At 36.5% G+C, this 72089-nt stretch overlaps 1 protein-coding gene across 1 annotated transcript; it reads right to left on the reverse strand.

The window, feature by feature from the left end:
- Nucleotides 1-245: 245 nt before the first annotated feature.
- Nucleotides 246-34070, reverse strand: CHORDC1 (cysteine and histidine rich domain containing 1). The gene is made up of 11 exons (XM_043994607.1): nucleotides 33866-34070; nucleotides 22454-22503; nucleotides 12356-12412; nucleotides 11445-11605; nucleotides 11046-11149; nucleotides 10308-10366; nucleotides 8860-8930; nucleotides 7967-8072; nucleotides 5476-5595; nucleotides 4834-4896; nucleotides 246-4486 (listed from the first exon to the last, which is right to left on the reverse strand). Exons 1-11 carry the CDS (start codon nucleotides 33927-33929, stop codon nucleotides 4340-4342), a joined length of 1002 nt encoding a protein of 333 aa, XP_043850542.1. The 5' UTR covers nucleotides 33930-34070; the 3' UTR covers nucleotides 246-4339.
- Between the last annotated feature and the right edge of the window lie 38019 nt (nucleotides 34071-72089).

The following is a 72089-nucleotide window of genomic DNA, read 5'->3' on the forward strand; positions in this document are numbered from 1 at the left end:
ATAAAAGCCAAGCCTGATTTCTCTCTACCCAATACAGGTCTTCACCTTCCACTTTTAGAGCTGCCAAGGGTACTGAGACATTGTGTCTTGCCCAAGATCATATAGTCAGCACATTTCAGAAATGTGACTAATTAAACCCAGGTCTTCCTTGACTCTGAGGCTGGGTCTCTGCCATGTTACGCTGCCTCTTTGAGGGTCAGTCTACTAAAATAGTTCTACTGTAATGACTAGAGAAATACCACAAATCAGGAACATAAGCTTTTTATTATATTGCTTCAACACAGACAATAAAGGTGGTGATTGTTCAAAGTGAGAACCTAAAAGTTAACAAGCAAATAACTTATTCTTTAGAAAACATTCTTAAAGAAAAATACTTCATGAACACTCCCATTCCCCCAATGCAGAGAATTAGACAACCATGCATAATAATAATAAAAAAAATGAAAAGACCAGTAATTGAAAAGGCATTTGTTATAGATGGCATATTGGTCTCACAAAATAGTGTTCCAGACACTCACAAATATTAACTTTAAAAAGCAGAAGCTATTTCACTCAAAATGATCTTTGGGTGGGAAGCAGTGGGAAGAAATCACATTTAACCATTACAGCATTTATTAATCCAGGCCAAGGATAAAAGAATTGCAAGGTTGTGCCAATTGAGTTAACTTTCATAATAAAAACCAAGAAATTGCTGAAATGGTGACTTGGTAAAGCAAATGCCCTAAATCCAAAGGTAAAAGTTAAAAGATTTTAAAATAGTGAACTACAGAATATTAGAATGACTGACTCTTACTTCAATAAAAGAAAGTTACTTGTCTTCAAACTGATACCAGACCACAGAAAACATTTACTTCAGGGAAAAAAAACACTGGGCATGAATATTTTAATTTCCCCTAAAGAATTCTTTGAAACCAAATAGATTTACAGCCAAAAAAGGGAATTAAAATCTCATACACAATATATAAATACTGAAGCAGTATTACAGTTCTATGCCACTATAAAAATATAACAAATATGACCAGGATAGGGAAACAGGTAATGAGTATTACTCAACAGTAATGAGATAGGATTGACAAAATTACATTACATGACTTCATTAATGGCCGTTTATAATAGGTTGATTTTGGTTTACATCTTTTTTTTACAAATATTTACAAATTTATTACAGAAAAAGGAACCATCCTCATAAAACTGCCTTTAACTAAACTCTTACAGGACAACTCTCCATTTGAAAATGTTATCAAAGATGTGGTGACAAAAGGAAATCAAAATATCAGGAAGTGAAGAGTGGAAAATTAAAAAAATTTAGTTTTTAGTAACACAATAAAATAGTGATTCTAGATAAAACCACAAACAGGCAGAAGTTTATTGTATTCTTTGTTCTGTTTGAGACTTACTGTGATCAACATATTATAAAAAAGGTTAAAGATGAAGTAAAATATAAACTTAGGAAGTTAGTAAAGTTTCCTTACTACTTCCTTTTAGGTGGGGTGGGTGGCAGGACCAGAGCAGGGATAGAGGACAAAAAAAAAAAAATTAGAATAATGGTTGGGGTCACTGAAGGAAAGATTATTTGCTTTCAATTTACCTAGTGTAAGTTTCTATACTCTATATTTTATTAATCAAAGAATAGCAAGCAATATTTTGTGTCCAGAATCAATAAGAAATGATTTGTCAAATACAAACGTATAGCTATAATTCAGTTAGAATGATTGCTTTAAAGCACCCTTATAACTGCCTTAGGAATTTCAACTTTTGTCCATACCAAGGCCCTTTGTGCAAATTTGTGAATATCCATCAAAATGCAATTTCTAGGGAAAACTGCATCAGTAAAGCCAGATTTTTATAAAAGATTAGCTTGAGAAATTCATTTGTAGTATAATTATATCGTACAGATTTCTTGATTAGTTATGAATCTATACACAGTGGAAGAAGATTTCATAATTATGAATTAGGACAGAATCCAAACCATAAAGAAACTAAGGTATAAGTAATTGGAAAAAAAAATTAAAATTGTAAAACAATCCAATGAGCCATATGTTTGCTGCTACTACTATCATCTGTGATGATAAAAGTCTAGTAAAATGTTAGTTGCTTGGCAGATTTCTTAAATTTATATTTTATCAACTAAAATATACCATCTTGTGAACACGTATACGTGAACAATGTATATCATCATTGATGCTACCAAACTCTATGCATATAATTTTAGATTTATTACTTACTGAAACATTAGCATTGTTCATGGTAAAGAAAAGTACAACATAGGTACGTCACACCTAATATTGACTAGCGCTTTGAAAACATGATGCAATCAAATGAAATGATTTTATATTTGTTCCACAGGAACAAATGTTAATGCCCACAGTGAGTGGTGTGGCAATTAGGGTTCAAGCACTACCTCAAATTATCAACCTTCCAATTTGCTTTTCAGAGAAGTTACTTACACTGTCTTCACAAAAATGTCAGTCAAGGCCCTTTTATTGTGGTATGTTTATAAAGACCACTCGTAGATTATGTTAAATCCTCATATTTGTTAAACATTCTCCCCTCCCCAGTTTTGTGATAAACGTTATTAGCAACAAAGAATCTAAAGATTTATGGTAATTACCTAATTTTAACATTTGTAACTGAAGTATTCAACCCCCATTTCTGAAGTCTGCCAGAATGAGCCTTTGTATGTAATAGGATTGTTGAAATTTTCCACAAATGTTTGCATAACGCCATGATAGAAAATGTTATTTAATGGATACCTTAATTAGCATTTAAACTTCTATTAGACAATAAACATGCAAAATTGCACTGTCTTCATGAAGTAGAAGCAAAAAAAGATCCCAAAACATGTAATTTTTATTATAATAGTATAAAAGTAAAAGTAATTCTATAGGAAATATAAATTTCTTATTTGATTAGTTATCATCTGTCTAGAGTGTTATTTTTTTTTGTCAGATTAAAACAGTCTGCCTGAAAGTTTAGGTAGTTATTATTATGGTCAAATCTATTTTCACTTTGTACTGAACTAATGCCAATATTTTCAGTGTTTTAATTAATGGATTCATACTTTTAACACAGAATTTCAGAGAAGAAAGGAACCGTATAGAGGTCATAGTCTAATCCAAACAATTATTTCATATGCAGAAATAAATTCCCTCTAGAACATCTTTGACATTCATCTACAGTAAACACTTGTAATTATCAGAAAAAAATCATTACATCTCATGAGGCAGTCCATTTCATTTTTTAATAAACTCCATCAGTATTTTTAAAAATTATTCTAGAAGAATCTACTTTGTAACATGCATTTATGGTTACAAGTTCTGTCCTCTGGAGTCACAGAGAAAAAACCAAAACAAAAAACTCCTGCCTTCTATGTGATAGAAGTTATTATTTCCCTCAAATTAGTTTCAAGTACAATTTGCCAATTTGGTGGTGAACTCATATGGTGTAAATGAGTCAATAGCTGTAGGTATAACACACACACACACAAATTAACAAGGGCTTTGAGATCTTTAAATAATCACACAAGAAAGTCATTTAACATAATTTTTATATAAAATAAGTAAATCAGGGCCAAATTGATACTTTCAAATTCTGTATGTTAATCCTTCCCCCTCCACTCCCATATAGCTTAGCAGTATCAGACTGCTTGATAAGAAATGGAATTAATACAGGGAAGCTATCTGCAATTATTTTTTTGACAAATTAAACAACATACACACTCCCTTTTCATTACTATCCTCATCACCTCTAAGGATATCCTCCTAGGAAAAAAATGTCCATCCTATTTTAATGGCCTAATTTACTTGCACCACGGATATGTGACTCAGCTTGAAATGGAAAAAAATTTTTTCCTGCTGCTTACAGCCCCTCCCCCCACCTAAAACTATGGAATTCAAACACCTAAAGGAATAAAACCCTTATATCCCACAGTACTGTAGCAATATGAAATAAAAGAAAGTGACATGAGGAAACACAGGAAATGCCCCCTTCCTGTTTCTCGCATTAACATGACTGATACTGAGAAGTATTGAATGGTGTTAAGGGAAGAAAGCTTTCTTTTTCTGACTCAGGAATTTAATTCTATTAAGTTCAACATTTAGATAGCAAGAACACTCCCATTTAGCCCAAAGAAATTTGGGAAAGAAGAAAAGATTTTAGTTTCTAGGAATCTATTTTTGACTAGGTCTGGAATGCCATATTAGTAACATGTATGTGCATACAAATATATGTCTATGTGTGTATATGATTACAATAGCAAGTCACCACTTCATCACACAGTATTAGAAACCTCAAAACAGGTAATAGCTAATGTCCCGTCCCTCCCCACACTCCTTTGCTTTCAATCTGCTATATCTTCTTTTTTTTCATCTTGTATTTTGGGTGAAGGTAGTTCAAGCCTTGCCCACTGCATAGGTTCAGCTTTTCTCATTGTGATCTCAATCTTCGTGGCTGTCATATTTACAAAACTCCTCTTTACATCAATTACCTGAAACAGAAAAGTAAGACAGAATAGTTTTTGAGATTCTAAAATATATATACATTTACATAGACATATACATACATACATACATACATACATACATACATACAGGGAGAGAGTCAGGATAAAAAGCTTATTTCCAATTTATGGTGACAATTCAAACTTCCTAAGCTATGTCATATTCCACCCGGAACTGTACATTACACCATATACATATAACAATGATACAGAAGATAAAGCTTTTATTCCTCAAATAATATGAAGACTATCTCTTGGAGAGCTCCTACTCAAGCAAGTCTTCAGGATTATAAATTCTGAGTTGGAAAAAAAAAATCTGAAAACTGAATACTTACTCCCCATAATTTGACATTTTGATGAAATTCCTTTTCTCCTTCAAATACAATGTGAATATTTAACTGAAACAAAGTAGGAAAATATCAAACTGAATAGTTTCTACTGTCAAAGAAAATTTAAAAATTTAAACTTAAGAAATTATCTGTGATTTCCCACAACAAACAGAACTGAAGTTACTTACAAGGACACTATTAAGCAAATCCATTTTATGAAAACACTACTAATTTCCGGTTTAAAAAATCATTAAGAGAAAACATAACGAGCATTTTAAATGAATTGCAGATATTAAATAAGCATCATTGTACTTGATAAAGATTCCATACAAATGAATAATGTAATTAGAAAAATTGTGATTATTTCATAAAGAAAATTTCTTAGCAAATTCCAATGTAAAATTGAATCTGCAAAATTTTAGAAATTTTTCAAATATATCACAACAAATACTAAGAAATATAAATCACAGTTTACTCTTAATTTTTTGTATATTGTTGGGAGAAGACAAAAGTTCAAGCAAATTTTGTTCCTCTTATCTTTTTAGATTCAAAATTCACTCTAAAGCAAAAATAAATTGTTTTATTACAAATTAGAAAGACAATTAGAACAAAATATGATAATTTACCAAAACATATTACCATACTAACCAGTGTACTATTTGCCTTTACGTGACTAAGGTCTGGAAGTGAATTTTTAGCATATACTGAGATGGTAACTTGACCTCCTGTCTGATGCCAGTCATGCCGACATGGAACAACTTTTTTCCCCTGTAGTAAGAGACATTAAAAAAAATGTTTAGAAAATCTTAGATTTTCAAACTCCTAGAAGGCAAGACTCTAAATTGTTTATGTGGCTCTTTTTTTATGCCACAGGTAACTGCAAATTTAATGCTTTATTTATGATGACATTGGTAGGTGCATATAATAATCTACAAATAATTTTTTCAAAGTATAAAAAAAACCCACATAAATATACAGTATGAAGGGGAAAGAAAATAAAGACCTTTTTAAGATAGTGAAAATAAGAAAAATATGATAGGAATTAAGTGTTTGTAATCTTGGTATAAATCATAGAGTAATGAATGCTGTCCTAGTCAAACCTACCATTAACCAAAAATTAAAAATTAAAAAATAATTTTGAGAATCTAATTCATGTCTTTTAGCCAAAATTTACATAAACTACAACTCATCAACCAAGGGGATAGAAATTGAGGGTGAGAGAGAGGGTAGAAATTTAAAAGAAAAAAAAGTCAAGTTATTGTGGATAAACTTAATTTTTAGTGCATATGTGTTTACATGAATTACTACTAAAATTGCTTAGAAATCTTTATCATACATTTTATAAAGAATGAAAGAGGATGTTGGAGGAGAAATTCAAAGAGTGATTTTTTAAGGGTGATTTTAAAAATTATTATTATATTTTTAATAACTCTCATCCATTACTTCAAGGATTGAAAATTTCCATCAATATAAATAAGAAACAAACAACAAAAATCCCAACTTACTAGATGTTCTTTAAGAGCTGCTATGGCCCCCAAATTTCAGCACCATGGTCAACCTGGTGATGGTCCATGCTAACTAAGCTAATCCTTCCATTACCATGCTTAGTTTTTATTTTACCCTTTGGAAAAACTACTCAGTTTTGCTACAGAGCATTTATTCTTAAAAACCACATCATATAAAGTATGTCATATTTTCACACAGGAAAAAAGACACTGTCATAAGACCTGGGTTCAGATCTACCTACTAGCTGTGTGATCATAAACAGGTTACAGTGAGCCTAAATTTCCTAATCTGTAAAACAAAGATAATTATATTGCTTATATTTCAGAGGATGATTATAAATAAAGTACGAGTTATTCATTTGAGATGTGGGTCAAAGATATCAAGCAAAAATATACCTACTACAAATTTCAATAATTCATGTGCTATAACTGTAAGGTCAACTACTAATATACTGTAGTACAGCTAACACATAAAAAAGACTATTTTGCAATTAATATGACTTAAAATAAATATTCCAAATTAAAAAAAAAAATAGTAACAAGCTAGTAACTTTTGAATGCTTTCTGAGAATTTAGAAAGATCTGGAGAAGGTGGAATGGAAAAAGCATTTGAATTGCCCGATTTTTATTTTTCTCTTGAGAAATTTTTTTATAGCAAAACAAATTATTCAAAATTATCCCATGACATCGGGGCTACAATTTTCAAGATTAGATTTATGGTTTTACTCTTTTGCCACTACAGGGTTATTTTTAAGTTGGGGAAAAAATGCATACCAAAAATAAAAATGACTAAACTGTTCATGTCATTGATCTTATTCTTATCTGAATATATCACTTTGACCAAGGAGGTCAAAGTCAGAAACAAAACTCCAATATATACAAAGATATTTATGGACTTTTGTGGTAGCAATTTGAATTTAATGTTTTATTATTTTGAAATAGGAAATGACATGAAAAGTGAACAATCAGTGGTAATGGATGAAGACTTCAGTTGAGTGGTACCTCTTACCCATCACATCCATTATGTTTGAGTCACTTAACTTCTTTAAGCCTCAGAAGACTGCCTAGGTTTAAAAGTTTCATACCAATTATAGATATGTAGTACTAGCAGGCCATTCCCTTCACCAATTTTCACTGGTCCATCCTATTCCACAAATAATATCTACAGAATTGTAAATGAAAAGATCACTTTAAAAAGACTTCCCTCCTTGGGAGAGAGACAAAGTGTTGTAAATATTGTCGGATATGGTCACTGTCTTGTTTACTCCTGCATAACTACTTCTTTGTTGCAAGGAAGACACAATCTCAGGTTGGCAAGATGCGGGGTGGGCAGGGTATTATATTAAAAAAGAACAAAAGAAAAAGCAACAGATTTAAAATGTCCAATGTTTTTCAAAGATTAACACAAAAACACAAAACACATCCTGCACATCTGTACATACAAATATATACACACACATGAGATATATATATACACACATGAGACACATAACATACACACACATTTTACTTTAATCAGGAAAACTGTTCACCTAAAACTACATAGAATAAGCTCAAACTGGTCACAGATGACTGATAGCAACTTCACTTAAACTATTCTGATCTTGAAAGACAAGAAAGTAATGTCTACTTACGGCATCTTTTTTTGTCCACAAATGCTTTCCTGTTGTACATCCTTCTTGGGCCAAAAATGTATTAAAATCAGAAGTTTTTCTTCTGCAACAGCTCCAATATTTCATCCTTTGAATGACCAAAGTTCCAAAGACAAATGTTAGACATAAAATATTACAACCAAATATCTCGACTTATGTAATCTATTTCCTCAAAGAAAGGTAGTAAGAAATAATAAGGTAGCAGCAATCAATTAATAATTGATAAACCCTGAACATATTGATGTATCATATTTCAAAAGATATTTATCTTAAAAATAAATGTATCCATCTTGAGCCACCATTTAAAAATAACATATATGTTGGGGACGTGTATATATACAAGTCTCTATCAAAGTGGTTCTATAAAAAATGTCCACTTCCTGTACAAAACAAGAGGACATTTCAATGTTAAAAAGCATTTTCTACAAAATGAACTACAACTTTTTGATAATGGCTGGAGGTCCCATTAGAATGTTGACTTCAGGATACAGAACAGAAGATTTTGTTGTAAGCAATGAGAAAATTCCAGGCTGGCTTCTGCAGGGTTTTTTGTTTGTTTGTTTTAAGAGCACAGTACTAATTTCTTTTTTAAACTACTAAGCAGTAGCATTACAATAGTCCTTCTTGTTTGTTTTTTTCATGTCACATAATCTAAAACTCATAATACTGACTTAAATAATCAGGACCATTTAAATACCTACTAACACTATGACAGGTGATCTTCAAAAATAGCTAAATCTTACATTATTAACTTAAGCAAAGTACGAGAAGCAAGCAGGAAATGAAGTACAAGTAGAATAAAAATAACAGTACATTTTTAGATGTTTTTGAAAAACAATAAAATGACAACAGAAGATAATTTTTGTCATGCTTACCCTTCATGGAAAATAGGGACTCCAGAATGAAAAATACAAACTTCTTCTATACTCTGTGGACCTTGGTATGTCTTTGGAGATGGGGAGGAAAAAAAGGATTCAAAGTGACAAATGATAGGCAAGTATACCATTTTAAAGCATAGAACATATACAAACCTAAATTAGGAATATAGAGCACTCGTAAAATTGAACACCACAAATACTTAAAATAATTATTAAACATTTATCCTTTAATTCTAAGAAATCAGAATTACAACTTAGTAATAATAAAAATTAGAAAATGTTATGGATGCATTCATAAAATTAGGAAGTATGACTAATATTATCCCCAAATAACCCAAAATTCCTAAAATGATCACCCATTTTCAACAATGAAAACCTTAAAAGTGTTATAGAAATGTAATGTAATATTGGTTGGTTTCATTAAAATATAATAAACTTTTGTCTAAGGATCCTTTATGTCTGAAGGAAGTAGCATTGGGTTCAGTTTGCATTTTGGGGCTGTAGATAGAGCCAAGTGAAGTATAAGGGAACTTGAACAATGTTATGCCAGGGTTTGAGAAGGGAGAGGGCATAAAGTCTTCCAGAACCCCTGGGGATGTCTTAGGAAGCTGAGTAAGGTGTATTATTAAGGTGCACAAAATGCAAAAGGTACTCTGAGTATATGTCCAGTATACCCATAAAGGTGAGGAAAAAGTTATGTCTTTTCTTACTTATAACATGCCTAAAACCTCTATCTTCAATTTAAATATAATTTTTCTGTAATCCTATATGCAAGAAAAATTTATGGATGCTTTTGTTTATGTATAATACATACACTGATATCAAGAGGTTGATAAAATATTTTTTGAAGTTGAATGAAGGTGTTGAAGTTTGAATGCCTCAGAAGGCAGGATGTGGATTTACGAAAGGCCAAAACAGGTGAACAATACCTAAATCTATATGTACAGTGGGGCAAATGACTTCCTCGAAGACTGTGTCACATCTGTATCTTATTTACCAACCTGACATAAGTCTATTTTTAAGTTTCAAGGCTGGTCCTGCAAAACTATGGCTCATTAAATCTGGATGTAGCCACTAATCTATCTTCCCTAGCTTTCAGAATCCAGAATGAGTCCCTTTCAAAAGTTCCTGAACAAGTGAGAAAAAAGAATGAGGAAGGCAATACTGCAATGTATTCCGCCCTGCCCCCAAAACCAACCCCAGCTACTATTAGATAAATATTTTGTTCACCTCTACAAATGTGTAATTTTTTTTTTGGCGGGGCAATGGGGGTTAAGTGACTTGCCCAGGGTCACACAGCTAGTGTCAAGTGTCTGAGGCCGGATTTGAACTCAGGTCCTCCTGAATTCAGGGCTGGTGCTTGATCCGCTGTGCCACCTAGCCACCCCTACAAATGTGTAATTTTACAGCTTGATGTGACAGGTTTTTATAAAAAAGCAGTTTACCTTAGCACAGCCGCCATTTTTACATGAAGTCCCAATCTTAATTTCATCACTGTCCTCATCTGAAATATGAAACGGTCTTTATAAGTATTCTGAAGGAAAAGCATTTTAATTCACTAACACTTTTACCCCCATTTTAGAAAATATCTATCTTCATCAAGATATACAGTCATGTTAGATTTTTTTCTAAAATTTATGTTAAAGATTAAAATGTATGTACCTTAGTATTAAATTTCTAGTTATTAGGTGGCCAAGACTTAACTCAGGATTGGACCATTTTAAATAAAAGCTTTACCAACAAATCTTAAAATGCATATTTGGTACTATGGAAATACACAATGTTATACTCAGTTCTAGCCTAAAAGGGAAATTAATGAGAGAAAATACATTTTGTAGATCACAAAGAAGCACAAATAATAATACATAACAAAAGAATCAATTTTAAAAGGGATTTAAAAACTGTATTAGCTGTTAATGACTCCTAAGAAAAATACAACTAACACATTTTTTAATAATGGTTTTAGGGTTTCCATCACACCCTTTACAAAATTCTTCATAAGGTATAACTGTTATTAATAGAGTGTACTTTTTGATTAAATTTCCAACTGTTTGAATGAATTGCCTCAGCCATATGTCCTACTTCTCCAGAATCTTTCATAGTTTACATGCAGTAAACTTTGACTAGATCCTTTCTCTTCTAGAACCCCATTATCTTACAGAGCAAGATGATAAAATTCTTACCCTTTTTATCTACTTCATTCTCAGATGACAGTTTAAGCTTATCCAGTGCTTGTTTTAGTGAAGCAGCTATTTTCAACTCCAAGTTTGTCATTGGTTCATCTGGGCTAGAGAATTTGTGAACACTATTGTTATCAAATTTTAAAAATATATTTATTTGTAGCCCAAATGAATATACTTAAATCCAAGAGATATGTGCATGATTCAACAAAGGCATGTACCCATTCAAAAAACTGTTACAACCTATTAAAAATTTGGAGAAAACTTCCTATGTACATAAACATCTCTTTTCAATACCATTACACAATAGTCTAAGAAAATGAAATGAAATACTGAGAATAAGTGCTATTGTTAAAGCATGTTTAAGCTTGTCAGATATAAACAACTTCTTATAAAGTATACCTTGGCCTTTTTATTGCTTCTACTGGTTTAGGGGCTTGGATGATGTGTTCTTGAAATTTAGGTTTCAATTCAGACAATTCCTTTTTCTCAGAGGTAGTCTTGACTTCAGGTTTGACAGGCTCAGGTGGTTTCTCATCATTGTGCTTACCCTTTGTACAGCCCTATTAATAAAAAGTCTTACCTTAGTATCATAGTGCCATATTCAATCAAAATCTATTATATCTACCCCTCAAGTTCCAATTTTATGAGTTCTTAAATAATTTCAGTCATATCCTTTACTCTGGAAGAAAGACTTACTTTGAATTCTAATATATAGAATATATATTAGAATAAGAATTCTAATACACAGGATATATATTAGAATTCAAAATAAGTTTTTCTTCCAGAGTAAACACACACACTCATAGTAAAGGCTATACTCCTGATTTGGGGCAAGACAAGGGGCAACAAAGAATTTATAGTGATAAGAGCAAATAGGGATTTAAAAAACTATATGTTTATGTTTTTCTCTAAAGCTTTACCCTTTTCAAAGTGTTTTTTTCCAATTATAATAGTTAATTTTTTAATTAACTAATTAACTAATTAATTAATTTAATTAATAGTTAATGTTTTTTTTAATAACTTGTAGCTTCCAACTGGCACTACAAAGGAAGACAAGGCCAAAGTCCCTTTTCACAACCTCAGATTGGTTGTTAAATTAGCCACTGGAATTAATAGGGTGGAATCAAAAAGAAAGCTGAAGATGGGACTGTCATTGTGAATAATAAATTTTCAAACCTAAATCCTCTAATATATAGGTTTTCCTATACCATGAGAAGTTTTGATAAATTATGTTACAGCAACATTGAATAAAATTAGGGCCTATATCAATTTATATGGCATAAACATTACAATAAACATGAATTACTTACCACAATGCTTAAGAAATCAGAAAAATCTGTTGTTCTTCTCTTACAGCAAGACCAACCCTATAAAATTTAAGAGGAAAAAAAAAAAAGAATGGCAATTTTTGAGAACCAGAGCCTAAATGCTACCCAATAAAAAAGGTAATTTTTATTGAAATATTTATTTCCATCTTTGAAGTTATGTGTACTTATGTGATGATTAGATAAATGCACCAGAAATGTAAATCATATACCAAATACCTTGCATATTCAATTAATCCTGTTTGTATTTCTTAAGAAAGTCTTTAAAATACTACTATTAAGTAAAAAGATTTTAGACCATATTTTAAATATATTAAACACTGTACTTTGTGTGACATTTCAATAAACATGACCTAGAAATAGCAGAAAATGTAAATTCAGTGAAATTTCAAGAGTATTTGGTAGGAAAAAAAATAGGTTTAAGGTGATTTATTATTCCATTTCTACGAGGCTTAGTATATCACAAATAATCAATAACAAGTTTACAATTTTAATTAACAATTTCCTTCTTTAAATTACTCTTAATATCTAAAACTAAAAATTTAAGGGAATGGCAAATCAAACTCAAATATTGGCTCAAAATAAAAGAATCCTACTCTACCTCCTGAAAAAATTAAAATTACTAAATTTTATTAACTAAAAGTTATCTTGAATATCTGTTTAAAATGATTACTTCTGAATTCTACATGCTTCCACTCAAAAATGCTTTGTAAATTTTAAAAGAGAACTGATGTAGAGTGAAGAACCAAGAAAACAAACTATAGAAAGATTACAACATTTCAAACAAAAACAATTGTGAAAGAACTATAATCAATGTGATTGATGAATAGTTACAACTTCTAGAACACTAATGATGGTAAAGAACAGATGAACTAGAGGTACAGACTAAAACTTATTTCAGAAATGGTCAAATGTATGTATTTGTTTTACTTGACTATACTTGTTACAAAGGAGAGCTTTGGGGTGGGGGTGTTAAGGGAACAAGAAGTGAGAGGGATATCTCTCCCAAAAGAGTATAAAATAAATTATTTTTAAAATGCCAGAATAGAACTGAAGCTCAGAAGAGTACAAAGGCAAGCAAGGTATTGTTGAAATTAACATGTTAAAATTTGAAATATACTTAAAAAAAAAAAAGACTTGTACATAAGCGAGCAGTCATGGTTTCTTTTGTATGGAGTTCTCTTTTTCTTTGCTATCGATATAGAAATATTCATGTCTGTGAGGTCCATAATAAAACAAATTTAAATAAAACTTAAGAGGTTATTTAAAATGAATATTTTTATGAGTATATATATACATATATACAAACACATAAATTATTATACAACAGGAACTCAGATAGTGATACATTAAATTACCATGAATTCAGGATTTCACACACCAATTCTGAGATAGCACTGTATTGTTCTGATATATATCAAATAAATTTATTCAACATTTAAACAGATGAGAAATTTAGAGTTAGAAGAGAATGCTCAGTATGACTCTGCATGTAAAAGTCAAAAAAGGTAATGCAGGCTACATTTGAAGAGGCACAGCATCTGGTAATAAGGAAGTGATAGTCTCCTTTTTCTCTGCCCTGGCAGGACACTGTTAAATTGAGGAACAACCAGGAAGACAAACAGAATGGTGAAGACTGTCTAGTTCATGCCACATGAGAATCAGATGAGGGAACCAGGAATAGAAGAGAAGATTTAAGAGGCACACTATACTCTAAGTCTCCTCAAGTATTTGAATAGTGATCAAGTGGAAGAGAAATCAGACCTGATCTGCTTATCCCCAGAAGATAAAACTAAGAGCAATGGGGTGGCTGTTGCAAAAAGGCATATTAAATTTGATATAAGGACTATTAGAGCTTTCCAAGGACTATATAACAGGCTACCTTGGGAAGTGATGAGTTTACTGTCATTAGGGGTTTTCAAGCAAAGTCTACAAGACAATTTGATCTTGGAGAGAGAGAATTCTTCAGGTACAAATTGAACTAAATGGCTGAAGATACCTTCTAGCTTATGTAGAAACTGAGGACCAAAAAGGGGAAGCAATTTGCCCAAGGTCATATAAAACAGTAAATTGTTAAGACAGGATTTAAATTCGGTCCTCTTTCTACTATGATGCCCATTCTTTCATTGTTTTGTACGTAGTCCAGCCTGTATCTAAAAAAGAGGACTTCTCTGATAAGAAAAAATCCAACCTGTGCTTACTTCCAATAAGAAGGAAACTCTTATTGGAATACACAGAAGTGTATTTTTTTTTTCCTTTTGGAGAATACTAATTGTTAAAAAGATTCTTCTTACATCCTAAAATGTGCCTTGGAAACTTCTACTCATTGCTCCTAATTGTGCCCTGTGGGGGTCAAACCACACATAGTATCATATATTTAGAGATGGAAGGAACCTGAGAAGGCCTTCTACTCCAATCTCTTCATTTTATAGCTGAGGAGATACCTGCCTGTGGGTCACAGTTAGATATAAATTAGCCCAATCAGCCGCTATCAATAGCTAGAGTTTATGTATGGCATATACACGCACAGACACACACATAGTTACAGTCACATACATAAGATGCATGATGTATATGCATTTTTGTTACACAATTGCAAAACATTTTTTCTAAGTTCTAACACATTTTGCACTGACAAAAGAAAGTGATTTCACCTAAACTACCTGAGGGTTATGAACCACCAAATCCAGCATCCTATTCACTGAACCCCACTGAAAATACTTGAAGATAGCTATCACACAAGATGGCAGAGAGAAGCCAGGAAGTTGCCTGAGCTCTCCCAAGTTTCCCTCAAAAACAACATTTAATCAAGCCTCTAAACGGATTCTGAAACTACACAACTTACAAAAACACCCAGAGACACACAATTTTCTAACTTGAGATAATTTGGAGGACTTCAGGAAAGGTCAGTCTCACTTGAGCAAGGGGGTTGCGCAGTGCTGCACTGAGGGGGTCTGGGTAAGTCAGCAGGAAGCGCTTGGCCACAGTGGAGCAACTAAGGCCCCTTGATCCTGGCTCGGCAAGCTGGTGGCACAGCAGGCAGTGGTGAGCTCCACCAGCACCAGCTGAGAGGGCAGGCTGCCAGCTGGAGGGCCACCCATAGGCCAGGTGTGACCAGGCTAGGCCTGGCTGTGAGAAATCCATAAGCCATAGAGGCCTCAGAGTAGTAAGCCAGTGACACAGCCCCTACACCCCAGCACAAGAAGCTTGAAACAGTCACCCTTGTGCCCAGGAGCAGACCTCGACTTAAAAAAATAATAATAATAAGCTGCAATATGAGTAAGAAACAGAAGAGAACTTCTCTGTGGATAGGGAAGAGCAAAACAGAAACTCAGATGAGGACAATATTCTCAAATCACCTACTTGTGAAGCCTCAAGAGGGAAAATGACTTGGTCTCAAGACCAAAAAGTGTTCTTGGAAGAGCTCAAAAAGAATTTTCAAAATCAATTGAGAGAGGTAGAAGAAAAAATGGGGAGAGAAATGAAAGCAACACAAGAAAGTTATGAAAAAAGAATCAGCAGCATGGAAAAGGAAGCACATTCCTTAAAAAATTAATTTGGCCAAATGGAAGAAAACAATAACTTAAAAATTAAAATTCGACAGATGGAAGCTAATGACTGACTCCATGAGACACCAGGAATCAGTCAAATAGAATCAAAAGAATGAAAAAATAGAAGAAAATGTGAAATACCTCATTGGAAAGACAACTGACCTGGAAAATAGATCCAGGAGAGACGATGTGAGAATTATTGGACTACCTAAAAGCCATGATCAGAAGATAGCTATCACAAATTTGAAGGCATCTTTTTTCTATTACTAATGTTCACTCCTTAGTAACCTCAACCCATCCTCATTTGGTATAATCTATGATGTTTACCAACTGGGCCATCTTTAGAAGAACATCAGTCTATAGATTTTCTCCTAAAATATGGTACGCAGATCTGAACATTGTAAATTAAGTATGATCAGGGCAGAATACAAAAAGGTCCATCTCCTCCTTAATTCCAGACATCATATCTTTCTTAATGTAGTCTAAGACTGCATTAGTTTTTTGGTTACCATATACCACACTGCTGATTTAAACTCCTCCTTTAAACCAGCATAGATAGATAGATTTTTTTCCTTAACTTGTTATTTATCCATGCTTTTAAAACCTGATTTTTTGGACTCAATTTTAAGACTTCACATTTCTATCTATTAAATTTCATCTTATTTGATTTGGCCTAACATTTTAACCTAACAAGGGATACTGAGATCCTCTCACCCAATCTTGCAGGGATCATTGTTTCATTCAATTTTGTCTGACTCTTTGTAACCCTGTAGCCTAAAGCATGCCAAGCCTTTCTGGCTTCTCTTATCTTCCAAAGTCTAAGCTCATGTTGGCTGTTTACTGTCCATGGGTTTTCCTGGCAAAGATACTGGAGTCATTTGCTATTTCATTCTCCAGTGGATCACATTTTGTCAGAACTCTCTACTATGACCTGTTTGTCTTGGGTAACTGTGCATGGCATAGCTCATAGTTTCATTGAGCTATGCAAGCCCCTATGCCATGACAAGGCAGTGGTCCAATTGGGGGGTGGGGAGAGATGACCCATACCTGAATCAATTCCTGTCTTTCCTTCCCCTGACCTCTAATACATGGCAAATGTTCAACCACATGTCATAAGACAACCAATGATGCCCTGGATAATGTATGGTGGTACCAAAAAATCATAAGGGAACACACTTAACAAAGATAACTCCTTTTACAAAGAGTTTCTAGCTAAATGGGGAAAAAAATTATTACAAACTACTGTCTCCTCCCTCTAAATGCTGGGCTGAAGCAGCATATTATTCATCTGAAGGGGCAAGAGATCATTGAAGAGTGCTGATACCTATAATGCAGAGGCTAAGGTGGCAGGGGCAGGGAGGATGTAAAGTTGTGTTAATGAGGTTAGTTTCCACCATATGTCTGTCCAAGGACAGAGAAATAATGAGCAGGTGTAGCTTACTTGCTTACCCACATACCAGTAGATATTTCCATATCTGGGGGGGTTATGGAAGTGAGGAAAGATATCAAGGAATGGGAAAACATTGATATTGCAATCAAAAAGCCTAGTCTCAGCTTTCTGTAGAGACCCATTTTAATCTTTTCTATTATAAATTTTAGTTCCTAAGTAACTGCCCTCTGTAACACTTTCATCTGAAATGTCTCCTAGCAACCAATTACTAACATTAGTCACCTTGAGGTGAAAGAAACATATGTTACACAAAAGAAATAAATATGCTATAGCCACAGGACAGTAAGGAAACTAGGGTACTGGGGAGTATCGTAAGTACAAGAAAGACTGGTAAGGTATGTGGGTCAGATTATGGATAGTTCTGAAAGCCAAAAACAGTAATGAGTAAGTCTGTTTAAGTAGGACAAATAGTGACATGATTTTTTAACATTAGTCTAAGGCCCTACAGCCCTTTCTTCTGACTGATAGAAAGTCTCCATTTTAAGAAAAGGATCCAGGCTAGCCATGTCTTCTCTAGACTTTCTTTATCACAACCATTCCCCCTACCCCCTTTCCAGTTTCCTTTTATGTTATCTTCCTCCATCAGAATATAACCTCCTTTAACTGCTGGGAAAACTGGAGAACAGTATGGCAGAAACTAGGTATAGATAAACATGTCACACTGTATGATGAACATGTCACACTGTATACTACATAATAAGGTCAAAATGGATACATTATTTACACCAAAAGGGTGTTACCATAAGCAAATTAAAAGAGCACAGAATAGTTTTATCTGTCAGATTCATGAACAAAGGAAGAATTTAGGAACAAAGATATAGAGGTCAGTACAAAATATAAACTAGATAATTTTGATTATATAAAATTAAAAAACTTTTGCACAAACAAAACTAATGTAACCAAGATTATAAGGAAAACAGAAAACGGAAAAAAAATTTAATAGAGAACTGAGTCAAATTTAAATGGTCAAAGGATATGAATAGGCAGTTTTCAGACAAAGAAATCAAAGCTATATATAGACATGAAAAAAATGCTCTAAATTACTCTTGATCAGAGAAATGCAAATTAAAACAACTCTGAAGTATCACCTTATACCTATAAGAGTGGCAAATATAACAAAAAATGAAAATATTGGATATTGGAGGGGATGTAAGAAAACTGGGACACTAATCCACTGTTGGTGGAGTTGTGAACTGATCCAACCATTCTGGAGAGCAATTTGAAATTATGCTCAAAAGGCCATAAAACCGTGCATACCCTTTGATCCAGCAATACCACTGCTAGGTTTATATCCCAAAGACATCCCCAAAAAGAGAAAAAGACTTATTTGTACAAAAATATTTATGGCAGCTCTTTTTGTGGTGGCTAAGAATTGAAATCAAAGGAATGTCCATCAATTGGGGAATGACTGAACAAGTTGTGGTATATGATTGTGATGGAATATTATTATGCTAGAAGAAATAACAAGCAGGATGACTTCAGAAAGGCCTGGAAAGACATATATTAACTGATGTATAGTAAACTGAGCAGAACCAGGAGAACACTGTGTAGAGTGACAGCAATACTGATTGATGAAGAACTGTGAGTGACTTAGCTATTCTCAATAATACAATGATCCAAGACAATCCCAAAGGACTAATGATGAAATATTCTATCCACCTCCAAAGAAAGAACTGATATTGATTGAACACAGAATGAAGCATGGTATTTTTCACTTTCATTTTTTCTTATAGTCAAGTTTTATTATACAAAACGACTAATATGGTAATATTTTACATAATTGCACATGTATAACCTACATCTGATTGCTTACTGCCTCAGGGAGAGGAGAGGGAGGGAAGGAGGATTAGAATTTGGAACAAAACTTTAAATAAAAATGTTTATTATTATTAATATATAAAAGGATAGATAGAAAATATATAATATATGTGTGTGTGTGTGTGTGTGTGTGTGTGTGTGTGTGTGTGTGTGTGTGTGTAAAGAATATAAGCCCCTTAAGGGAAGACTGTCTCTCTCCTATGTGTATTCCCAGAGTTTAGCACAATTGCTGGCACACAAAAAGCACCTAATAAATGTTGACTTCACATAAAAAAAAAAAATGTTAAAAAGGGGAAAATTCAGGTGACACTATTCTACTGGTTCTCCAGCTCTTTCTCACTTCTTTGCTTGATCTTCCTTCAGGTCATGTCTACTAATCCTGGGGATTCCCATACGGCTCTTTTTAGAGCCTTCTTCTCCTCCTTCTATACTATTTTATTTGCTGTTCTCATCAGTTCCCATGGATTCAATTACTACCTCTAGGCTAATAATTTTCTATCTATTTATTTAGCCCTAACTTCTTTGGAGATTTCTAGTCTTCCATCTCCATCAGTGAGAATTTTTTTATTCAGTTGTGGGAATTGTGAGAGAACTTTGTTGCATTGTTTGAACCTAGCCCTGGGTTCCTAGGAAACTAGACCCACTACTTAGAGACCCTTAACTAAGGAGCTAAATTATGCTGACCAGAAACCTGATCGGATCCAAAGAGTGATGCAAGTAGTTTTTTCACAATCATATCTCAAGCAACCCATATGTCTTATCTGAAAACTAGCCCTGTACTGGTTAATCAGTTATTGTTTCCATGTTCCTTTGATTGAATATGGACAGCTGGGGGGAGTGGGACACCTATTTTTCTAATTTCAGGAAATTGTACCTGTTTGTTCTCCCCTTCTCAAGTTGGAAAATCCCTAATCTTCCAATTAGAAATCAGATTACCCAATTTTGTATCCTGATCATTTTCTTTTAAAAAAATTAGTCTTATTGTATTTACTGCATAAAAACCTATGTCCCCCTCTATTTTGGATCTACTGCCAATGGTGAGGGGGGTTGATCCCAGTTTCTTTAGCAATTGGGGTGCATTGCTTTATAAATCAATATCCCTAGAAGCTCGAACTGTTTCCTCAGTCATTTCATCTTTTACCCACCACAATACTGGACATCTCAAAAACTAGTTATTCTATGAACACCTTAAATTCAACATGTCAAAAACTAAACTCATAATCCTTCCCCCCTCACTAAACCCCCTTTTTCTTAACTTTCCTATTACTGTTGAGGTTAGATCTTCCCAGTCACCCAGACTTGCAACATAGGTTTTGTCCTTGATTCTTCTCACTCTCTTATTCCCCTCACTTCCCCAATCAATCCCGTTACCAAGGCCTGTTAATTTTTATCTTTGTAACACTTTTTGCATATGCTCTCTCCTCTGACACTGCTACTATCTTCATGTAGATGCTCATCACCTCATGCTTGAACTATTCTAAGAGACGGCTGTGGGTCTGCCCACCTCAAGTCTCTCCACAACTGTATCCATCCTTCACTTAGCTGTCAAACTGATCTTTTGCAGGCCTGACCACATCACCTCCCTACACATTTAAAACAAACAAAAAACCCTCCAGTTCAAAGCCCTTCATAACTCCCATTCCTCAACCTTTTCAATCTTCTTGTATCTTATACCCCGCATATACTCTGGGATATAGTGATACTGGCCTCCTTGCTATCCCTCAAACAAAACACATCATATTCCAACTTAAGGCATTTTCAGTGGCTGTTTCCCCACACCTAGAATAGTCTCCCCTCCACATTTCTTAACTCCTAGTTTCCTTAAAATCCCAGCTAAAATCCCATATTCTACAGAAAGTCTTTCCCAATCTCCCTTAGTGCTAGAGCCCCCCACTCTGCTGATTATTTACAATTTACCCTGTAAATAGCATGTGTCTCACATATTAGACTGAGAGCTCCTAGAGATCAGGGACTGTCTTTTGCATTTCTTTATAGCAGCAAGGATACAACAAACTCTTTTTAAATGATTACTATGTTCCAGGCTCTGTGCTAAGCACAGGGGATACAAATAAGAAAAAGGCAGTTCCTGTCCTCAAGAAGATTACAATCTAAGAGGGGAAGACAATATTCCAAAGGGCACACTGTGCGGGAGCATGACAGTGATGTTGGAGTTGAAGCCAAGCACAGGAACTGGTAGCAAATGAAGAGGTGGCTGAGATTTTGAGCCTTTTTATAAAAGGATGCCACGGGAGGAGTTTTTTTGCTCTGCCTTCCAATGAGATCAACAGAAGAAACTAAGGATATTAATGAGGTCTGAGCCCAAAGGTGAAACAATCTCTAAGATGATGAGTTTCCTGGTGATGAGTTTATTCTGGGGATGGGGAACTGAGGGCATCAAGATGATGATTTTTGGGGGGAGTGGGGGGCGGGGGGGGCATGCTGGGTAATGAGGGTTAAGTGACTTGCCCAGGGTCACACAGGATAGTAAGCGTCAAGTGTCTGAGGCTGGATTTGAACTCAGGTCCTCCTGAATCCAAGGCCAGTGCTTTATCCACTGTGCCACCTAGCTGCCCCGCCAAGATGATGATCTTAAAAGTTGAAACCAAGTACAGCACAATGTGGGCACTTAATAAATGTTTACTTTCATAGATTTAGAATATCTGCTACAATAGTAAGAAGCTGCTTTTGTAGGGATACAAAAAAGGGTGAGGTGAGAATGTTTCAACTTATGTGAAGAATTTTTAAATAATATTTTTGTCAACGTTGGGGAACGTGTAAAGAGGAAGAAAGATTAAAAAAGATTATATGGGGGGCAGCTAGGTGGCGCAGTGGATAAAGCACCATCCCTGGATTCAGGAGTACCTGAGTTCAAATCCGGCCTCAGACACTTGACACTTACCAGCTGTGTGACCCTGGGCAAGTCACTTAACCCCCAGTGCCCCACCAAAAAAAAAAAAAAAAGATTATATGAAGCTTAAAAAACCTGGCAAATAAAATACATTCAATATTTTTTGTTTTCTGAGGGGGATCTAGCATTGGTTTAAAATAGAATCATAGATATGGGCAGGACATTAAGAGGACTTAAAAAAAAACAACTTTTCCACCTTATCTTAAATTTTAAAAACTATCCTAAATTAATTGTATTAAGGAAGTAGAAAAGGGAAGTCATCAAATATTTGCTAAGATAGGAAACAGAGTAAGAAAGTACAAGTTCAATAATATTGCACTAATAAATTAACTATATCCACATTCTATCATGCCTACCTTTAAAGCATCATGAAAGACTGGAACTCCTGGATGATATGTGCAAGAATCTGGCAAAAACAAAAAAAAAACCACTGTTAAAAACCACCACCACCACCTTCTCTATTACCCTTTTCTACATGCATTCAATTCCTTTAAAAAACAGGGTAACTTGAAAAAAAATTTTAAATATGAACCTAAACATTAGGAAATATATTTCTATATCCCAAAAGAGGGCTGAATATGAAATTTTGAAAATATGAAACTATCACATATAGCTTGTATGTATGTATGTATGTATGTATGTATAATGACAGTACCAACATTTCCCTGCTTGTCTGTATCTCTTTCTGAACATCCTTCTGTCTTCTTTTCTGATGTTACTTTTACTTTTTTTGAATCATTATCACTATTTACCTTTCCCCCTCACCTCAACATCCCTATAGCCCCAAATAAAAGCCCTCCTTTTGTCAATTGGTCATTAAGCATTTATTAAACACACTGTGTACACAGTAAAAAATGTTGTGTTTTGCAATAAATACACTCAAGCAAAATAAGTTCATCCATTGGCTATGTCTAACAAAGTACATGTCATTCTGTACCTCATCACCACTCTGCCAAGAGGTGGAACACATGCTTCATCATCTGTCTTATGAAGTCATAGGGCAGCGAGGTGGTGCAGTGGATAGAGCACTGGTCAGGGAGTCAAGAGGACCTGAGTTCAAATATCACCTCAGACATTTACTAGCTGTGTGACCCTGGGCAAGTCACTAAACCCAATTACCTTAAAACAATCCAGGGCCATCTCCAATAGTTCTGATATATGTCTTGCCACTGGACCCAGATGGCTCTGGAGGAGAAAGTGAGGTTGGTGACCTTGCACAGCCCTCCCTCACTTAAATCCAATTCAATGTAAACCATGGCATAACCCTTTTGAGAAAGAAGGGCAAAGAACTACAACAACTATGAAGTCATGATTTACCATTGTACTGAAAGGAATTCTGACTTTCAAAGTTGTCTTCCTTACATTACTATAGTGATCGTATAAATTATTATTCTCTTTGGCTCTCTGCTCACTTTACTCTGTATCAGTTCATACAACTCTTCCTAGGTTTCTATGAATTCTTCCTTTTTGTCAGTTATGACACAATAGTACTTCATTTTGATCATCGTTCCCCATCTGTTAGACACTAACTTTTCCCCTCGTTTTTTAGTACAACACAAAATACAGTTTTGAACAATTTTTATATGTATGGATCCTTTTCCTATATGATTTCTTTGGAGTATATACCCAGCATCTTACTAAATCAAAGGGTAAACAATTCGGTGACTGTTTTTTGCACTAACCCATTCTCAGGCTCCTGTATCATTTAAATAATTGTCATTGTCTCCAGTTTGGGGTAAACATTATTAATTTATCAATATTATACTAGTAAAGGATTGATCCCCTGTCTCCCTAACTTCTGATGGTCTTAGGTCATGTGGTAGGGAAAGCAGGGAGAAAGCTTCAGCATGCCAGTTAGCAAGAGCAAGAGAAAAGCCCCAAAAGACTCATGTCTCCCGGAGAGACAGCATGTGATCTTAAAAACACCCAGGAGAGAAAGCAGGAGAGAGAACACGTGGTCTCAGAAAGCCGAGGGAGTCAGTGAGAGTGAAACAGAGATCATGTGGTCTCAGAGGACTAAGGACAACCCAGAAGATGCCTCAGAAGAACTAGAAAACCTAAAGAACCTGCCTTCCAAGGATTTTAAAAAATCCTCTTTTGATAGAGGTTGGTCATTATATATCAAACAAATCTAATTGTTCAGCATCATTCAACCCTATTGGTTGACATGACTTGAAGGTAATCTACATTAAATGATGTAAGGGAAAAAAAGGCAACCCCCCCCCCCCCCACTCAAGTTGCTTAGGGTAAAGTCCATTATCTAGGTATGGTTTAATCCCATCAGTCCTTCAACAATCTAGATAAAAGAATTTATCTCCATTCCTTGGGTTTGTCCCACCAGAGATTTGATGAAATCTCTCAAGGAGATTGGACTTTCTGGAATGGGGGTGGGGGCTGGAGGGAAAGTACTAAGAAAGTGATCTCTGGGTCACCCAAGAAATCGATGATTAGTGTTTATTTTCTCATACTCCCTTTGTTCAGGCCCTCCATCCCTTGCCTAAATTATTTCAATAGCCTGACTAAGAAAAGTCTGTTATCCCTCCAGTTCATCCTATAGACTTCTACTAAAGTTTTTACTTAAGTACAGATCTGACCATCTGACTCTCCCATTCAATCAACAGTTAACAGCTTCCTATTGCCTAACTATATTCACAATTATCTGCTATTCATAACCTATTTGTCCAGCTTCACTGGACATTTCTCCCATACTTTGTTATCCAACCAAATTAGTCCTTTTTCTACTTCTCCCAAAGGACATTCCACATCCACTCATCAAACCTTTGCAATGTTCTTGGAAGGCATTCATCTTTATACCTTGCAGAATCTTTCTTCCTTTAATATGAAATTCAAGCACTGATGTCTACATCAAGCCTTTTTAGATCCCAGAAAGTGTGAACTTTGCCACACTTAGCTACTTTGTATATATTGACCTCATATTTATGCTATATATATATATATATATATATATTTAAATATTTATTTACATATTAACTATCTTCCCAAATAGAATGCAAGTTCCTTGTAAGGAGGAATCGTTTTGTTCTTTTTATTTGTATCCCTAGCACCTCAGCTTTTCATAAATACTTGTTGACTGTGATTTCTCCAAACTGCTTTCCAGAATTACTGGAACAATTCACGGCTCTAATTACAATATACTAGTAGTGTCAGTTTTTTTGCTGTTCCAGTAATTGTCATTTTTCTTTGTTTGGTCACTGGTTTCTTTGCCAACTATAAGATATAAGGTAGAACATCAGTAATTTTAATTTACATGTCTTTCTATTAGTGATTTGGAATATTTTTGCAAATGGTTCTTGGATTCATTTAATCTTCACATGTAAAATCTTAAGGCCTTTGACCATCCTCTTTGTCTTTCTTTAGAAGTCTGCTAGCTTAGCAACACTATTCCAAAAATGTCCTACCTAGAACCAAAACACTAAATTCCAGATATAGTCTGATTGGGACAAAGTAAATCAGGGCTATCATCTCCTTCCAAACACTATGTTTCTTTTTATGCAGCCTAAGATTACAATAGGGGTTTTTGTTGTTGTTATTGTTGTTGTCACTGATCCACGAGGAGTTTGCAGTCCATTAAAACTCTAGTAACTTTTATAGATTAAGTAACATCCAAGCAAGTCTCCCAAATCTCGTGCTTGTAAAATTACTTTCTTGAACCAAAGCATAAGACTTTACAGTTAAGCCTATTAATTTCCATCCTATTAGATTCAGCCCAACTAAGCCGATCTATCCTATGGAGATATTTTCAGATCCTATCATCCAACAAGTTAACTATACCTACTGTTTTTTTTTTTTTTTTTGGTTTATAAATTTGTTAATAATATTATTCCTTTAGATTAAGGTACTGACAAAGTTAAAACATTCCAGGGCCAAGAACAAATTCTTGAGGCACTCAGTAGAGATCTTATTCCATGTTGACACCGAATTATTAATGAGTATCCTTTGGATCATAAAATTTAGCTTGTTTTAAAGCTACCTGACTGTACTATCATTTAGCCTATATCTTTCCAACTTTTCCACAAGAAAAACATGAATGGCTTTGTCAAAGTCTTTGCTAAAATCTAGACAAGCTTCATCAACAGCAATCTGCCTATTGTTGGTCTAGTAATTATGTCAAAATGTGAAATGAGGCTAATCTGACATGATTTATGTCAGCAGATATTCCATTATTTCTTACCCACTCAAGCTCTAAACCAGTCTACCAATCAGCAGAAGACCTTGACTTTCTATTAAAGTCAAGAACATGACAAAAGCTCCCTTAACTTCTTTCAGTGTTACCCACGGAAGCCTGTATTTTCTCATTTGTAAAGAAAGGATAATATTTGCCCTACCCAATTTACAGAATTGAGGGAAATAAGTAACTTTATAAATTTTAAAGTATTATATAAAGGCATCAACATTATTATAGCTACTTCTCCCTCTACGTACAAACATGTTCAAGTAGCCATTATCAAACAACAAAACACTTTTAAACCTTGCTTTCTTTCAAGCTACCATACTCACTCTCTCAATATTCAAAACTCTTACAATTCTTAGCAATTAACATTATTGACCAACTCTTCCTTAAAAGGCTTACCTGTTTCAGCCTTTATATATATTATATTAATTATATTAATGCTGGTTTTCCTACTCTGGGTTTCCCCTCTAGCATCCTAAACATAAAGTCTCCAATGCTCAGTTCTTTACCCTCTTTCTTTGCATTGTATAGATTATATCAACAATTCCAAAGGCATGAGGTGGTAGCTCAGAGTTGGTTTAATTTACATTTCTCTAATCAACAGTTATTTAGAGCATGTTTTCATGAGTACAAATAGCTTTGATTTCTGAAAACTGTTCACATCTTTTGACCTTTTATCAACTGGAGACTAGGGAAGAATTCTTAACTAAACAAGGGATAAAGGCAAACATACAAAGGACATGAACTGGCAATTTTCAAAAGCAGAAATACAAGCTACCAACAATCAAATGAAAGAAATGTTCCAAATCATGAAAAAAGAATGTAAATTATAACAACCCTGAGGTTTTACCTCATTTCCCTAAGACCAGCAAAGATATCCAAAGACTAAAACAGTAAATGCCAGAAGGGTTTGTGTTAAAAGGAGCACACTAATACACTGTTGGGGGAGCAATGAATTAATCCAAACAATGTAGAAACAATTAGAAATTATCCCAGAGAAGTAATGCCATTATTAGGCATATACCCTAAGGAGGTCAAAGGCAAGAAGGTAGGTCCCATATATACTAGAATATTCACAGCAGCATTTTTTTTTTTGTGGTAGCAAACAAGAAGGAACAATGTAGGTGCCCATCAATTTGGGAATTGCTGAATGAAGAGTGTTACATGAATGTAACTAAATATTAATGCACTATAAGAAATGACAAATAATAAGTAACTCAAACATATCTGTCTAAACTGTACAGTAAGCAGAACCAGAAATGATGGGTTCTTGGCCAGGGGTGAAGCAGAAGAGATAGTAAAAACAAATTTACTGGGAATCAGGTTGAGAGAGCTTTAAAACTGTGCATTTTTATGTGTATTTCTGTGTTTGTATGTATAGTAAGGGAGTTTGCTCACGAGTTTACTCAACATTATACAACTGCTAAGTGGTACAACAAATTTTGTACACAGGGCTGCTGACTCCAAATCCAGTGCTTCTTCTACTACACCAATCTATCTCTTCAATATAGGAGAACAATAGCAGAAAGCCAGTAATTCACAGAAGAAAATATTCAAAAAGAATGCCAGCAAGAGTACCCATGGCATCAGATGTCTGATATAAAATTCAAATGGAAGAAAGGAAGAGGGGCATAGTAACAATATATATTTATAAGATGTTGTCTCAAAAGGAAATGCAAGAAGGGGTGGGGTGGGGGGGAAGGTGGAAGGGCAAGGGGAAGGGAGGCATGGAAGAGACCATTTAGGAAAGGATTAAAAGAAAGAGAAAGAGAAGGAAACTTTAGAAGAGAAAGAAACCTTAGAAGAATAGGAGTTGCGAACTGATCCAACCATTCTGGAAAGCAATCCGGAACTATGCCCAAAGGGCTATAAAGCTGTGCATACCCTTTGACCCAGCAGCAATACCACTATTAGGTCTTTTTCCCAAAGAGATCATAAAAAAGGGAAAAGGATGCACATGTACAAAAATATCTACAGCTGATCTTTTTGTGGTGGCAAGGAATTGGAAATTGAAGGCATGCCCATCAATCGGGGAATGGCTGAACAAGTTGTGGTATATGAATGTAACAGAATACTATTGTGCTGTAGGAAACAATGAGCAGGAGGATTTCAGAGAAACCTGGAAGGACTTACATGAACTGATGCTGAGTGAGATGAGCAGAACCAGGAGAACACTGTACACAGTATCAACAACATTGTGTGTTGATCAACTGTGATAGACTCTTCTCAGCAATACAATGGTCCAAGATAGTTCCAAAGGACTCATGATGGAAAACACTCTCCAAATCCAGAAAAAAAGAACTATGGAATCTAGATGTAGATTGAACCATACTATTTCTATGGTTTTTTTTTTCTTTTTTGCTCTGAATCTTCTTTCACAGTATAACTAATACAGAAATATGTTTAATGTGATTGTTCATATATAACCTATACCAGATTGCTTGCTGTCTTTGGGAGGGAGAAAAATTTGAAACTAGAAATCTTATAAAAACAAATGTTGAAAACTATCTCTACATGTAACTGGAAAATAATAAAATACTTTTAATTTAAAATAAAAGAATAGGAGGATCTCAAGATTGAAATTTTGAAGAAAAAGAATTCCAATGAAGAACTAAAGGGGAAGCCATGTAAAAAGACCAATGATGATACAATGAGAATTCATCAATGGACTCTGGTTTATAATATCCAAAAGACACATGGGAGTAGAGCAGATAAGAAACATGACATTGTCCAGTCAGAAAAATATTAGGTGTGCTCAAGTTCAGGAGGAAAGGAGACTGTAGCTAATATCAAAGACATAAAAAAAAATGTAATTTTAAAGGAGGAAGACCCAAGAAGGTATAATGTCTGCTACTTTATGGGGATGTAAACAGATAACAGATAAAGGAAAATTCAGTTCTAATTCTGCTTCTGTTTTCACTAGGGAGTATCAAAGGATTTTGTGCTGAAAAGTAATCTTGGAGATCATCTAGTCCAAGCACTTCATTTTACAGATGAGGATACTAAAAGTCCACAGAAATTAATTAACTTTCCCAGGATCCCAAAGGTAATAAAAAGCAGAACCAAGATTCAAACCTAGATCCTCTAACTCCAAATTCAGCACATTTTCACTGAGTTGCTGCAGAGAGAATAAAAAAGTTAATAGTGAGAAACCCAAGGTAAATTAGGAGATAGCAACAGTATCCAACTGCAGTCACTTGTTTAAGGCACTGAGTCTGGACAACTACATTCCAGACTTCTGACAGAGCTGACAGATGTCATCATTGAGCAGCTGTCACTGATCTCTGAAAGATCATGGCAAATGGAAAAGGTGTCCTAGCACTGAAGGGCAAATGCCACTCTGATGTTAACTTCAATTTCTGGCAATATTCTATAACATACTATTAAAGGGATAATTTATTAGCAACTACAAAAGGAAGAGGCAACCTGTAAGAGCCAAATACGATTTGTAGGAACCTCAACAAGAATAGATCACCTAGATCAACTCATTTACTTGCTTGATAGGATTATAAATCTAGAAATTCAAGGAATGAATATATGCTATATGCACAGTATACTTAAGATTTCAGGTAAGTACTTGACAGCACCTCTCATGTGATCCTTGTGGGCAAGATGTAGCACAGGTAAACAAAATGATGGTACCATTAGTAAATTCAAAACAGAGTGACTGGACCCCAATAATATTTTTTAACGGGTCATTATCAATTTTCAGGGAAGTTACCCTTGAATTTCCTTAACACAATGATGTTCAGTATTTTTTTTTAAATCAACTATTTGGGTATTAGTAAAATGAAAGCTCCTTGAGGTAAGGACTGTTTTGTTTTTTGTTTCTGTCACCAGCACATTGTGGTTGTTTAATGTTTGTTGTTTGATTGGATAAAGCATAGATGACAAGAGACTATGAAACCTACAAATATGAGGATACTGATAATGACAGCTATAATATTGGATAACATCAGAATCCAAGACCTTGCCAGGCTAGAATAATGGGCCACATCAAAGAAGAAAAAATTTAATAAGGAAAAATATGTTTGACTTCAAAATATTAAGTTCACAAATATAAAATGAAGAAGGTATAAAAGGACAACTTCCTGTGAAAGAAAAATGAGTGTTCTGGGGGACTTCGAGTTAGAATGAAACAAATCCCTGCATAGGGATGTAAACAATTAATAATCAATAAGCATTTATTAAATACCTAAGTATCAGGCACTGTGCTAGGAATACAAAGGAAAATATGAAACAATCCTTGCCCGAAAGGAGCTTACAGTCTAGCCAAGGGAGACAACAGTCGCACACCTACATGTAACTCCATTCAAATTAGCCACAAGATAAGTTGGTGGGGGTCAGGAGGAGGCACTAGCTACTGGGGGAATAAGGAAAGGCTTCTTATAAAAGGTAGCACCTGAACGGAGCCTTTAAGAAAATGAGAGCTTTTGAGAGAAGTTAAGGGAGTTTATTCCAGGAAAAGTGGGATAACTAGTGCAAGGCTATGAGATAGAATGTGAGGTTTGAGAAAGTAAGACGTATAATATGCCTGGAGGAGAATGGGCAAAAATGATAGAAAGATGGAGCTAAGAAGGCCTTTGAATGCCATAAAATTATTTATTTCATCCTAGAGTAAGAGAGAGCCAATGGGAGTTTATTGTGTAGGAGACACGGTCAGACCAGAGCTCTGGGCAAATCTTTTCATGTAAAGAAGATGAATTAGAGTAGAAGAGACATGAAGGAGGGAGAGCAATTAGGAAGTTAACCCAAGGTCTAGGCAAGAAAGAGGTGATGAAGGTTTGAACTAGGGTAGTGGCTGTGTGTGTAAAAAAAAAAGAGGACAGATGTGGGTGATATGGTGGTAGAAAAACTAAGATTTGTTAACTACTTGAAGCTGAAGGAGAGTGAAAGTTATAGAATGAAATCAAAGTTGCCTAGAAAGATGGTAATACCTCACTAATCAGAAAACTTGGGATAGGGCTGAGTTTTAGAGTAACAATGAGATCTGTTTTAAAGAAGTTGAGTTTGAGCTGTCTAGTATGTAGCTGTTTATGTAGAACTGGAGTTGAGGACTAGGGCTGGAAATATAGATCTGGCATTTGCACAGAGATGATAATTAAACCAATGGAAGTTGGTGGGGTCACCAACAAAGTAGAGACAAATAAGAGAAAAGGCACTAAAACATGGTACACCCACAGTTAGTAGTATGATAAGCTAGTAAAGATCAAGAAGGTATGATCAGACAAGGAAGAGAACTAAGAAAGCAGAATATCATGAAAACCCAGGGAAGAGTATCCAGGAAAAGAAGGGGGTCAACACTGTCAGCTGCTCAGAGGTCAAGAAGGACTAAGAAAAGGCAGTCAGATTTGACAATTAAGAGATCATTGGTAACCTTGAATAAAGAAGTTTTAGTTAGGTGGTGGGATTAGAAATTAGATTAAAAGGGGTAAAGAAGTGAGCTATGAAGTAGAGCATTCTGACCACTGAGACACATAGCTTCCCTACATATATATACACACAGTATATGTATGTGTACATACATACTCACATGGCACAGTGAAATTTCAAAGAACAATTATATTTGCAATGAGAATACATCCCCCAACCCACTCCTTTGCAGAGGTCAGAGGTCCACATATGGTAATACAATTTATATACTTTCAAACTTTTTAATGTATCAGTTTTGCTTTTTTTTTTTCCTTTAAAAAATATTATTTGTTACATAGGATGACTCTACCCTCTCCAGGGGTCCATGAACTTTAAAAAATATTTTTATAACTGCTTTCCAATATAAATGTTTTCCTTTGTAATCTTGTCATTTTGCCACATGCATTTAAAAATATCTTTTCTAAGAAGGGGTCCATAGGCTTCACCAGAATGTTAAAGAGGTCTATGAATCAAAAAAGTTTAAGTGAACTTGGCTTAAATTTGCTTAAATTACTTTCAAGTTGATTCATATTCTTCCATGCAACGAAAACATGGCTTTACACACTATCCTGATATAGAACAGTCCCAGGTTTGTCTTCAACTACTTAATCCTAATTTTCTCCCCCAATTTTACTTTACATTACATCTTCATGATTCCCATGTTTAAGTGAAGCAAAGAATGATAAAGATTAGATCTCACAATTATTCCACAAAGTTTTACCAAATCACTTGTGCCTCAAGATAAATATTTAAAGATTTGGCACAATTGCCCACATACTGTAGAAATTCATTCCATAACTAATTCAAGATGTTATTAAATCCTTACAATTTCCCCATCTCCATATAATAAAAGGCTTTCACTCCAATTCCATCTTTAAAGTTTTGAGTCATTTTATCCAAAAGTAATCTACTATCTTTTATCCTAAATCTAAATAATTTTTCCCCCAAATTTTGTTATATATTCTACTTGGCTCCCATAAGAGAATATTTCCACATATTCCTAAAGGTATTTGATCTGAGTTCACAACACTCATTCATTCACCCAATATTCATCAGGTGCCTACAAAAGGAATGGCAATGGGCCAAAATCCACTATCTACAATAAGCTGTGATTCTACAACATAATTTGTCGTATAAATAAACATAAAATACCACCTCTTGTGGTGCACATACATTTTATACATACAATCACACCTAAGTGGCAGTCACTCAGAAACAGATTTAAGGAAGACTGAGGCCTAGAGAGTTTAGTTGACTCGAAGAGCTGGACAGGTCCTACCTATGACTCCATATTCTATAATCTACTATAAGTGAAGGAGCGTAAGAAAAATCTCAGCTATTTTGTAGTTACAATTGTCTTTAAGGTCAATAACAGTAACAAAATAGAAAATAACAGACTAAACCAACAGTAACATACAATTTAGCAAAAGTTGCGGTAATCTTTCGAAAGAGACAAAGTAAATTTTTTAAAAGGCAAAAAAAGTTTTATAACAGATTCTGGAATTTTGGCACTGTCTACTAGACCTCTGTGAACTCGGAGGAAGCATAACAGAAATGCCAGATAAGTAACTACATGTTCTTTCCTACACCTGGGCTGTAATGGGACCCAATTTTATTCTTTGGAATAAAAGGCAATAGGTCCCATATTGTCTTTAATTGATTTTACCCCCCAGGTATGGCTTATTAAGAAAGAATAAAGTTGACAGCAGAATGGGGATGGGTAGGAGAGATGCAGAAGGTGACTAGGCAAACACGTGGTGCCAGGAGTGAGTTAATATCTTTATTTGGGAGTGGGGAGTAGAGGAACGCGGGGCTGGATGAGGGGTACGGGGGGTGGGGGACAGAGGAGAGAGGAGGCTTTGGGAGCAAAGGGTAGGGTGGGGAGAGCCGCATCACGACTCTAAGGCTCAGGATGGGGCCGGGGCGATGGCCGCGGTATGTGGTCAAATCGGAAGGAGGATGGCCAGAGGGCTGTGGGTAATGCACGGACAAGCTTAGAGGGGACTTTGCAAAGCCGGCCTGGGGCCGCGGGGCTGTCGGGCCATCCTAACTGGCCGGCTCACCGGTTCCGGTGGGGGCTGGGGGCGGGGGGGCGAGGGGGACTGGGCCAACCGAAAAGCCCGGGCCAGGGGGAGGAAAATGAAGAGGGAAATTGTCTTCTTACCATCCGTGTTGGTTTCAGGATCGAAGCGCTGGCCGCAGCCTCTATTGTAGCAGAGCAAGGACATGTCTCTCTCTCCGCCGCGGCGGGCAAACTGACAGAAGCCGGACTGCAGTGGCGGCTGCAGGGACTCTCAAACCGCAATCTGCTGTCTGACTCCTCCGGCGACAGTCAGTTTCCGGAAACGGCCGGTTCCGCTTCGGGAACCTTCGCGAACTTTCCGGTCGCGCGCAGGCGCAGTAGAAGCCCGGATGGGGCGGAAGGAGGAGGTGGGGCGGCGTGCCGGCGCGCGCGCCCGGGCTGCCGCTGGGGCCCAACAGCCACAACCGTCATTGCCTGTAGAGGTAGCGTCTGGGCTGGTGCTGTGCTCTCCCGGGCCGGGAAAAGCTGGCGGAGAGAGTGAATTGAAAGGGAAAGCGGTGGGCTTTGGCTCGTACACCGAGTCCCCTTCTTCAGAGACGCTTGGGGCCTTAGCATCCAAGTTAAGGCTCTCTGTAGCCTGTGGCTGTCACTGGAGAAGGTTGCAATGCCCAAGAGAGTGTTAATGGACCGATCCTTAAAGACTGGTTGCTTTGAGTACTACATAAAAGCCACGGGCAAAATACCGAATAGAGTCAATGTTCAAACATAAATAATTGTTAAAACGCCAGAGGCTGCGACTGATGGGTCTTATCTAAGAAATACCCTTCCCCGCATCCCTCCCCCCACCCATCTCCCATCATCCTTGTTTTGGTAGGTTGTTAGGTTTTTTTGTTTGTTTTTTTTTAGCCCTCCGTCCTTTATTTTTTCCTTTTGGTCACTGAAACTCTTTCTTGTCCTCAGCAATACAATTAAGCAAAAGAAATAAACAGTTTGGAGATGGATGAAGGGGGGAAAAAAGCATTTACTAAGTGCCGCCTTTAAGTTCAAACTAAAATCCCCTCTTCTATAAGGAAGGCTCTAACCCCGCTTAATTCCAGTGCTTTCCTTTTAATAATTTCCTATTTATCCTGTATATAGTTTGCTTTGTCTATATTTGTTTGCTATTGTCCCCTCCATTAGAAAGTCAGCTCTTTGAGGGCAAGGACTGTCTTTTGCCTCCTTTGTAAACCAGCGCTTACCTCAGTGCCTGCGCTTAATAAATGTTTATTGAATGAACACTTAGTATATGCTAGATACTGTGCTACGTTCTGGGGGATACAAATATAAAAAATACAAGACTAATTTTACCTTCAAGGGGCTTACATTCTAATAGATTAATACAATACAGATGCGGGATAGTGGTGGTCAGGGAAGTGTTTTGGTCAGAAAAGTCACAAGGATGGTAACTGAAAATAGAGGGCAAGTGATAGATATGTCCTTTCCAAGATTGGCAGTGTTGATTACTGTTCCCAGAGCTAAAGGTTAAAAGAGGGAAGGGGTTTGGACAGGGAAGGGAAATAGGTAATAGCAGCTGGTGCTTCTGAACCTGCCTTGATAAAGTTAAATCTCAGAACTGCAGGATCTCAGGTGAGAGCTGGAGTGCCAGGGTGGGAGTGGGAGGCTGAGTTCAGAAACATGGACTGAAAATGGCTTGGGAACCACCCAGGAGTTGTTACACAAATATGCCTCACTCAACACCGGTAGTCTGCCTATAAATTCACCCTTGGTCACAGAGTTCTAAGGTCTTCAATTAGGTTTTCCTTTTCATTTTTGTATTAATCATGTAAATTTATTCTGAATTTGCTTAATTCACCTTGTATTAGTTCCTACAAATTTTGACAAGTTCCTTGATTTCTTCATATTGGTCTTTTATTTTATGAGAAATAAAATACTAAGGGATATTCATACAATTTGTTAGGCCGTTTTTTAATCAACGGGCACATACTTTGAGTTCTTTACTACCACAAAACATGTGCTGCTGAGTATTTTAGTTATATAGAGCCTCTGTTATATTCTAGTAGTGGAAAACAATTCACCTAGGGATGTTGGAAAGCAGCGTGTGTGGAAGGGGATGGGGGTGTTGGGGAGGTGTATTTTGACAGGCTAGGAGAAGAAGGTAAGAGGCTAGAGTCTAGGCCAGTGAGGTGAACCATAGCTGGAATCCTTCCCCAAATGATGGGTAGGGTCCTGGAAGGTGGTTTCACAGGGTGGCAATGTGGCAGGTGAGGAGAAAGAAGTAGAATCTGGTTTATTAATGGTATTAATGGGCCAGGGGATACATACAATGAAGTTACTTTTTTAGCATAATTCCAAATTGTTTTCCAGTAGTGGCACCACTGTCAAGAACTAACTCTGCCCCCTACCACCATTTTAAAAAATAGAATCACTGGATCTAAAGTTGGACAAGACCTCAGATATAATCTAGTCTAGGCTCTTCATTTTACAAATGAGGAAATAGGGGCAACGAGGTGGCACAGTGGATAAAGCACCAGCCCTGAATTCAGGAGGACCTGAGTTCAAATCCAGCCTCAGATACTTGACATTTACTAGTTGTGTGACCCTGGGCAAGTCATTTAACCCTCTTTGCCCAGCAAAAAAAAAAAAATTTAAATTAAAAAAAAAAAAGCTAAAAGAAACCCTGGGTATTATTATCTAGTCCAACTGCCCTTTATAAATTGGGAAACAGGGTGAGAGAGAAAATTTGTTGTTCAAGGTCACACAGCAAGTTCATTGTGGAGTCAGGATTAGAATCTAGTTCTTCTAAACCAGTCCAGTGTTTATTACACTAGTTGTTAGTGTGAGAGTAAAACAAGGAAGTAGGACTTCATTTACTAAGGAACTTTGTAGCTTTAATGTTCTAGAGGTACATTTGAGAATGCAAGTTTAGCAATGAAAGTTCCAAACTGCACTAAGACTTTTAGAACAGTATAGAAAAGTAATTTTTATTTTTCCTGCCCCTCAAGTGTTTAGTTTTGGTTATCTTTTCATTTCCCTGATTGGAATAACAGTGTGGACTATACATGTTGGAAATTTCTGCCCAGATATACTCTTTCTCAGGTCCAACTTGATATGTCCTTTCCAGCTTGGCTAAAATTCATATTTCAATTAAAACCAGCTCTCCCTCTAATTCAACAAACATTTAACACTAGGAAGGGACTATTAGAAAGTCATGGTGAAACAAAGGTAGGTAAACAACACAATTCACTCTCAAGAATCTTAAGGTTGAATAGGATTGATAAAGCAAATAAATAACTATGAAATAACAGAGTATAATTTAAAATAAAAAAAGTTCAGTCAGCAATTTGAGGAAGGTGAGATCACTTTGAGCTGGTGGGAAGTGTGGAACGGGAACAATGCCCTGAGTTGAAGGGAACAATCAGAAAAGACTTTGTGAAAGAGGTAGAGTTGGTCCTTGAAGGAAGAGAGGAACTTCACTGGACATAAAGGAAGGATAGTCCATTCTGAAGGCACAGAAACAAGAGGTCAAATCAGAATGGGGGTGGTAGGAACTTTGAATAAGAGAGCAGTCTGGAAAAGTAGTTTAGAACCAGTTTACATAAGGCCTCGAATGTCACAATGAGAAGTTTTTACTATATTCAAACAATAGTGTGAAGGAGATAGGAGGTGAAAAGAATATTTAGAAAATATTATAGTATAATAATTTATACATTGCTTTAAAGCTTACAGTATATACTTTCTTTGTAACCTCTACTGTTTTAGTTGATGATAACCTTCCTCACACCCGGGAAGCACTTTGTTTTATAATACTTTAATGAATTGATCATGGAATATTTTTTATTACGGTTACTTGTGACAGGTGGTGTGGCCAAGATAATGAAATGGTTTGCCATTTCCTTCTCCAGCTCATTTTACAGATGAGAAAACTGAGACAAAGAGGGTTAATGACTTATGGAGGATCACACAGTAAATTTCTAAGACCACATTTGAACTCAGGAAGATGAGTCTTCCTGACTCCAGGCCTGGTACTCTATCTTCTGTGTTACCTAGCTGCTCCCCCCACATAATAATAACTAGTATTTATATAGTTTCTTCTATATGCCAGGCACTATGCTAACAGTTTTTCAAATGTTATTTCATTTGATACTCAAACAACCCTGGAAGGTAGGTGCTATTATTTATTAGCCCATTTTTTCAGATGAGAAAATGAAGGCAAACAGGTTAAGTGATTTGTAAGCTAGTAAGTGTTGAAGCTGGATTTGTACCAGGTCTTCCTGACTCCAGGCCCAGTGCTCTATTCACTGGGCCTCTTACTCCCTCTATAGGTCTCAGTTTCCTCATCTGTAAAATGAGAAGGTTAGACTTGATGACCCATGTGGTCCCTTCTACCTCTGTATCTTTGTTGCTATGAAGTAGGTTGTAGAAAATTATCCCCTTACCAGTTTGCCAATTAAGCAAACTGAAGTTTAGAGAAATCCAAGGACAATTTATTGGCTTTACACAGTAAGGAATTTTAATTTACTTGCACTAGAACCTAGATTTTTTGACTCCAAAATAATTTCTATACTATGCTGCTACTCACATGCTCTGCTGTCTCCAGGAGGTCTCAAGTAAAGTGGCAGCAGTGGAAGTTGAAAGAAGAGAGCCTACCTACACGAACAACTGGTTTTAGAGATTAAACTGAATGTGGGCAGTTAAAGTGAAGGAAAATAATCAAAGATTACTCTCAGGTTGTGAACTTCTGTGACCAGATGGTAGAAATCAGCAAAAATGCAGAAGCTAGAGTAGGGGATAATCTAGGTTTAATTTTCAATATGTTGAATTTGAGGTGCTAGCAGGGTATTCAGGTGAAGTTGTTCAGCAGGCAATTAGAAAAATGAGAATAGTTCTTGAGGATGAATGGGGTGGAAATAAAGATTTGGGAATCATTTGGTAATGATATTATGATTCTACTAGTCACCCTGGTCCAAAATCTTGGTTATGCTTGAATCAGTCCTTTAAGGCTCATGCTCATTCTTTATTTCTGCCATCTTGTATGTCTCATTTTTAACTCATTCCACATATCCAATTCATTGCCAAATGAATTCCTTTCTACTTTCACAATTTCTCACATATTTCACCTTTTCTCCACTCACACAGTCACTACCCTGCTTTAAGCCCTTCCTTATTACCTCTTACCTGAACTAGAGCAATAACCTACTAACTGCTTTCCTTGCCACAAGTCTTTCCCCATGCCAATCCATCCTCTTACACTCAGTTGTCAAGGTGATTTTTCTAAAGCTTAGATCTTACTATGTCACCCTCCTGCTTTATGAACTCCAGTGGCTCCCTGTTACTTGTAAGATCAAATACAAATTCCTCTATGAGGCATTTGAAGCTTTTTATAACCTGGCCCCTTTCTATCTTTTCAGTCTTTAAGAAGATTAAACTTTACCCACTCCACAAATTCTACGATCCAGCTATACTGGCCTATTTTCAATTCTTTAAAGAGGACATTCCATCTCTTGTCCCACTGCCTTTGCACTGGCTATTCCCCAGGCCTAACATGCTCTGGCCCCTCCCCTCTGCCTTTAGTTTTCCTGGCTTCCTTTAAGATTTAATTCAAATCCCATCTATTTTCGGGATGCTTTTCACAATCCTTCCAGTTGATAAAACCTTCCCTTCTCAGATAGACTTCCATCTATTCTGTATATATCACATATGTGCCTATTTAACATTTTGAATTCTATTAAAATTAAGCTTCTTTAGGGCAGGGACTCTTTTTGTGTTTCTGTGTATACTCAGCACTTAGCACAATGCCTGGCACGTAAAAAGCACTTAATAAATGTGTGTTAACCAACTGTCTCCTGTATATTCACTTCAGTTCTACTAGCACTTCTAAGTGCCTAAAAAATCAGCCAATCAATATATATTTAGTAAGCAACTAGTAGATACTGTGTAATTTAAAATTCTAAATGTGGGTTCTAATCTGTCCCCCCCCCCCAGTTTTGGGGGAAAAACTGACTTAAATCACTGATAAATGAGTTTAGAATTTTTTTAAGGGTTTATTGAAAGATAGTAAAAGAAAGAGAAAGATTGAGAAGAGATTTCTTATAACCTGGCAATCCTAGCCTTCCTAATCTCCCACTTCTGAAGTTCCCTGCTACCATGCCGATGTCTTGCAGTCAAAGAAGAAGCACAGTCCCACCAGCGTCTCCTTCCTCCTTCGTGTCCTCCTCCCAGAAATGGGAGGCTCCTCAATTTGATTGGCTGGTAGCCTTGATAGACAGTACCCACGAGCAAATGTCACTTCCTGACGCCAAGGACCTTGACTGCATAGCTTGCCCTCAGAGGCCTTCTCCTCATGGTGGAGCTTTGCTACAGTAAGTCTCCCATAGGTGGCATCATTGGGGGAAAATTCTAGCTAAACTATCTAAAATCTAATGAGTGGTCACCAATAAATTATAAGCTTTAGCAAGAGTATTTAAATGTTTAAGTGTTTATTACAGAGCATTAGGATCAGAGAGAAAGGTAAAAATCTAACTATTTCTAAGAGACCCTATCATCAGACCCACCATGGCAAGGTCAGCAGCCAAAGAAGAAGCACAGTCCCACCAGCGTCTCCTTCCTCCTTCGTGTCCTCCTCCTAGAAATAGGAGGCTCCTCAAGTTGATTGACCGGTAGCCTTGATAGACAGTCCGAACAAACGTTACTTCCTGACGCCAAGGACCTTGACTGCATAGCTTGCCCTCAGAGGCCTTCTCCTCATGGTGGAGCTTTGCTACAGTAAGTTTCCAGCAGGTGGCATCATTCCAATTATTATAGTACCAGACATCTATGCTAGATTCTGGGATATAAAGTAAAAGATGATCCCTGCCCTGATGGAGCTTACATTTTAGTAGGGAGATATAACACATGTTGTTGACTGGTAGCCATATGACAAGAGAGGTAGTCACAGAGATTGTGAGTGGAGCCATAGAACAATTGGTTATCATTGCTTTTCTAATAGTAGTAGTAATATTGATTGATTTATTGTTTCATGAGCAAGAGATGAAAAGAATATGGAAAGGGGGGAAGGCATCAAGTTATTTGGCAAGATACCTAGACTGCCTAGGTCCTGGTGTACTAGTGGGTAATTGGATGAAATAAAATATAGCCTGGGGTTCTGGAGAAAACCATATATAGGGGCTAAGGTGAGGAATTAATCACATCCTACAATCTAGGCAGCTCTGCCCCAGTGGCAGTTCCAAAGATAAATGGATTAAATTTTCAGAGGAAGGGCTAGGTCTGGAGTGTTTGTTCCTTGTGGGGAGAGTCATACAACAAGGCAGATAATGTTAAGTGGCAATAATTTCAGTGAAAACAGATCATGTTACTACTAGAAAGGAATGCTGTCTGAGACTGAATGACTTCCATGCTTTATAATAATAGCTAACATTTATATAGTACTTACTATATTCTAGGCATTGTGCTAAACACTTTATAATTATCGTCTCAGTTAATCTTCACAACAGCCCTGGGAGGTAAAGCCTATTATTAAGCCATTTTACAGATGAGGAAACTGAGGCAAACAGGTTGTGACTTGCCCCAGTCACATAGCTACCAAGTGGCTGGGGCTAGATTTGAAAAATATCTTCCTGACTCCAGGGCTTACACTTCATCCACTGTACCACTTCACTTTATACTTCTGCTACCTGGTCATTTAATAGCAAGACTGGAAGTCTGAATAAGCCATGGTAGCTATCTTCCCATTCTTTCCCAAACCTGACAATGCTATTTTAGTATATTTTATTGTTGTTGTTCAGTGGTGTCCCCCACATGGGATTTTCTTTTTCTTTTTTTTTAATAAACATTTTTCTTTAAAGTTTTGAGTTCCAAATTCTCTCTCCCTCCCCTCCACTCCCCTCTCCCCTCCCTGAGTTGTAAGTAATCAGATGTAGATTATACATATGCAATTATGTAAGACATTACATATGGGGTTTTCTTTGCAAAGATACCTGTGCAGTTTTCCATTTCTTTCCCCAGGGGATTAGGCAAAAAGTGGTTAAGTGACTTGCCCAGGGTAACACTTTTTCTCTGACTGAGAGCTCCTATCCTTTATCACTTTTTTTTTAGGTCATTTAAGAAAATGAAAAAAGAAACTCTACCAAATACCTTTGTGGAGAAAGTCATCACCACTCATCTCCTCCTTTCTATTCTACTCCCAATTCTTTCTCATATATTCAAATACAGACAAATAAAAAACAGTCCCTAACTTTAAGGAACTTACTTTCTTTTTGACAAAAAGAACCTCTACACTAATAAGTGTAACATATAAACAAATTCAATACAAAGTATTTGAGCTGAGCTGTGGAAGAAGCAAGGTAATTCTAAGTAGAGGTGATGTAGGGGTCATTCGAGGCATGGGAACAGCCATGGGCACAAAGACAGGAAATGGAAAATCATGGACCAGGAGCAGCAAGTAGCCCAGTTTGATTGACTGTAGACTTGGAAAGTAATGTACAATAAGACTGGAGAGAGAGGCTAAAGCCAGATTGTGAAGGACTTTAAATGTCAAGTAGAATTTGTGTTTAAGAGAGAATAGAGAAACAGGGGAGCTTCTGTAACAAGGGAATGACATGATCGAATATGTGCTTTAGGAATATCAGTTTTGTAGCTGTGGGAACAATGGATAAGGAAAGAGAGAGAGAGAGAGAGAGAGAGAGAGAGAGAGAGAGAGAGAGAGAGAGAGAATAATTAGAAGGCTATTGAAAAAGCATAGGTGAAAGGTTATGTCACTGAACTGAGATGATGAGTACTAGAGATGTGAAGATAGAATTGACAAGACTTGTCTACTGATTGGAATTGGGAGAGGGTGAGAGAGAGAGAGAGAGAGAAAATAGCTGATATTGTATATTTGAGGATTATGAAAAGGAAAATAGAAATAGGGATGCTAGTAAGAGAGAGTCTACAGGAAAATGTGAGTTCTGTTTTGGACATATTGAGTGTGAAATACTTAGAGGACATCCAGTTGGAAATATCAAATAGGCAGCTGATTACTTCTGTTCTCCTTTCCTTTTTCCCCAGAACCCAGATCCAAATCACTGAGTTTTGTTCTCTTTTATCTTTCATTACTCAAGAGCAGTAGTTCTTGAGTCCATACCCTCACTGTTATCAATCTTTCTATTCAGATATCCCCCCAACCCTTCCCTGTCTTAGTCCAGCCTCTGGTTTATTTAATTTACTTTATTGAACTGAGGATCATAGATTTTAGAGTTGGAAGGGACCTTAAGGGTTATTGAGTACAGTGGTAAAGGAATGGGGAACATGGATCATAGAGTATAGAAAGTATACTTTAGAGTCAGGAAGTCAGGAAGTTCATGCCCCTTCTTTGAAATAAACTGGCTGTAAACCCTGGGCAAGGCACTTCTCTTGTTAGTACTTCAGGCAACTCTCTAAGATTTTAATTTGCAAATAAAGTGATTATCTGTAGGTAAGTTCTTTAATGAAATCACAGGTTCATCTTAGAAAAAAAAAACACAAAGAAGTAAATGCCTCATTCTTTTGCCTCTAGCTTTTTTTTTTCTCCCTCTAGCCTTAATTCATTCTAATCTTTAGTATTCCTGATATTTTTTTCAATGTGGGCAGTTAAGGTGGCGAAATGGATAGAGAACCACGTTCATCTTCTTGAGTTCAAATCCATCATCTTCCTGAGTTCCAGTATGGTTTCAGACATTTACTAGCTTTATGACCCTATGCAAGTCATTTAACCCCATTTACCTCAGTTTCCTCATCTGTAAAATGAGCTGAAGAAGGAAATAGCAAACCATTCCAGTATCTTTCTTTGGGGGGCAGGGCAGGGCAATGAGGGTTAAGTGACTTGACCAGGGTCACACAACTAGTGTCAAGTGTCTGAGATTAAATCTGAACTCAGGTCCTCCTGAATCCAGGGCCGGTGCTTTATCCACTGTGCCACCTAGCTGCCCCTATTCCAGTATCTTTGCCAAGAAAACTCCAAAAGGGGTCACAAAAAGTTGGACACAACTGAAAATGACTGAACAGCAAAAATTCCTTTCAAGAATATCCAGTGCCGCAGGCAGCTAGGTGGCGCAGTAGATAAAGCACTGACCCTGTATTCAGGAGGACCTCAGTTCAAATCCAGCCTCAGACACTTGACATTTACTAACTGTAAATGTAACTGTAAATGTAAACCCTGGGCAAGTCACTTAACCCTCATTGTCCCAGGGAAAAAATTAAAAGGAAAAAAAAAGAAAAATTTTAACAAAAGAATATAGCATGATTTTGGATATATTTTTGTTTGTCTTACTTTGTTATCTTTAAAAAATGTGTTAAATTTCTTGTGCATACACCTGAGTTTTTTAAAACAACTCCCACCTTTCCTTTTCATTAGAACTCTTCCCTTTTATTTCTTTCCATTTTTTCCTCTACCTCTCTAACTTTATCTTCAAAGTCCTTTCTGAGTGCCTCTATGAACTGAGACCAATTTATATTTTTCTTGGAAGTTTTAGATATAGGGGCCTTGATGTTGCCATCCTCCCCTGAGGGTGCACCTCAATCTTCCTTGTCATTGAAGAAACTTTCTATGGCCCTCAGCTTTCTCTGTCTGCTCATCTGGTCTTTCTTTTACTTGGCTTTTAGCTCCTTAAAGTGGGGCACTGTTTCCAGGCTGCACTGTCCCAAGCTTCAGGGGGTCCCAGGTGGTATGATTTAAGGAGGGACAGGTTCTTCACTTGCCTGGCCTGTTCCCTGGTCCATAGATGACTCCAGACCAACTTGCTAATCAACTAGTTTTGTGTGTTGTGGTTGTCAGCTCCGATGAGCCTGTGCCCCTACCCCACCAGGGCCTGCTACTCAAGCCTAAATCCTGGTTCCCAGCAGGGGTAAAAAACCTAATTTCCACCTTAGCACCAGCAAAGACCCCTGTATTCCTCCCCACCCCCTGCCAAGGGCTCATCCCTCTCACCAGACTGTGATCTTAGTTCCAGACAATACTGGCACTGCAGCTGATTCAGAGGCTCTGGGGGTCTCCTTCTCTGATGAGGCCTTCCTGGGACTGGATCTGTTGTCAGCGTGACTGAGGTTGGGATCCACTCCTGTCTCAGCATAGCAGCTCCCTCCTTCTGACCTTCCAAGCCATCCTTGATTGGAAAATGATCTCAGCACATTCTTCTGTGGTTTTTGCTGCTCCAGGAATTGTCCTATGGCATTATTTGGATGTTTTTTGGAGCGATCATGTGGTGAGTTCAAGAACTCACTCTCATTCCTTTTGTTTGCTGTGCTGTGCTGCCTCCTACAGAGTCTTAGTGTATTGTTGCCTGGAGGCTGAGGCATAGATGGTATGACCTCCAAGACTTAGTCCACTTCTCTTCCCTTTTGTTTCAAAATAATTTTATTTTTGAGAGCTTTCCATCTCTCCTTTGATGACTTCTGAAGAATTTTAAGCCATTTTAATGTAGGAATTTGTTTTTACTAGACTAGGAAACTATATTTTGAGGGACATTTAAAAAATTTACTCTGTGGAAGTGGGGAAAGGCAGTGGGAGAGACAGATTAATTTACAAATACATGTTACTTGAAAAGTAAAAATAATAAGGTATTTTAAAAGGAATTTTAGGCCATATATGATATGATAGGAAATGATGTGATAAAAATTCAAGTGCCTACTATGTACCAGGCACTGTGCTAAGTTTTGGGGATACAAATTTAAAAAAAAAGAAAATGTTTGTCCTCAAGACACATACAATCCAATGGAGGAAGACAATACACAAAAGAAAACTGAAAAGAGGTGGGGTGACTTAAGTGTGGGGAGGTGACAGGGTGCCCCAGGAAGATCCATGATGTTAGATGATGGTGGATTCCAAATCAAAGAGAAGATCTGGTGACAATGAAGAATTGGCTGGGATTTTGAGCCCTCTATAAAGGGAGGCTATGGAATGAGGTTTTTTTGCTCCATTCTCTAGGCCTCCAGTCAGGAAGGCAGAACCAACTGAATGTACTGATGAGGTGTGAGTAGCAAAGTTGAAGCATTCTGCATGATGAGTAGTTTCCTGGTAAAGAGTTTATCTGGTGATATTGATTTGGCCATATGATCCTAGTGTTTTTTCTTTGAACCTTTTGAAATCTGTTCTCCCCAAAGTATGGAATGCATACCTGTCTGTGTAGCTTTTGAAAATTATGTTTTATTCTCTTTATTAATTCATCCCCTTCCCATTGAGAAGGCAAGAAAAAAAAACCCATTATAAATATCTATTTTCATAAAAAAACAAATTTATGCATCAGCCATGTTCAAAAAAGCAAGCAAGCAAGCAAGCAAAAAAGAAAGAAAGAAAGAAAGAAAGAAAGAAAGAAAGAAAGAAAGAAAGAAAGAAAGAGAAGAAAATATTCCTCATTGTGTTCTCTTAGCCCATTAGCTTTCTGTCTGGATATAGATAGCATAATTTATCACAAGTCCTTTGGAATTGTGGTTGGTTATTTTGTTGATCAGAATTATTAAGTCTTTCAAAGTTTATTATCTTTACAATATTGCTGTTACTATATAAATTGTTCTCTTGTTTCTATTCACTTTACTTTACATCAGTTCATGCAAGTCTTCCCAGGTTTTGGGGCTTAGTTACAAATTATAATTGGACTACTTCACAGTTCCACAAACAGTGAATTAGTGTACCTGCTTTTCTATAGCCCCTCCAGCATTTGTCATTTTCCTTTGTCAGCTTAGCCTATCTGTTGGATATGAAGCACCACCTCAGAGTTGTTTTAATGGGTATTTCTCTGATTATTAGGGATTAAGAGCATTTTTCACAGAACTATTGATAACTTGAATTTCTTCTTCTGAAAACTACCTATTCATATCCTTTGACCAGTTAGCAATTGGGTAATGGCTCTTCTTGTAAATTTGACTCAGTTTCCTATAGCTCATAGATGTGATAACTTTGTCAGAGAAACTTGCTGCAAAGGTCTCTCCCTCATTTTCCTGATTTACTTCTTTTTAAAAAATTTTTATTTTTATTTAAAAATTTTTTTCTAGTTACATGTAAAGATAGTTATCAACATGTGTTTTTATAAGATTTATAGTTTCAAGAAGATGCCGGTGCTGTAGCTGATTCAGTGGCTCTGGGGTAAATTCTTCCAGCAACATGAATGGGGTCTCTGTTGACGAGATCATGGGGTTGAATTTTACTCACAGCCCCCTATAATCTATCTATAGCTGGAGAATAGTCTCAGTCCATATTTTTGTGTGTTTTTCTGCTCCAGGGGTTCTTTTACTGCTGTTTTTGGGGTGATTGTATCAGGAGCTCTGCTTGTTTAATGTCTTTTCTCTGCCATTTTGGCTTGGCCCCCCCATTCATATTTTTCCTGGAAGCTTTGGATGTTGGAACTTTGACTTTGTTATTATCTTCTTCTGAGGGTTTATTCTGGTCTATCTTTCCCCCAAAGAAGCTCTCTATCATCCATTGTTTTCTTTGCCCACTCATCTCAAGCTGGAAGTTGATGTCTGATTGAAATCTGTTTCTCTATGGTTGGAAGCTTGGCATGCCTGTGTCCCTCCCGCACTGATCTGCCACCACATCCCAATTCCAGCAGAGACTAGAGCCACTTCACCCCAGCCAACTGCTGAACTCCCTATTGGTCTGCGAGCTGAACCTCAGAAAAGGCCCCTGGTGCTGAAGACTTGGAAGTGACTATTCCTGGGTGGGTCAAGGCCATGTGCTAAGTTCCTCGTTCAGCCTGATTAACAGGTGATCTCAATTGCTGTTTCTGGCTGGAAAATAGTGTCACTCTGTTCTTATGTGAGTTAGGCTGCTTTGGGTTTTTTTTTTTATAGCATTATTTAGGAGTTGATGGATTTGTTGGGAGCTAGGGGGAGTCACAGCCTCTCCTCTGCCATCTTGGCTCCACCCCCTCCTGATTTACTTCTTGTTTTTGTTTTTGTTTTTGTGGGTTTTTTTGCAGGGCAGTTGGGGTTAAGTGACTTGCCCAGGGTCACACAGCTAGTAAGTGATAAGTGTATGAGGTCAGATTTGAACTCACATCCTCCTGAATCCAGGGCCAGTGCTCTATCTACTGCGTCGCCTAGCTGCCCCCTGATTTACTTCTAATTTTAAGATTCCCTTGCGCTTTTCTCCCCTGTTCTTTAACAAATTGTAAGATAGAATGATTATTTTCCTCCAAAGTTTCCATCATTTCCATCTCTTCCATTTGTTATAGAGATTGAAGAAGAAAATAGAATTAGGTGGACCCTTGCTTGGAGGAAGGGCAAAAGAGAAAGACCTCCCTTAAATGTCAGAATAATTGAAACCCTCATTTGTAGGGTGTAAGAAATAGGGTTCAAATTGAATTGGGTTTCAACAAAATATTGAAATCCAAAGAAAACCCCTAGAACCCGACAAAATCTGAAATGAGCAGTAAACTGGTTGCAGAAGCAGAAATTAAACCGAGAGAGTTAAAATAAGAAAAGGAAATGAAATATAAAGGAATATAAACTGAAATATCTGATTCAATCTGCATACTCTAAACTCAGGTGTTTTAATAATAGTTGCTGACCGTAAACCACCCCACCCCACCACCATTCCTTTTTACCAACGTGTCTGATAGTTAGGGCAGACTTTTCTATTCTTTCTCCAGACTCAAGTGTGCCCATTATACCATGAACTCTTATACCATATTTTCCCCAGGACTCCCAACTAGACTTTGAAGCAATTACTTGTTGGGACAGTACTGATGGAAAACCTTTACCATTTCTGAGTTTAGGGATTATGGGCTTGCTTCTGTGTCCTCTCCTTGGCTTTATATTGTTGCTGGTCTAATAAATTAACATTTATTAAGTGCCTACTATGTGTCAGGTACTGTGCTAAGTACTGGGGATATAAAAAGAGGCAAAAGATAATCCCTACCTACAAGGAGTTTACAGTCTAATAGGGGAGACAACATGAAAACAAATATAGACAAAACAAGCTATATGTAAGATAAATAGGAAATAATTAACAGAGGGAAGGTACTGGAATTGTGAGTAATTGTGCAGGGTTTCCTGTAGAAGGTAGGATTTTAATTGTATTCAAAGGAAGCCAGGGAGGTCAGTAGTCACAGCAGAGGAGATGGAATGTTCCAGGTATGGAGGAAAGCCAGAGAAAATGCCCAGAACCAAGAGATGGAGTGTCTTGTTTGTGGAACAGACAGAAGGCCAGTGTCACTGGATCAGAGAGTATGTGTTAGGGAGGAAGAGGCAAGAAGATTGGACTAGAAAAGTCTGAGTTATTGTAATAAACAATCTTGTCCTGGGAGAACAGACAATGAAGCATACCTCCCCCATTTTCCTAAAAGAATGTTGCAAATACTGTCAGGGTCACTCATAATATCTGTTTTTTGTGCTTAATTATCACAAGGGAGATTTCAAGGCTGAGGATGGGAGGGAAGGGATGCTATGACTGGAAATGGCTGTGATATAGAAACAAAAGACATCAATAAAGCTTCTTTTAGGGGCAGCTAGGTGGTCCAGTGGATAGAGCACCGGCCCTGGAGTCAGGAGTACCAGAGTTCAAATCCGGCCTCAGACACTTAACACACACTTACTAGCTGTGTGACCCTGGGCAAGTCACTTAACCCCAATTGCCTCATAAAAAAGAATTAAAAAAAATAAAGCTTTTGTAAAAAATGTATACATTGCATACACTGATATAAACAAGCTATGAAAATTCCTTTAAAATTTTTTTTATTAGGAAAAATCACTTTTTAGTGGGTGAATGGGAGATGGATTGGAGTAGGGAGATTTGGGACTATAGATTCACTACTAAGCTATTGTAATATTCCAGATGTGAGGTGATAAAAGTTAGGACCAGAGTGGTGGCAGTATCAGAGAAGGGAAGAAGAGTATATTTGAGAGATGTTGCAAAGGTGAAATCAACAGGCCTTGTCAAGAGCTTAGATTGGGGTGGTGATGAAATATATTGGGGAATACAGGATGCCTCCTAGATTGTGTACCTAAGGGACTGGGATGATGGTGTTACATTCTTTGGTAATAAGGAAGGTAGAAGCTGGGTAGAGTTTAGGGAGAAAAATAATGAGTTCAATTTTGGACATATTGAGTTTAAGATGTCTATGGTGTGAGAATTAGAATGACACCCCCTGCTGGGAGGGAGATATAGTGAGCTCTGGCCTGAAAAGGAACCATGTGACTTTAGCATCTGGAAGTGACCTTTTCTGGAGTTTTGAAGGTCAGTTCAGCGTCAGAACGTGATGTTTGCTCATGGGTCCTGTCAATCAAAGTTACCAGCCAATTAGCTTGGGTGTGTGTGTGTGTGTGTGTGTGTGTGTGTGTGTGTATGTGGCCCTTTTTTCCTATTTCAGAAGAGGTTCTGGGAGAAGTGGAGGAGGGAGCAGCCCTTTTGGTTGGAGACTTCGGCAGGGAAAAAAGAGACAGGCAGGATATGGAGAGCTAAGCAAATTTCATGCTTGATCCACGTGTTTCTCTTTACTTAACCCTTATATACTTTAATAAATACTTAATGCCCAAAGATTGGTGCTATACTTTTTCTAATTTAAGGTGACCACTCATTAGATTTTAGATATCATAGCTAGAATTTTAGCCCCTTACAATGGAAATCTAATTTGAGATATGTGAAAGGCAGTTGGAGTTGTAAGATTGGAGGTCATCAGAGAAATTAGGGCAGGATAGGTAGATTGGAGAATCATAAGCATAGAGATGATAATTAAATCCACTGGGAACCTATGAGATCCACAAGTGAAGTTGTATAGAGGGAGAAGAGGAGAGGGTCCAGGAAAGAACCCTGAGGGCCACCTATACTAAGAATGATCTGGAAGAGGATTCAGCAAAGGAGACAGAGAAGGAGCAGTCAGATAGAAGGATTGGAGAGAATCGTATCTTGAAAACCTAGAGAGAAGAGAATATCAAGGAAGAGAATTATGATTAATAGTGTCGAAGACTGCAGAGAGGGCAAGGTGAATGAGGGGGTAAGAAAAGGCCATTAAATTTGTCAACTAAGACATCATAACTTTAGAGAGAACCATTTAAGAAGAGGGTGAGAGAAAGTAGAACAAATATGGCTTTTTCAAGGAATTTAGCTATAAAGGGCAGAAGGGATATAGGATGATTATTAGCAGGGATGGAAACATAAAAGGTCTTTTTTTCAGGATAGGGAAGACATGGGCATATTTATAAGCAGTAGGAAATGAACTAGTAGAGAAGGAGAGATTGGAAATAAGTTAAAGAGTTAGGATAACAGAGGTGGCAATCTACTGGAGGAGACAGACTGAAATGGGATCACTTGGACAAGTTGGAGGGGTTAGTCTTAGTGAGGAGTAAGGCCATGCTATCATGTGAGGTGGCTGAAGGAGAAAGTGGCAGAAGGCACCTGAGTGATAAAGATAAGGAAGAGGAGAGGAGAGAAAGTTCATGGGGAATAGCTTCAATTTTTTTCTATAAAATATAAGGCTAGGTTTTCAGTTGAGAAAGTGAGGGGAGAGGGAGCCATGAGAGGTTTGAGGGATGATACTGTAGGCAGACTTATTTGTTTCCATAGATAAAGAACACATCTGAATAATGTGTTCTTCTTGTCTATTCACAATTAGTGGTAGTTGGTAAGAGTGAAGGTGTTTTATGGCTACAGCCTCTAAAATTCATGAGTGATTGTGTTTAACATTTGAGAGAGTTCCCTGTGATCTACAACTGGCCTACCGTAGTAGAGACAGTTTCTACTGCCTATTAAACTTATTCTACTGCCTCACTAAACTTATTCAATCATTTATATATTTACATATATTTATTTAGTTATGTGTTCATTCATTCATTAATTTACTTATTCATTTATTCGTTCACTCATTCCCTCATTTGTCTATTTGTTCATTCATCTATCCATTCATTCATTTATCTATATACTTATTTATTTGTTATTGATTGATTGCTTAACTACCCCCTACTTTTATTTAGGGGGGGTACTTCATGTCAGTGGACATAACATGTTCACTTCAAGAAATTATACTTTAAGAGATCATGCTTTCCTTAAGAAAGTTACTCTTTATTCTACAAAGGCTATTTTGCCAACATTTTCATCTTTCAGGAAAATAGTTTTAAAAAACACATAAAACATTAATACACTAGAATAAGCTGCTATGAAACAGTTCTGAACAGGCAGAGAATGTAGGCTTTCCTTTTACAGAAAATGTTAATATTAAGTCTGTAATAGCAGCATCGTTTATATATATATGTATATTATATACAAATACATATACATACACACCATATACATATGCACATACATACATGCATGCACATACATATGTGTGTGTATATAGCCAGTGTTGAGAATAGATCTTCTTATACACGCAACATTTGATTTTGTTTTGTTCACATAGGGTTTATATTGGCAAATTGATTTCTTCACATTATTTTGATTCCCAACATGTGCAGATGCTACTTGAAGGTTTAATCAATCAGTTGTGATCGCAAATTTCCCCAATAGACCCTTAATCCAATATCTCGACTGACAGTGCATTCAGGTCTCTCATATATGGATGTGCTGTCAGGATCTTATTAATTTTCATTCTTTGCTTTGACTCTAGGAATATCTTCAGGAGGGCTTCCCTCAGCTGTTTGGTTTCTGCTGGGGATGTCTGTGGTTGAATTGTCAGGCTTGGTTGGATATTTACTAGATTTTGTAGGATTGGGAGGTTAGGTTGCTGGGAAATCTAGTTGCTTGGAAGAACTCCCTGAATCGGGGGTGTGGGTTGTTGGCTGGTGCTGGGGACCCTGAAGTAAGTTTCACATAGTCCTCCTTTTGGTAGAACTCCCAGCAGAGAATCTCACTAAATTTAATACAATTTTGTTGAGAGGTAAAGAAGCTCATCTAACATTTAGTCTAATTGAGTGGGTATGTTATAGCCCCTAGAAGAGAGGACAAATAGGTCTGGGTAAAGGTGTCCTGAATCTATGACTGAAGATTGACTTTAATAATATCTCTAGTTAAGGTTTAGTGATTACAAAGACAAACCTACCAAGATGATTGATTTGGTAGTTGTCAAAATTTGCATTTTTTCATGACAGTGCATGGGTTAGCAGATTACAATGTCTGAGAAGATAGGATGAAGATGAATTTATTGAAAAATAATGTCCAGCAGATGTGTTGCTGCTTGAACTATTAAACAATCTGAAGGTGCTCTAGGTTCTTATAGTCACACATGTTTAATGATGAGATAACACACATTCCTAAGATGGTGCCCTATTCCTAAAAGGAAGCTTTAATTTCAATTAGCTTCTACCTTATACTGGTATTCTTTTCTACATCAGTGACCTTGTTGTGACTTGTACTGGAGAAATACTTGCAGGTTTAGTACATGGAGGAAGATGGTGTGCCCTTGAGAGGATGGCTCACTTAGCAGTAGAATATTTTAGTTCCTTGATTAGACTATTTCTTCAGTTCCAAATGCATGAAAACAGGAACTGAGATAAATTCTCATTCTTTAAAAATCTGTGTTGTTATTATCAGTTGTTTCAGTTGTATCTGACTCTTTGTGACCTCATTTGGGGTTTTCTTGGCAAAGATACTGGAGTGATTTGCCATTTCCTTCTTCAGCTAATTTTACAGATAAGGAAACTGAGGCAAACAAAGTTAAGTGACTTGCCAAGAGTCACACAGCTAGAAAGTGTCTGGGGCCAGATTTGGACTCAGGAAGATGTCTTCCTGATTCTAGGCCTGTCACTCTATTTCCTGTAGGTAGAAAATTACACCAAATGATAGAAAATTAACCTTTTTGAAATATGCTAGCGTAAATTAATATATCATAGATATATGACAAAGAAAACTAAATCAACAATAAAATTAACAGGACTATCTGAAGTACTTGGCTTCTTTACATTATTTTCTTAAGGCTGGAATCAAATAAAAATATTGCAGCTGCCCCCTGTTTCCTGTACAAACACAAAGAAAGACATAGCTCATCAGTCACAGCTTAGAAGGATACACGTAGCTTTGCATCAGTTGGTGAATAGCAAACTTAAAAAAAAAAAACTTTAAAAAATTATAAAAAAGGCATTCTAAAAGCTACCATAATTGCTTTATAGAAAAATCACCTTATTTTTTTTTTTTTTTAGTGAGGCAATTGGGGTTAAGTGACTTGCCCAGGGTCACACAGCTAGTAAGTATTAAGTGTGTGAGGCCAGATTTGAACTCAGGTACTCCTGACTCCAGGGCCAGTGCTCTATCCACTGCACCACCTAGCTACCCCAAAAATCACCTTAATTTTTAAAGTGCCAACCACATTTTGTATTTTACAAAAAAAAAAACCTTCAATTTTTTATGAACCACAATTATTTAGAAAACTTATTTTTGATTGGATTCAGATTTAGAGGTGGAAGCTCTCTAGTAAAACAGTCCTGTCAATCTGTTCATGTTGTTTTTCTTGGGCCTTCTTGATTCCGTTAGCCAAAAGCTCAACTTATTCTGCTTCCTCTTTCTTGTTCTTCTGGGTATGTTGCTTCTTCAAAGTACTGCATTTATGCTTGTACTTCAAAAGAAGGGAAGTCATCAGATTTTGAATTTTAGGGGCCTTCTTCTCTTAGCTACTGAAATTTCTGCTGATGTTCTAGGTGAAGAATGGAAGTGTTATGTGGTCTGCATTATTGTTGGAAGCAACAAACACGGTTTTCCTTCGAAGTAGATTATTTTGGCTCATTGCTGTCTCTGCTTGCTGCCTAGTAAGAGCCATTCTTGCTATCACCCTAAGAGAATGGGAGAAAGAAAATGTAAATCTGTTAGGGCTTATATTGTAGATGCAATATGAGTGTCTTCAACTTGGTTATTATGAAGATGAAAAAGCTATACCAGGATATATAGATACTACTGAGCCTCATCACTTGAAGCCAAAAAGAACTAATACAAATTAAGAGAGCAGGGAATAGTTGATCTGTCAGATTTATGCACAGGGGAAGGATTTAGGAACAAAGAAGATATATAGAGTATTACAAAATATAACATAGATAATTTTCATTATGAAAAATTAAAAAGCTTTTGCACAAACAAAATCAATGCAACCAAAATTATAAGGAAAACAGAAAACTGGTAAATTTTTGAAACAAGTATCTCTGATAAAGGTCTCATTTCTCAAGTATATAGAGAACTGTGTCAAATTTATAAAAATACAAGTCATTATCCAATTGATAAATGGTCAAAGGATATGGACAGGCATTTTTCAGAAAAATAAATCAAAGGTATTTGTAGTCTTATAAAAATGCTCTAGATCATTATTGATCAGAGAAATACAAATTAAAACAACTCTGAGGTACCACCCCACACCTATCAGAATGGAAAATATAACAAAAAAGAAAAATGTTGGAATTAGGAGATGTGTGAAAACTGAGTCACTAATCCATTGTTGGTGGAATTGTGAAAAGATCCAACCACTCTGAAGAGCAATTTGGAATGATGCCCAAAGGGCTATAGAACTGTGCATACCCTTTGATCCAGCAATACCACTGCTAGATTTATATCCCAAAGACATCCCCCCAAAGAAAAAAAAAAGACCTATTTGTACAAAAAATATTTATAACAGCCCTTTTGTGGTGGCTAAAAATTGGAAATCAAAGTAATCCTCATCAATTGGGGAATGGCTAAACAAGCTGTGTCATATTATTGTGCTATAAGAAATGAAAAACAGGATGATTTTAGAAAAACCTGGGAAGACTTGTATGAACTGATGTATAGTGAAATGAGCAGAACCAGGAGAACATTGTGAAGAGTGACAGCAATATTGATTGATGAAGAACTGTGAATGACTTAGCTATTCTTAGCAATACAATGATCCAAGACAATACCAAAGGACTAATGAAGCATACTATCTATCTCCAAAGAAAGAACTGTAACGATTGGAATGACGCCACCTGCTGGATACTTACTGTAGAAGAGTTCTGCCCATGAAGGGAAGGTCTTTGAGGGCAAGACCAGGAGTCAGGAAGTGACGCGGGCTAGTGGGAGGAGGAAGGAAGAGACTGGCGCTCAGTCTCGCGCTCTTTCCTCTGGACTCTGGCGGAGAAGGGAGCTAGAAATGTGCTCTCCCTTTAATAGATAGGAATCTAGGCCTTTTTCTCTCTCTTTACCAAATTCTTATTCTCCTTAATAAATGCTTAAAAGTCTAACTCTTGCTAAAGCTTATAATTTATTGGCGACCACTCATTAGATATTTTAGACAGACTAGCTAGAATTTTAGCCCTTTAACAGATGACTGACCATGAAGAGGAAAGCTAACCCTCAGTCTTCTTCTGATCTTCTGGTTGGGTAAGAAATTTCCCCTCCCTCTCCCTTTAACTGCTAAGTACTGGTGTACTGCCTGTGTTTTCCTTTAAATTTTTTCAAATGGACCTTTTAAACTCCCTAATTATCCTATTTTTGATTTTAGTCTGTTTAACCTTTTGGAATTAGTGGTATAGGTTTATTTTCATGGAGATTTTAATGCTTTTGAGATTGTGTCTTATACTTAGTTTCTAAAACAAGGAGAATATTTGTAAAAGCTTTTTATAGTCATGTGATCAAGTTTATATTTTATAATACTCTTATTAATATTAAGTTCATATTCATTTAGATTTCCCTAGTTTGAATTTCATTGTCTTTTATTATTCCACGTGTATTTTCTTCTATTCATTCATCTATCTAATTTTGAAAGATGGTTTTAATCTCATAATACAATGTTAATTCTAGGAGTATTGTGCTCCCATATTCTGAGTTGTTTGTTTTTGTTTTTCTCAACTGATTATTTGATCAAACTCTTTAAAGTATTTCCCTGGCAAATTGGTTGCCACGGCAAGTGTAAATTGATTCTAGAAGTATTATTTTTGACAAGCATATTCCAAAAAAAAAAAAAAAGAGGGGAACATTTGTAAAAGTTTTCTTTTCTCAAAAAAAAAGTTTTCATTGAGATTGTGTTGTGCTTTAACTTGTATTTAAATATGTTCTGATTTTTCACAAAAGTAATTGTATACTAAGTAAAAAAGGGGTATTATTTGAAATTGTTGCATAATTATATATTGTGTTCTGAGTTAAGATGTATTCGCATTTTTTGCAATCATTTATTATCCTCAATTTTTAAATCCATATGAGACTTGGATTATGGGAACTTATCATTTAAGACATTAATTGCCTTTATTCTGAGTTATCAGATGCCAGTTGGCCAAGATGCCATCCAATCACAAGAGGAATACATGCAAGAGCAGACACTGAACTGTCACATGAGGGGAGACATGCATGAAGTCAAGGTATGGCCGAGGGAACGGCTTTTGACTAATGTTGAGGTTGGATTCTCTTGGTTTAATATTTTATTCTCTTTTTCCCCACAATATTGTACAGATGGCTGGAAGTATTCATCCCACCCATCTCACTTCTACACCTGGCTTCTATGCTCCCTCCTATATGCCTGATGCCATGGACATCTCAATCCCATGCATCTGATTAAGTCTGACTCAGTTTCCTCCAATATGTTCGGTGGCATGGACATATATTCCATCCACCTATTTTAAGCCTGGCATACTGCATGGACAGTACATATTGCTCAAGTGTGGGAATGCTCATATCCCATCATTTCTCTGTTCTTTTATGGTAACCCCCATAATTATCTCAGGTGTCATGATAAATAACAGTGTTGAATTTGGCCTTGACACCTGTTACCAATTATATTAGATTTTCTAATTTCTCATAATGGCATGAGGATAATTAGGCAGATGATGCAAAAAGTGATGAAACAAAGATAAAAATTATTTTTAAAAATTAATATCACAGCAATTGTCTTCTCAATTACTCTCCATAAGGGGGGACTATAATAATAATGTAATTTTAAAGAATGGTTCAATTTTTGTTTTATTGTATGTTTCACGTGTTAACAACTAAGATTCTGTATTCCCTTAGACATGTTTTTGAGAACTTTCATTGTTTGATTTGATTATTGACAAAGCTATTTTAAAGTTGTGTTAAGCTCAATTTTGTAGGAAATTTCCTGGCTGATTACCAGCATCCACACATCAACCCCTGAAAAGACTTCCATTCCACGACTACACCTAGAGGACATCTGAGAAAAGACTTTCAGAGACTTTAAATGAACAGTTTTGATTTGTTGTTTTTGTTGTTTTTTTTTCTCTTTCTGTTATAATATACACCATCTGTAACATGTATTCTCTGCAGAGGCCCTCCCTTTGCAAGACCAATGTCAAAGCGTCGGTTCATGAGGACAAAAAAAAAAATCGCCCCTCTGGACAAAACTTTCCTCTCTTCCTTTTCTATATTGTTGTTCACATATTATTAGTTAGCAATAGTTATTATATTGTTTTTACTGTTCCGTCAAGGAAACATTTTGTTTCTTGAGGAACAACAGGGGGGACTGTAACGGTTGGAATGACGCCACCTGCTGGATACTTACTGTAGAGGAGTTCTGCCCATGAAGGGAAGGTCTTTGAGGGCAAGACCAGGAGTCAGGAAGTGACGCGGGCTAGTGGGAGGAGGAAGGAAGAGACTGGCGCTCAGTCTCGCGCTCTTTCCTCTGGACTCTGGCGGAGAAGGGAGCTAGAAATGTGCTCTCCCTTTAATAGATAGGAATCTAGGCCTTTTTCTCTCTCTTTACCAAATTCTTATTCTCCTTAATAAATGCTTAAAAGTCTAACTCTTGCTAAAGCTTATAATTTATTGGCGACCACTCATTAGATATTTTAGACAGACTAGCTAGAATTTTAGCCCTTTAACAGAACTGATATTGATTGAATAGACAGAAGCATGCTAGTTTTCACTTTCTTTCATTTTATTCTTTTGAGTTTTCTTATACAAAATGACTAATATGGTAATGTTTTACATAATTGCACATGTATAACCTATATCTGCATACTGCCTCAGGGAGGGGCAGGAGAGGGAGGGAAGGAGGGATAGAATTTGGAACTCAAAACTTTAAATAAAAATGTTTAATAATTTTTTAAAAGGAGCTAATGGAATTGACAAAATTTTCACTTAGTCCAAAGAAGATGATGTCTGGCAGGCAGTATAAGTCTCTAAACAAGGAGGGTAAGAAACCCAGGGCCTTTTTGTTTTTTCTTAGCTCTATTAAGAGACAAAGGAGGATTAAAGAAAAAATAGGACCTTAGATTGGTGAATATGAGGATGATCATAACTGACAACAATGGAAAGACATAAATGCTAAATTTTTTTTTTGTTTCTGTTTTCTCTGCCAAGGGGAATACCCTTTACACTGTAAATGACAGAACAAGGAATGGATGATTAAGATAAGTAAGGAGTTGGTAAGAGAGCACTTAGCTGCCCCAGATGAATTTAAAACACCTGGCCCAGGGGCATACAGGTGACACAGTGTATAAAACACCCGTCCTGGATTCAGGAGGGACCTAAGTTCAAATCTAGCCTCAGACACTTGACACTTACTAGCTGTGTGACGCTGGGCAAGTCATTTAACCCTCATTGTCCCACAAAAAACACCCCCCCCCAAAAAAAAAACCCAAAAAACACCTAACAAATAAAGAACAAAAAAACGCCTGGCCCAGATGAATTGAATCCTTTGGTTTTGAAGGAGCTGGCAGATAATGACTACTGAGTCACTGTCAGAGATTTTGAAAGATTATGGAGAATTGGGAGGTATGACAATATTGGAGAAGGCCAAATGCTGTCCAAATTTTTATAAGGGAGAATTAAAACAGATCAGTAAGGAGATGGCTGGTTAACATCTATAAAAAGAAGTGGTAATTACAAAGAACCAGCATGATTTGAAGAACAGGTCATACCAGACTATCCTTTTTTCCTATTTTTGGTCAGGATTGTTAAAATTAGTAGATAAAGGGAATCATGTGATTGTAGTTTATCTGTATTTTAGCCAAGCTTTTGTTATAGCATCTCAGTATTCTTGTGATGAAAAGAGAGATAGGTTTGATGATAAAATCATATGGCTTCAAAACTTTTTGGAAGTCTAGACTCAAGGAATAATTGTTAATGGTTTAATGTCAACAAAAATATACCTCAGGAATGTATACTTAACATTTTTTCACAATGTGTTAGATAAAGGCATAGATGTTATATTTAATAGATTTACACCTGACATATAACTGGGAGGGATAGCTAACATTTTGGGTGACAAATTCAGGATCCAAAAGGATCTTGGTAGACTAGAGAATTGGGCTGAATTTATTAAAATGAAATTCAATAAGAATAAATGTAAGGTTTTGAATTTGGTATAAAAATCAATTTCACAAGTAAAATATAGGAAGGGCTTTGATAACAGTTATTCTGAAAATAATCTGGGGGTTTTAAAGGATTTCAAGCATAATAGGAGTCAACAATATAATGCAGCAGCCAAGAACACTAATGCATTGTTGGACTTCAGTAAGAGAGGCATAGTCTCCAAGAACAGGGAGATGAGAGTCCCACTGTACTCTTTTCTTCTAAGACCTTATCTGAAGTTATATTATCTTGTGTTCTATTTTAGGTGCCATGGTTTAAGAAGGATATTGATAAGTTTGATAGTATCCAAAGGAGGACAACTAAGGTGATGACAGGTCTTTAGTCTAGGACAAATAAGGAGTGGTTAAAGGAACTCCTTGTGTTTAGCCCGGAGAAAAGAAAACTTGGGGTGGGGTCATGAAGGGCTGTCATTTGGAGGAGAGATTAGTCACAGAGAGACCAATTTAGGTTTAATGTCAGGAAAATAAAAACAAACAAACAAAACAAAACTGCAAACCTCCTAACAATTGGAGTTGTTCCAAGGTGGAATGACTTGCTTCAAAAGGTGTTTGGTTTCCTTCCTTGAAGGGAGGAAAAAAGCATTTTATTAAGCATGTACCATGTCCTAGGCACTGTGCTAAGTGCAGGGGAGACAAATAAAAGCAACAAGACAGTCTCTGACCATAAGGATCTTACATTCTTTTTTTTCTTGTTATATTTTAATCTGTTGATATTTTAGTGTTTATCATCATAACTATTATATTAACTTATGAGTTATGCTTGAGGTGGAAGGGAGCTAAGATCCTTTTTATTTTTTTGCTAAGATCTTTTTTAAAAAAAACTTTTCATTGATATGTAGTTTCTTACATCATCATAGTTATCTCAAGTAGCCCTACTGTTCTCTCCCAGAGAGATTTCTCTGTAACAAATAGTATTCTTTAGAAAGGGGGAAAAATTAGCACAGCTGATCAATACATTAAAAAAGCACCCAAACACGTATAATATGTAACACCCATGGATTTCCCACTTCCACAAAAGGATAGGATAGGGGTATCCTCTCATATATCTTCATTCAAGTCCTGTTAGTTCTTTATAATTTTATTACATATACTTTTTTTTTTGGCATGTAGTTCTTTTCATCTACATTGTTGTAATTACTATGTGGTTTTTGGCTTTCTTACTCTGCATCAGTTCATATAGATATTTTCATGCTTCTTTGTATTCATTACACACAATTTCTTACAGCTCAGTAATATTCCATTTTATTTACTTACCACAATTTGTTTAGTCATTCCCCTATGGATAGGCATCTACTTTGTTTTCAATTCTTAGCTAGCTCAAAAAGTGCTTCCATAAATATATTGGAGCACATGGGGACTTTCTTCTTATCCATAGCTTCCTTCAGGTATAAGCCCAGGATGTTTGCTTTCAATTTTGTTGGTATCTTCTTTAATTTTCAGAGTTTCTACTTTGGCATTTAGGTTTTTTCCCCCTATTTTGTTGGCTTTTTCTTTTTTAGTTATATGGCAAACCAATTCATTGAACTCTTTTCTCTTTTTTTACTGATGAAAACATTTAGTTAGATATGTATTATTTAAGGATTTTTTTTTTTTAGATTTTTGTATGTTATCTCATTATTGTCATTTTCTTTGATGAAATTGTTTATTATTTCCATTATTTGTTCTTTGAATTTTGAAATTTTTTTAGGATTGAGTTATTTAGTCTACAATTAATTTTTAGGTCTTTCTTCAAAAGGCCTTCAATGAACATAATTTTTATTACATTTTGGTCAGTAACAAATGTATTTAGTATTTTCTTTCTGTACTTATTTGTGAGGTTTTTAGTGACTTAATACAGGCTCAATTTTTGTAAAGGTTTCATGCCCATGTGAGATATATACAAATTCTTCTGTTCCTCTTCAGTAACTGTCAAAGATCTACCATTTCTAACTTTTCCTCAAGTCTTTTCTAGTCTTTAATCTTTTTTGTTAGATTTGGCTATGTCTGAAATGAGGTATATTAAGTAGAGTTTCTTCCACTATGCCATTTGGCACAGACACACAGACACACACACACGCATATATAAAATGAATAACTATTCGCTTATCTCTCCTCTCATTTCATTCATACACACACATATATACACATTTACTTAATTTTGATGGTATCTTTAAACAATATAATTTCTTTGTTTACTACTTTATTATATATATTTTTTACTGTTGCCTTGTCTGAAGTTGTTACTGCTACCCTGGCTTTTGTGTGTGTATGTGTGTGTGTGGTAATTTGGACCATCATACATTTTGATTGTGTCTTATTTTAACTCTCTTTGAAATTTTACGTTTCATATGTTGTTTCTTGCAAACAACATACTGTTAAATTCTGCTTTCAAATCTATTCTTCTATCCACTCCAATTTTTTTGAAAGTTAATCCCATTCTTCTTCAATGTTATTATTATTAATTTGTAACTTCTTTCATTCTGTCATTTTGTACTTTTTTTGTACTCTTCTCCTGCCCCCATCCTTCTCTTTATGAAGTGATGAAAGAGAAGCAAATTGCCTAAAACTGCTGATTTTTAATTGTTTTAGTTCTATAACTTCTCTTTTCTTCCCCTTGCTCTAACCCCAATCTTGAGATTTTGCTCTTCCTTTCTTTAATTTTAATTCCCATATTTTGCTCTATTCTCTGACACTCAAGTTTTTTTTTTTATTATGACTACTGCCTCACTGATCTTAACCTCTCTCTTAAATGATCCAATCATCTTTCCTTATCCCCATCTATTTCTCTATTGAGTTTAATGTATTTCAACATTATGCTGTGTGTATGTGTGTATGTGTGTGTGTGAGAGAGAGAGGGAGAGGGAGAGGGAGAGGGAGAGGGAAAGAGATTCAACCATCTTTTTCTGGTTCAGAGAAAGTGAAATTTATGGAATACCTGCTCCTCCTATCTTTTCCTCTACTTCATGCAGTCCCATTATGTAAGACATAAGTTCTCTCTACTTTGTTCTCCTTTCCTTCTCAGTATATTCTCCTTTATGCCCTATTTCTTTCTTCTAAGACCATCCAAACAGAAGAAAACTGTGTTTACAGGTCTTTCACCTTCTTTTCTAGATCCCTGGAAGACATTAAAGCTCTGGGAGGACACTGGTTTCTTAAATCATCACCACATGATTTTTTATAAATGATCAAATTAACTTACCTTTTTATGTTTTTCTTGACTCCTGTATTTTCATTTCAAAGTTTCTATTCAGATTTTTCATTTTCAATAAGATTTTTGGAAGTTTTCTATTGAATTAAAGGTTCATTTCCTCAAACTATAGAATTATACTCAACTTTTCTGTATGGGCTTTTCTTTATTGGTATCTTCATCTTTTGCCTTTTGCAATATTGATTTTTTCCAAAATCTCCTTTAAAGTGCCAGCTGCCAAGTTATATATAAGTCTGTTGCTCCTTGGAACTTTCTTTATATGTTTCTTTTTCCTCAGTCCTGAAAGTGGAATTGACTCTATACTTTACTGGGAGCCTGAAAGATGCCAACCAAGTGTTCTTGTAGGAGATTTTCTGTAAGATCTCAGGTGCTTTGCTTTTCAAGTCCTGCCCTGGCCCTTTCTCCTGGATCTCTTGGAATGTGGTCTAACTTGATTCTGGTCTGGCCCTGTCTCCTGCTATTTCTCTGCCATGGGAAGTCTGTGCCACGGGTTGGATGATGGTTTTTTCCTTTATCCTTTTCTGCTGTTTACATGCTTTACTTTACTTTTATTTTATTTTATTTATTTATTTATTTATTAATTTTTGTGGGGGCAATAAGGGTTAAGTAACTTGCCCAGGGTCACACAGCTAGTAAAGTGTCAAGTGTCTAAGGTCCGATTTGAACTCAGGTCCTCCTGAATCCAGGACTGGTGCTTTATCCACTGTGCCACCTGGCTGCCTTCTACATGCCTTACCTTTTACCAAACCTGTTTTCTCTCCTAAGATGTTCCACAGGATTCTGCCTATATTTTTATTTAGTCTTAGGGTGGATGAAGAATCTTATTGTTGCTTCCCTTTGATTTTCTTTATCATAATTCCTTCCGGTGCATTTTTAGATATTTACTAGGTTGTTCATGGGGAATCTGGACTATTCTATTCCTCCTTTTCCTCCCTTTCTCTTTCTCTTTTCACATTTTAGATGAGGCATACTTCTCTTCTTCAGTGGTGTAGCAAACATAGCAATTGTCTTAGAATCAGAAGAGCTTGGATCAAATATTAGCTATATCACTTAACATAATTTTTATTCTGGACTTAGTCATACCTTTTCTAGGACTAAGTTTCTTCTTCTATAAAATGAGGAGTAGATGACCCTTAAAGTTTTTTTTCTAGCTCTAAATGTCATGTACTTTACCTATTCACTATTACTTTTTCTTCCTCACCGTCCCCCCCCCCCCAATACTTGACACCTGGGTTTCTTTTCACATCTCATAACAATCCCTCTGAATTTGTTGATATCTATGATTTTTAAATTTGACGGAAGCTCAGCCTTTTGTTTCCTTTCTCTACTTACACCTTGGTAACAAGAAGGTTGAGAGCTTCCCTTTTCCCTGCCCCACCTCCCCTCCACCTCCAACAAGCACATACTTTCATTCTTTCCTGGTGATTTACCTTAATCCTCCATCCCCTTAGGATGTATGAATCTAGAATCTAGTACAAAGATCTAGGCACTGTGATGAGTAAAACTAAATGTGTGGTCCCCTTATTCCTGTCCCCAGTGTAGGGAAAACTAGCTAGGGTTTACTTATAAATTAGAAGATTTATCACCAGTTTTTGGGTATTAATAATTTATTAAAGAGTAAAGAGAGAACACATGGAGTTCAGAAAGTTAAGAAACCTATCTACCCTAGAAGAGAGATAACAGTTCAGCTTGGCCTGTTTCTTCCAATAGTCCTCTGCTACCAAATGCCTGTTCAAGCCACCAACTGAGAGAGAAAGCTCTTCTTGCATCCCCAGAAGAGGCAGTTCTTACACAATGCTTCAAGCTAATTGGCTAGCATCACCCAAATCCATTGGTTCACTGGACTTGAGGGTAGTCCCATGTTGAGGTTAGCTGAGAACAATACCCTCTTCAGAGTCAAGCAGGTGTGGCTTCAATTGAATTAACTTTAAGTGGGTTAATCAGCAAAGTCAATCCAATTGGTCCAAATCAATCTGGGGCCTTTGGGTGTTGGCAAAAGCCCATTATTTTCTTACAGCACCTTAGTTTGGGCTGGATTGAGGAAGACTAATTTAATTGCAGAGATTTACTTCAATTCAATTTTGAAAAAAATTTAAAAATTCAATAAATGGGGGCAGCTAGATGGCACAGTGGATAGAGCACTGGCCCTGAAGTCAGGAGTATCTGAGTTCAAATCCGACCTCAGACACTTAACACTTACTAGCTGTGTGACCCTGGGCAAGTCACTTAACCCCAATTGCCTCACTAAAAAAAAATTCAATAAATAGTCAAATTCACAAAGCATTTGTTAAGTGCCTCTTATGTGCAAGAATATTATTAATGTTTTAGAATTCAGAAATCATGGATTCAACCTTTAGTTCCACTCTGTTGACAATAAAAATATGCATTGCTCCATTATAAAATTATGCTATTAAATTGTTAATAACTTTCATTTAATGTATTTAGAAACAAATATATAAATATAGTGCAGTAGTGAAAGATTAAAATTCCCCAAAAAGCTAAAAAAAAGGTGTTTAACCAAAAGCAACTCTAACCTGTCATGCAGAACATTTTTTTTTCTTTTGTGGGGCAATAAGGGTTAAGTGATTTGACCAGGGTCACACAGCTAGTAAGTGTCAAGTGTCTGACACCAGATTTGAACTCAGTTCCTCCTGAATCCAGGGCCAGTGCTTCATCCACCATGCCTACTAGCTGATCCCATACAGAACATTTGAAGTAGTTATAGTTCAGGGGAAACTTCCCCTCCAAAGGCTGACCTTTCCATTACTTACATTTACTTTAATTGGGTAGTGCCTTTTAAAAAATGCCAGATTTTCTAAACAATTTCAATTTTCCTTAAATTCTGGCTGCTTTTGCTAGCTTGTGCAAATGCCAATTTACTTTTTATTTGGTGTATGAGCTAACATGATAATTTTTCAGTTTGTTATCTATTTGTTACTGGCTTTTTCCATTTCTTTGTCATACTATTCCTGGAATTTGCAGGATTTAGAATTGCCATTATGGTTGTCAGTTACCATAGTCATAGCCTAAAATTCTGGATGTACTTGGAATAAATTGGGGTGTGTCTATGTGTTTGTGTTTGTGTGTGTGTGTGTGTGTGTGTGTGTGAAATAATCTGTTCCATTCATTGTTATTCCCTTCCGCAATGTGTAGCTTAGCAACTTTGTACACCTTTTTTTTTTTCTTGCATTACTCTAATGGAATAGAACTAAAATTGTTGTAAATGAAGCATGGTAGAAAACTATAATTTCTTAACTGTTCTGTAAATATGCCTTCTGTAAATAAAGTTATTCTTAATGTCATTTATTTTGCTAGACAAAAATGAAAATGGAACCATTTCTATACATGAGCTTATATTATCTATATCATTTGGATTTTAATTCCATAGAATTACATTTTCTAATTGAAAGGAATCTATTCATTTTGCAAATGAAGAAACTATAATTTACCCAATGTGACACCTAATTAGTTCCAACCAAGGTCTATTATGAATAAATAAATGAATGAATAAAAATATTGTGCTTATGTTTTAGGCACTGTGATAAATGCTAGGGATACAAATACAGCAAGCATGACAGTGCCCTCAAGGAGCTTAAATTCCAGGGAAGGAAGGCAACACACAAGGTGGAATATGAAAAAGGGGTGGTCTTCCTATGGTGAAATGGTTTGGAAATGGACAGGAGATGACATGGTAGCCTGATTCTAGACAATATAAGATTTTTAAAAGCTCATCTATCAGAGTTCAGATTCCTGGGGGACAGAGTCCAAGTTACAGTGGGAGGGGGATGAGAAAAAAAATTAATTCAATCAGTATTTACCTGTTTTCCAGTAATAGTGACTTATTTTATTTTTGTCTTTGTAATTTCAGTGACTGGTATAGTGCCTGGCACATAGTAGTGCTTAATAAATGCTGTCAGTTGATTAATTTAGGGTCACAGCTATGCTTTAAAGACATCAATTTAGTGGCCCTGTAGAGGGGTAGCTGGTAGACAAATTAGAAAAATATTTTAATAGTGTAATTGAAAAGTCCTTAGGGCCTTAATGTGGGATAGTGGCCACATGAAGAGAAAGGAATGGACATGAAAGCTATTGTGGATGTAGAACTAACAAGTTGTGGATACTGATTAGATATTTAATGAGGAAGTGAGAAGAGCTAAGATGGTGCCTAAATTACAACATTTAGCACAATTGGAAAAATGGTGATACCCTCAATGGAAGCAGGGAAATTAGGAAGATGAATAATTTTTTTAAAACTTAATTTTATTTTCCCAAATTCTCTCCCTCTATTCTCTCTTTCATCCATTGTAAAAGCAAAAAATAAAATATTCAATACACATATGACATCATGCAAAACATATTACTGTCTTAGATATGCTATGGAAAAAAAGCAAAAACAATTTCCTTCTGTATTTTGAGTTGTAAAGAATTAAATGTTATTTGAGGTTTTCATGACCCCATCTTTTGGCTAGAATTTTTTTTAATAAAAACCTCGGTGCGCACTGGCCTCTGGGGCTCTGCAAACAGCATGGTGCTCCACCCACTGGTTGTAGTCATCTCCATGGCACTGGCACCTCACATAATCACCACTCACCGACGCCTACATGAGTCTGGAAAAATTATAATGATTGGAAGATTAGTGAGGATGGTCATGTGACTGTCAGAGCGGCCAGCCAATTGGCTGGGGGCTGCCTGGGGTTTGCTGGGAAGGGGGAGAAGAATTTGCCATTCTAGCTGGAAGCTGGAAGGCGACAGCAGCGCTGCTGTGTATTCTCAGCTGATTCCTGGGTGGTGGTGTTTTTCAGGTTGTATAATTTCCCTTTCCCCATTTTATTTCCTTTCTCTTGATCATACTGATCCTGTTTATGTTTTTTATTTTTTTAAGTTCGTTTCTTGTTAAAATAAATCCTGCTCTGTTTTGAGGGAGGCTGCCGGTCTCCTTTGCCCAAATATTGCAGTGAGTCGCTTAGCTAACACTCCCCAATTAAAAATTGGTACTGGGGGCGGCTAGGTGGCACAGTGGATAAAGCATCGGCCCTGGATTCAGGAGGACCTGAGTTCAAATCCAGCCTCAGACACTTGATACTTACTGGCTGTGTGACCCCGGGCAAGTCACTTAACCCCCATTGCCCCGCAAAAAAAAAAAAAAAAAAAAAATTGGTCCTCACTGAGCCCATCACTTCTCTAAATGTTTCCTCATATATTTCCTACATAATTGAGAAATGAGCCCTTTATCTGAGAAATGCTGCAAATATTTTCCCCCAGTTTCTTGCTTTTCTTCTAATTTTGGTTTCATTGGTTTTGTTCATGCAGAACATTTTGATTTTATGTAATGAAAATTAAGGGTTGCATGAGGTAGTTAGGGAAGACTAGAACTTCTGGTGTGAGGGCTTGCAGAGCCCTTTTCATTGCTGATCATCCACCTTTGGTGTCTACCCATCACCCAACTCTCACCTGTGGCTGGAAGAAGCTGTAGGATGCACAGTGGTTACACACTGGTAAAAATATCTTGTTAGACAGGTTAAACCAGATTGAAGATAACCGATAGAAGTCAAACCTGTCATTGAGTTAGGGAGATGTCTAACCTAAGCATGTGAAGCCTTCTCCCAATTGAATGGGCTGGTGAGAATAATTTCTTCCAATAACCCTGAAGGTGGCTGAAGTGGGCATTGTAGAGCTGTTAGAGTTTGGTCAGACATCAAAGACACCAATGTCACCCACTGCATCCTGGGACACCACCAGTCATCTTGATTTTGTCATAGTCATTGATTCTAACAAAACAGTAATATTTAATTACAGGGATGTGCCATAACTAATTTAGCTATTGCCCAGTTGATGGACATCTTCTTTGTTTCCAATTCTTTGCTATCATAAATAAAAGCAGCATATTTCATAAATAATGATTGTTGGTTCAGGAGTCAAAAGATTTTAGTTTGAATCCCACTTTGCCATCATGTATCTGACTTTCAGGAAGTCATTTAACTTTTCAAATGTCTTCTAAGGCCCTTTCTAGCTCTAAATTTTTGATGCCATGATCCTATAGCCATACAGTCAAAAAGTAAATTTACATGAAAGCAAATTATGGGAAATTTCAAAAGAGGAAGCACCATTACTATTTTTTCCCTATAGTGTCTAGCATGGTACATAATAGTGTAATGATTGGAATGATGCCACCTACTGGAGACTTGCTGTGGAGAGCTCCACCATGAGGAAAATGCCTCAGAGGCATTGTGGCTTTTCCTTGGTGTCAGGAAATGATGCTTGTTCATGGGTGCTGTCTATCAAGTCTACCAGCCAATCAACTGGAGGAGCCTCCTATGGTCTGGGAGGAGACAGGAAGGAGGAAAGGGAGCCTGCGCAGAGAGCGCTGGCCTTTTTTGGCTTCCGGACTTGATGGTGGTGGCGGCAGAGGACTTCACAGGAAATTTGAGGAAAGATAGGAATGCCAGGCTGTTAGAATTCTGTTCTCAATCTTTTTCTTTCTATTTTCCAATAAACCCTTAAAACCTAAACTCGTTTTATCAGTGATTTTTAGTCAGTTTCCCCCAAACTGGGGGAACACATTAGAATCCACATTTAGAATCTTAAATTACACAATAGGCACACACACACAAAAAATACCCAAGCCTGAAAAAGTTACATAGTATAGGAGAGCAAAGAAAAAAAGTAAATCCACTCAATACCCAGAAGGTGGCAGCAGGGATCTCTTTTAGAGTTACAAAAACAAGCAGTAATTTTTACAATGTAGAGGAATAGCAAAAGAGACAACGGCAGTTTTGAAAGTAATCTCAGAGGTCCTCTTGTTCAATTTACAGCTGATGGAGAGAATCCCTTACCAAAAATATTCCCCCAATGGACCTTGAAGATGTCTAATGGAGTGTGTATGTATATGGGGTGGGGGCATGGGGGAACTATTAACTCCCAAAGCCATTCATTCCAGTTTTGGATAGCTCTAATTAGAAGTTTTTCCTCACAGGTAGTATTAATCAACTTCCTTGCAACTTAAACCCACTGCTCCTATTTTTAGTCTCTAGGAAAATATAGATCAAGTCTAATCTCTCTTCCACATTTTAGTCCTTTAAATATTTGAAGCCTACTATCTTGTCACCCTGTAAATCTTTTCTATAGGGTAAACATCTTCAGTAACTTCCCCTGGTCCTAGTTGTTCTTCTTTGGACATTCATCAGTTTTTCAATATACTTCCAAAAAATGTGCTGCCATGAAATGATTGTAATATTCCATATTTTAGGTGATCAAGACAGCATAATAGAGTTATCACCTCTCTTTTGGTGGGTACCATTCCTGTCTTCAGCTGCTAGATAATAAAGTGGATCAATTACTGGACTTAGAGTTAAGAATTACTGAGCTTGAACTATCTCAGATGTTTTTTAGCTGTGTGATCCTGGGCAAGTCATTTAACCTCTCATAGCCTCGGTTTCCTTATCTGTAAAGTAGGGATAAAAATAATAGCATCAACCTCCCAGGACTGTTGCAAGTATGAAATGAAATAACACATGTAAAATGTTTTGCAAATCTTAAAGTGCTATATCAATTGGCTACTTTAAAAAAATAATGTAGCCCAGGATATCATCCTCTTCCTCATCCTCCTCATTATTATTAGACTGTCATATTCTGCTACTGACTTGTATTGAATTTATAGTCCCTAGCATGTTGAATAGCTTTCCCAGCTTTGAGCAATCTGCACATTTTTAAAAGCACTCCATGTATGCCTTCATATAAGACATTGATAAAATTATTAAATAGCATAAGATTAGAGAAAGATCTTTGGGGGGAACTCCATTAGAGTTCTGCCACTAAACTGACAAGGTTGTAGGTATATTAGGACTCTGAGGCCTTCTTTGGGTACTTATTGTTCCTCAGCACCATCATTAAAAAACAAGCAAGCAAACAAACAAACATTCTGCATTGGAGGAACATTCTTACTGGAGTTTCTTCATATCACTAATTAATAAATTGATAAATATCAATTACCTTCCTAATAAGCATTTATTAATCACCTGCTATGTGCCAGGCACTAAAGCTAAAGACAAATATTGAATTTACATTTTACAGGGGGGAACAATGTCCAAATAAAATGTATATACAGAACATATACAATATAAAAGCAAGATATATATATCTTAGTGAGGCAATTGGGGTTAAGTGACTTGCCCAGGGTCATACAGCTAGTTAGTATTAAGTATCTGAGGCCAGATTTGAACTCAAGTACTCCTGACTCCAGGGCAGGTGCTCTATCCACTGCGCCACCTAGCCACCCCACAAGGTATATTTTTTGGGGGAGGAAAAGGCACTAACATTTGAGGATGAGAATCAAGAAAGGCTTCATGTAGAAGGTAGCACTTAAGCTGAGTTTTGAAGGAAATGAGGGACTCTAAGAAGTAGAGGTGAGAAGGGAGCACATTCCAGGCATAGGGGAACAACATGAGCAAAGGAACAGAGAGAGGACATTCAGTGTTTTGTGTGAGTGTGAGAAACAAGAAGAAGACCACTTTGGGTAAAGTGAGATGAATGGGGGAAGAATATCCTGTGGCAGTGGATAGGGTGAAGCAGGGGAAGAGGGGAGATTCAGAGAATAAACAGAAAACACACAGCTGTCTCCTTCCTGGTTTTAGTTCAAGCTACTAAATGGGAATTGGGGAAGAGCTATTTCTGATCATTAGTGATTGAAAGTACTGTGTGATGGTGAAAAGTCTTCTAATTGACTGGCGTCAGAAAAACTGATTACTCAGGGGGTGTTGAAATAGAACTCAATGGGCATACAGAAGTGATTCACCTTTAATTGCTGTCTTTCCATCGAGGTTGTAAGAAAGCAGGGTTACTTTGAGTTTCAACCAAGAGCTGGGCCAGGGGAGGAACAGTCATCTTTTTTCTCACCCTGTAATGGCAGCTGTGAGCACAAGGTTGCTTCTGTGTTTGCTTTTTATGATCTTAGGCAAATGGGTATTCTAGGATGCAAGTGTCCAG

Source organism: Dromiciops gliroides, chromosome 3 (genome assembly GCF_019393635.1).
Source record: "Dromiciops gliroides isolate mDroGli1 chromosome 3, mDroGli1.pri, whole genome shotgun sequence".
Classification (NCBI taxonomy): domain Eukaryota; kingdom Metazoa; phylum Chordata; class Mammalia; order Microbiotheria; family Microbiotheriidae; genus Dromiciops; species Dromiciops gliroides.

Excerpts from the sequence above, each read along its gene's own strand:
- CHORDC1 (XM_043994607.1), bottom strand. The coding sequence starts at position 33,929 with ATGTCCTTGCTCTGCTACAATAGAGGCTGCGGCCAGCGCTTCGATCCT. Across the intron at positions 22,504-33,865 it reads TCCTGAAACCAACACGGATG|ATTCTTGCACATATCATCCA; the intron begins GTAAGAAGACAA and ends TGTTTTTGCCAG. Across the intron at positions 10,367-11,045 it reads GAATGAAGTAGATAAAAAGG|ATGAGGACAGTGATGAAATT; the intron begins GTAAGAATTTTA and ends TTCATATTTCAG.